We start from the raw sequence: 72,089 nt of genomic DNA on the forward strand, positions 1-72,089 counted from the left end.
AATCCTTCGAACTCAGAGGGAAAAACAACTCGAAATTATGTTTGAGACCTTTAATGTCCCTGCCCTCAATTTGCGGCCTTCTGCAGTTCTTTGCGCGTATTGTCTGTTTTATACTGGTCAGATTTGCCAACGGAAAACCCACAGCGTTGGTTGTAGAGAGTGGGCATTTTCTGACTTCCGTGACCCCAGTCCTCGATGGTTATGCAATTCATAATGGTTAACCACGTGATTGTCACTCGAGTAGCTGTGCGTAGATCTACGGTGGCCGGGCATTTCCTAATGGAAAGGTGCGACATGTTACTTAAAAATGCAAAATTTAATATTTCTGACTGTATTTTGATCGAATCGAAGGAATGTGTTCCCGAAGGAAGGTTACCAAAGTTCACAAAGCGGAATATCCCTGACTTGACCGAGTCGTACACGGCCTATTTACAAAATGTGCTTTTTTCTTGTTTATGAGCAGAATTTTTTGAAGGACATGGCAACTTCGATCATCCGTTTCCATGAATATAACACAAAGGATGTGTAATATTTTTAACCTTACATTTAAGTAACCTTGATAGACTCCCGGGAATCACCTACGAGTTTCCCAACGGATATTCCCATACTTTTGTGAATGAAAGGTACAAATTAGCCGACTCCTTCATTGACGCGGTTTGGGAGCCTTGAGTTTATGTCTAGTCAGGTATCGTGAACATGATACTTTCGACTTCGACACAAACCGATGTTGATATTCGACCGGCGAGATTAAATTTTTTGAGATTCTAGGCTCTTTTTTCAAACGTGGTATTGGCTGGAGGGAATATGTTGTATGGAGGGTTGTCAGAGCGAATTATCAAGGAGTTGAGTATGCGGACTTCTTCGGTTGATTCCAAGTTATGATTAGTTTAGAATATTCGAATAAAAATAAACCCCCCAACCAACATTGCAGAAAAGAGATTTATTCATTGTAGTGCATGGATTGGGGGCTCTATTCTGGCATCTTTGGTTCTGTCATTTCCTATATGGCGTAGGGCTCATTTCACAGCCTTTGGACGTCCAAGAAAAATTATGAAGAAGTCGGAAATTCAGTTTTGGACAAAATGTGATTTGCTTTTTTTGTTCGTTTTTTGTGTTTTTTTATTAAAATTTGTATTGTCCCTTCTTGAATTTGATTTAGTTTGTCACGCTAAGACAAGTAAATTTTCTTTCTAATGAAAGTACTTGTCATATCTCAAACTTTCCACTTAGTTTCAGGAGTGAAGAATCGGCCGTTCTGACGAGCATTTCATATCCTGAACGACAGACCTGCTTTCACTGAAAAAGAATATAGTCATCCCATCTACGCATTTTCATTCGCAACTATTGAGTTTAGTGGGTTCTAATATCGACAGGGGACCAGCGACAATTGTCGAAGGATTTTGGACGCTTCCATGTAGTATAAGGTTCAATGGGTCTATAAATATATTTTAATATGACCTGAATGTATTAATTGACTTATAACGAACTTAAAGACTAAATATCTTTGGAAACGATGTAATACATCTACCAACTTCTAATAGATACACAACATTAAAGACACAATGACATTTACTTTTTTTTTTATAAATTACACTATGATCCTAGTCGTCATATTCAATCTGTTGTTTTAAAAAGAACTCTAGAAAGCATGGTAGTTGAACACAGACATGGAGTGAGAGTATCTGCCGAAGAATACGCCTCTGCTGCTTACCAGCTTGCAGAAATGGCATGCTGCCGTGACACGCCGGTGAAAGATATGAGACAAATAGAAAATCTATCTGGCTGGGAGATGGAGAGTGTGGAGGAACTGGTTGCAAGCTCTTCTCCTAAAAGGAGGAAAGAGATTCCAATAATCGGGACTGAGAATCTAAATTAAATAGTCTAGCTTAAGTTAAATTTTGTTTCTTTTAATAATAGTGATCCTAGTCGTTTGTTTTTTTTCAAAAAAGTTTCCAAAAAATGCATATGTGCGAATAAAGATGGAGAAATAATTACAGCTGTGAATTACAAATACGAAAATGATAACCCTAGGACAATACAATCAAGTCGGGCTATAAAATTGTGATTTAAAAATTCGTTTGGCGCTCTTCACTTATGCACTGTAACATACTTTTTCAATTATCAATTCATATTTACATTAAAAAACGTTCATACTAATTGAAAAATTAAACAAATTCGTTGTTGCCGTTAGATAAGTTTGATTCAAAAAATTGTCAGCTAGCTATTCTGGTTTGCGTCTGATATGGATCGTCTACTTGTTTTGCTGACTCATTTTTTAAGAGACGGTTTCAAATCTTCATATTCAAACCACCATTAGAATCCGTAAATTAGGAAAGGTTCGATCCCAGTTGAAAATTTTAAATATAAATAAAAATTTCCGAATCTAGAGAAAGGCCTGTCTATTTTACCAACTCCGTTGCTTTTTTCCTTTAGGGTCCAATATCGCTTCTGAAGATACTTTCTATTTATTTTTAACTAAATATATTATTTAATCGCTTATCTAATTTTCTTATTTTTACTAATCCATATTATTGAGCTTTTTACTAAATAAAGGAAACAGCCACCACGAGACTCCAGAGGAACCTGACAAGGATACAGACGCAGTATTCCGGCCCATGAATCTGGCGGAAGGAGGCGGATCGATAGCAAAGCGAAGGAAGTTGGAACCAAAATTCTCATGATAAGATATTTTCTCCACTTCAATGAATTTACTAATTTGGATTTTTTAGTCTATTTTTTCACACTATTTTTTTAATCAGAGGAATTTAATTCAAAATGAAGGGGTTATTTGATATTTTTTTTTGAATTGTTATTCATTTTATTACCAAAAACAACTAACACCGAAAATCGTTAAGTTCCAGCGGCGAGGACGCAGTGTGCGTTGCCCCGAACAATGGCCAGGCCGATGCGCTGGCGGAACCAGAGGCCCTCTCTCGAGTCCTTGAGCCTCCTCCCGATGGACTTCCCGACCTCTTTGAGGAACGAGTCAGTCTCCTTTCCTGCAACTCCAGCGGTCTCCAGGGCGATTGCCGTAACGCGGTAGCGGTCTGCGAGCGAAGAATATTTGTGTATTTTGATCTTTTCGGCGTGGTTTGCAGCCGAACAAGGGTTTGCCGCAGAAGAATGGATCCTCGATTTCGAAAAGGTATCCACAACGGTGACATCCCATACGAGGGCCTTCCCCGACGAGTACGGGAATATTGTCATCCCGTCAGGCCTTTTGCCATCTCCCCGATCGAGTCCGACCGGTTCGAGGAGGCACGAATGGCCCGCCATTTCGAGGCCGGCCTTCACGATTTCATTGAGGGCCTTGTGTCTGTGTTCCCTGCCTGCGCTCCTCTTGCAGGAAAGTGGGTGCAGTCCCTTTTCGTCAACGTTCTCACCGCATCTGCAGCGGTGTTTTGCACAAACATCCAGGCCGAGACGGTGAGCCACTCCGATGCGTATGGCAGCATCGTCTAGCAACGTCCCGATGCTGGAGAGAGGAAGAGCATTCAGCCAGCTGCCAGAGTGAGGGGCGGATGCCGCACGAAGGCATGCCAGGCGGTGTTGATCAAGGGTTGCAGAGAGCTCAGACACACGCGCTCGGCATGCAATAGAGTCCCAGGCACGTTGGGAGGAGAAATCTTCGGGCCTCTCAGAAAAGGAGCGATCCCAGGTAGTGAGCCCATCCGAAAAAGCACCATCCAGGCAAGATCCGAAAGATTTGAGTAGGATCTCAGAGGCCAGGTTGTTGCACATCGAAAGGGAGGATAGATATGCCGGAAGTGCCACATCGGATGCAGTGCGGATTCCCGCACCTCCGAATCTCAATGGGAGCGAGCATTGGGCCCATCCAGGACCATCGAGGTGTACATTGAGGACGGATTCGGCAGTCTTTTTCAGGATTACGTCGTATGCGGCGAGTAGGTCCATATGCAGGAAGCAGGGATTGCTCCTGAGGGTGAAAATGAGTTTCGGCATATAAATGCTGTTCTTCAAAAGGAAAAAGGCAGTGTGCGAGTCCAAGATAGAAAGATTTGTTGAAAGTCTTTGGAAGTGTTCGGCTTTGGCGGAAAGCATGCATTGGAGCTTCGTGTCGGACAGGGATCCCCCGAGAAAGGTGACATCATCGATTGGGGTAACGTTCGCACAAGGCAGGGTTGCTCTGAGGCGGGCCACAGCGGATCGGAAGTCGGCCTCCGAACACGAGACATTAATGATCTCGGTCTTCTTCGCGTTGACCGAGAGGCCGAGGGTAGCCAGTGCTGGTACGATGTGTTCGACATCCCGAATAACGTGGTCAGCATGGCCACCCAATGTGGCATCATCAAGATACCACAGATTGAATTGAGGGACAGCAAGGCGAGCTGCCTCATCGATTGTCATCGCGAAGAGGAGTGGCCCTAGCGGATCACCCTGTTGCACGCCGGTCTCCGAACGGATGATCTCATTCCCGTATACAAGACTGCTCTCCGAGCCGTAGGCAAGCGAGACAAGATTGAAAAGACAATTCAAGACAATTCAAAATGAAGGGAAGGGACAATTCAAAATTCAAAATGAAGGGGTTATTTGATTAGTTTGGTTATTGGCATATGGCAAGGGAATTATTTTTGACTATAGCCAACGAGATTCGCTTAGCTCTCTGGTGCTTGATAAGTCGCCGGTAACCCTTTCCGTAAGTGATCCGATGTGTTGTAGCAGGCCACGAGTGGAAGCCCCCTGTATTCCAGACGTCTTGAATGCTAGGGGGGGTAACTGACACAAATATAACTATCTTCTTGGAGTGAAGGCCTGTCAGTTGATTTCTTTTGTGGGTTATTGTTTTAGACTCTAGAAAGACCAAAGGGTTGTTTTAGCGTATCTCTTTAACAATTGTAAGCAGAAATTGTATTCAATTCAAAGCCCCTAAAAGTATTCGCTTTTCTTGTCTATTAATTTTCTTTAATGTTGTTTCAGAAAGAAAAAATAGGAATACAAAAATATAGTATTCAGTCAAACCTCTATTGCTCGCTACATTTTTTAAAAAGGATTTTTCATTATTACAAAAAACCTTTGGTTGAACTAACAGTAAACAATACGAACAGACTATGTTAAATTTCATTTTCCTTAACCACATAACTTGTTTTCGTTCTCTGGGATGACCACCTTTCCTTTTCAGAGAGGAAAGTGTCTGGTTTGGGACGTCACGTGCGTGAACTCCTTTCCCAATCGGAATATCAAATTGAGTATCGAAAATCCGGGAGCCCCGTCTGAACGTGCTGAGAAGAGAAAGAGTGAGAAATACGCTGGAATTGGGAATGGCAGAGTGTTTGTCCCCCTTGCTGTTGAGACTTTAGGAATACAGGAGCCTACTCCTGCGAATTGGCTCACTAATCGAAAGGGTTACCAGCGACCCGTCTGAGCACCGGTATTTAACAGGACGAATAGGCATAGTCAGAGGCAATAAATTAAAAAAAAGTTCTCTCGGTTTCGCGTTAGATAAAAAAAAGTCGTCAAATTTATCTATAACGAAAAAAGGGAAACAGTGAAATTAATAAAAATCTGCCAATAAGTCTAAGTTGAAATTTCTTTGTATTTAGCTTCGATTCAGCAATCGCTTTATTGTTCAGATATATCAGTTTGTTGACTGTATCGAGTAATGCAGAATCTTGAGTACATCCAAAATGACAGATTTGGTTTAGTTTGGGTCTGTTTGCTTATCAGAATCTGAGTCACTGTCATTATCCTCAGAAGCTGAGACCGTCTGGTATTGCTCGACTAAGGATGATTCCAATCTTTGGAATTTCCAGTACGTAGTTTCAAGTCTAAGTTGAGCAATTCTTTTTCTGTAATTGGATCATTGACTAGTCTATTTATGAGGGATATGAACAGTAAATTGTTTTCAGGGTTGTCTTTTGTATCATATATTTTGACTTTAATGCCACACTTATTAAACCAGAGGGAGATTGTCTTTGATTTCACATCTATCCAAGCTGTGCTAATTCATCAGATAGCATCTAAGAGAGAAATTTTTCAATTTTAACTCCTTATTCATTAAATCAATTGATTCAATTTATTGAGAATGCCCTAAAATCCAACATCAACATTCAACGGCGTTGTTATGCGAATTACAAAAGAGCTTCCTCGGACGACTACCGTCTCACGCCTCATTAAACCACTACGCACATAAAATGGACATCTCGATCTCCCCCTTTTGTCCCATTTGGTGTGCTCACGAACACATAACTGCCCATCTATACCGCTGTCCTGGTCTTCTTTCGCTCGGCAAAAAATTGTCATTCATTCCCCGGAGGTCCTATTGGGAGCAACCTGGGAGGGCGCTGTTGTTTCTGCAAGCTGCTGGTCTCATAATCTAATGTAAGATCGGGGTTACACAACAACAACTAATGTGAGGTAGGTTGGCCATCTCATGTAAAACTCATTCGAATGGTGTTTTAACTAAAAGATCAGGTTGCATAGTTTCTTTATGAAAATGATATTGAAGATGCAGAATTGTTCAAAATGATAACTTTATTGTCAAAGTTGTCTATTTGATTGAAATTTTCGAGCGGATACCACCGAATCGTAGAGATAACATTGCACAACTAAGTTTGTCTCCAGAGAAGTTAACATTGAGTAATTTCTTGACAGACTTCCAGATAATAAAATCCAGGTCAGACAACAAGTCGAATTCCAAGAAATACGGGGATGAACGGAGTCCTGTGTGTGTATTCTGCGGAAGCACAAGAGGCATCCCAAGCCAGCAACTTTCTGCGGCGACTGACTCCGAGTCCATAGGAGATTCGGTAACTGGTTGGAGAATCTCTTGGACAAGGGTGCTCGTGGCATGTGTAGAAGAAAAATTTTGTTCTAAGATTTAAACATAATTTGCAGCCGTCATAATCCCATCAATAAAAACGAGCCGGCTTACTCCTTTAGACAAAATACAGCCACCGGCTAGAACACTTCCACCCCTAAATTTATCGCGGGTATAATGTTCGCCAAACAAAATCTTTCACCGTAAAAATATCTAACACTATTTCTTTTATTTGATGAAAATAACTTGAATTTTGTTTTATTGGAGAAAATAATTTTGCTTAGTAAGTTTCTGACCCTTGGGTTTGAACCTCTTTAAGAAGTGCTGCTGTATGGTCCTTATGAAACCTGGAGGTCTTTGTGTCCCCGAGCTGTGTCCAAAGAAAGGACGCCTTTTTCAAAAGAGTAGTCACATTAGAGTAGGTTTAAAAGTACGTGGAAGACAGTGCAACGATGATTCAAGAGGTTGACCTAGAAAGCTCGACAGAAATAAGCGATGATCTATTAACTGAAACAGAATTTTAAAAAATCTAGATTTATAATAAATTTTCTACAATTAATTGTCTTTTTCCGCGAGAATTCCTGGCCTCAGCCTAGTGTCTCGAAACTCAAAAAAGACTATCACTTTTTCGACATGTTTTGCGTTCACTTTCGCCTCTATAACGGAGGCATCTTTTGATTCCTTCCACTGGAACTGGCGTGCCAATACGAATGACTGAAACACTAAATTGATTATCGCTTTATTCTAGGACAGGAACAAAAGCACAGAATCTTTCAAACTTGTTATTTTTTTACCTTTTTACAACGTGATTGAGCGATTCATGCAGTGGCAACGTGTTCAATTAGTCCGTTATTTTTGTATTTATATTTTGAATTTGCGCAAAATATAAATGTTTTTCTTGGTCTTGATAATCTGCACGATACTGCCTTCAGTCTATTTAGAGACCGAAGTTAATGTATTGCTTTTATGGTTTTCTAGTTATAGAAGGCCTTCGACAAAGTAAAGGACGCTTTTGGTAATGATGTCACAAAAGGTAGTATGTAATAAATATTCAGGAAATCAAAAATTCAACATCGGTTTCCTAATTCCGACACTGACAGTAGTCCTAATGGTTGCCTATTTTGACTGAATTAATTTAATATTGGTTGTTTCCTTTTAAAATTCTCATTTGTTTAATTTATGTCAGCTTTCTTTAGCATCTTTAATTTTAAAACATGGTTATTCCAATCATGTATAGCTTTTCAGCAAATTTATTTTGAAACCTAAACCAGAATTTGACAAAAATATTTATTTCTGATGTTGATTTTCTAGACCATTTTTATATGCTGCTAAAAAGATAACACGAATTTTGAATGCGAAATTCTAAGAAAACCTAATTATCATGTCAGAATGCGGTATTCAGCAGGGTTTGTCCTCTTTGTTGACCATATTAGACTGAACGTATCGTCCAGTGTTAACTTTTGGTACTTGGATGACTTTACGATTAGTGAACACACCGAAGTCGTTATGAAAGACATAAACAAAATCACTTCCAGTTTTTCAAAGAGCTGACTATCTCTAAACAGCGGCAAATGCAAACCCGCCGATATTTGTATTGTCCCCGCCGCTCTCTGCCACACATTCTTATCTCTTTGCAGCCTGATTGATGGGTTAAGGATTACGTCTACCAGCGATCTAGATATCTTAAGTTCTCTCATTTCCGCCGATGGCATAGTAAAAGCCTTATCGTCTAAATGGGCCGAAACCAAACTCCTTACTTATCGGATCCGTAAGCTTGGCTCACATCTGGCGTTTTTCCTATTAAAGAACTTTTTTTCGGTCCCAGACTGACCTACATTCTCTGATCTTCCCTGTTTTGTTGCCGCTGATTCATTATCAAGAATCGACAATCTCGTCCACGAATTCTTAACATTCCATTTCAATTCAAGGATCACTGATGACGGTTTTACTCATGCCAGCCTACTCACATGTTTCAGGGGGATCGGGATCCACTCATTTACAAACCTGCTCGTGCCTTGCCATCTTTCTTCCACGTCGGCTTCCAAGAATTCCCTCGAACTTAACGAGTTTTCGGACTACACTCTGCTTCCTGTGCTTGGTGCCTACTTGGCCTTGATTTTCTTGCGATTCCTTCAGTCCAAAGGGGCTGGAACGAAATCTGCCTAAATAAATTACGCAAATTTCGTTCAAAGTCAGAAAAACTCCAACTGGCCTCACGAAACTGCGCTTGTCAGCCGCATACGGGAGACTGGCTCAAAACACTCCCTATCCTCACCACGAGATTAATACTGGATGATGAGTCCTTACGAATGTGTATCTGTTTACGCTTGGGCTTTAACATCTGTTAATCCCACCCTTACCGGTGTGGGTCCACAATTTTGTCTAACGGCTTGCACACATTGTTGTTTAAGAAGAGTGCCAGTAGAATTCCTAGCCACACTCAACTTGATAGCGCTGTCAGGAGGAGTCTAGAGTCGGCTGGTTTCCCTTACACTCCAGAGCGTTGCCTTTTCCGGAGCGACGGCAAGCGTTCCAACGAGATGACGACCCTTTCTTTCTGAGAAGAAGACGTCATCTGCGTCGACTCTTTTTCGGCAATGATGCTACTCAAGACTTGCAGCAACCCAGGCTCCGGCAGTGGTCAGGAGGAAAAAAAGAGGACAAAATACCTGTGTATTCTGAACTCTTTTGAGTTTGCTTCTTTGCCTTCAAAACCTCAGGAATTGTCGCCAAGGCCGCGACTCAATTCCTCACTGACATTAGTAAGAGAATCTCCTCGAAAACAAACGACCTTAGAGAGACGAGCTAGCTGTTTCAGCAAATCTCGGTCGCCGTGCTTCGCGGAAACTGCCATTCAATACGCAGCGTAGCGTCGTTGAGCTGATCCCTAGGCTCTTGACTACTTTTTCAGCCACTTATTCTAGCTAGCATCTAAATTTGATATCGCATTGATTTGATTAAAAATCAAATTCTAAGAAAATTTTTAATTCTGGTAAAAAAATTTTTCTAGTCAACGAAATAAATTATTATTAACAGACAAAAATATAACCATTTTCTCGGAGTGAAGGCCTGTGAATTGATTTCTTTTGTCGTTTATTGTCTCAAAAAGAACTTGAGACTCCAGAGAGACCAGGGGATTGTTTTAGCGTATTTTTTAACAATTATACGCGGAAATTACATTGCGCATGTTTGACATTGCTGATCTTAACAGGAATATTCTACAAAAGTATCCCTTTAAAAAGTGCTTGTCAAAAAGCTGAATTTAAAAAATGGCCTTATGTTTACGTATTTTGGGTGGAAAAATGTTACACAACAAACAATTGCCAATTGTTTTAAGCATGCCAAATGGATTACTTGTGAAAATCAAATGCGAGAAACATATATAAAAATTAATAATTACGATAAAATGATTGTAACGCTTAAAATTCTTGATTCGATAAAACAAACGGAATTTATTAATCATAGTTATACTGAAATGAATGAAATTATAGAATTTCTCATTAATTATTATTTATTAATAAGCACACCGCAAAATAACGTTAGTAAAGTTATCTCGCTTGAGCCACCCTCTCCTGGATGAGTTTTGTTAATTGCTTTCAAGTCTCTCTGTTCCTCGATAATTCCTTCAGGTGCTCGATATCGTCTGCTGATTTCAACTCTTTTCCAATCAAAGTTAGGTCTTGATGCAGAATGGTTGCTAGAGTAATTCGTGGTCTTCCTCGGAAGGTCGTTCCCGGATGAGGAGCGTAGTGGTGTTCCATTGCATTGCGAGATTTGCAGGATTTTTCCTGTCCATTCTTAGAATGTGACCGAATAAGCCCCATCTATTACTTCTTATTTCTTCGTCCAACGGATATACATTGTACTTGGAGTAGAGATGCTGGTTTGATATGCGTTTTGGCCAAAAGATTCTTATGATGTATTTCAGCTGTATTCTATGAATATCTCATAGAGGAGTCAAAAAATAATTAATATTTTATCGAATAATTGCGTTGATTTAGTTTCAAATATTTTAATTTAATATATAAAAAATTTAAAAGGAGAAATATTGACTTTACTAATGATTAGACTAAAAAATGGATGTCTGCAGGAGACCAAAGTACAAACTGGATTGGATGAGTTACATGGGGACTACAGGCTTATTTTACTGCCATCGACATCAAGGCACTATGGACAGGGGTTTGCCGTACACAGGAAGCTTACACGTGGGATATTTCGGTGCTGGAGTGTTCCCGATAGAATCAGTGTCCTTCAAATCGTTTCAAGTGCCGTACGTGTGGAAATATAACTATTATGTTTCTACGGAAGTTGCCGATAATAATAATAATGGACTAAAAAATAGCAGAGTTCTTCAAAATAGCTAATTAAGTGTCAAGTGTCAGTTAATCTTAGTTTGTGGTTTTAATAAAATGAAGTTAATCTTAGTTGAAGGTTAATGTAACAGGCTGCCCATAGGTATCGCGTGGCCCATGTGACAGCATACTGTTTCTAAATACCTGCGCAGCAAAAATTACTCTTTGGAAGTTTCTCTATAAAATAACATAATTTAATTTATTAAGTGAGAATCTTTGTGACAGGGATCGCCAAGTTTTCTTTCAAGTTAGCGACCGGGATCTCAAAGAAACGCATATACATATACCTTTGTGCGAAATTAAAATGAGTTCGATTTCAAAATTAAAAACACAAATAGACCTGTCAAGTTCAAGAATTTGGTTAAATGCCTTATAACTGGGCAGTTGATCATGCGATGCAAAGTGCTTTAAAATGCTATAAAATAAATTAACTTATTAATTAAGCAGATGATGAAAAATTTGCCAATCTACGTTTTTAAAAAATTAAAATCTTCGTTCCGAATATTCGCATATATTCTGATTTTACGCGAATATTTGAATGTTGTCTTTGACTATGTTAATAATTCTGCACTTAATCTATTGTATTAAATAAGATAAATAATATTTTATTTAGCAGCCAACGTCGGTTCTGACATTAATGTATTTATTTGGCAGTTTTATAAATATAGAATGCTTTCGGTGATATACAAAAATTCTTTGATAATTCCTTTAAAAAAGGTTATGTTTGCAATAAATATTCAAGGAAATCAAAATTCCAACATTTGTTTTTTAATTCCGACATTCACAGTGATGCTGGTCGTGGCATATTTGTAACATCATTTACTTAGTATTGTCTCATTTCGGTTTCTAACTTTCGCTTGTTTAATTTATGTCAGTTTTTCTTGGCGTTTTAAGCTTTAAATATAATTATTCTTATCTGTTGTGTCTTTTAGTTAATAATTGAATAAATGATGTATTTTTTTGTTGGAAAACTCTGTTGGATGTCCGTTTTCAAAAGTGAACATAAATAATAATAAAGACAAAAAAGAAGCATTTATCATATGAAATAATTTGGGAAGCAACATTACTGTTGTGCTTAAAACCAATAATCCTTCGATCGGAGCTATGAAGATTTTCAACACGTTATGCAACATAAAATCTATCAAAAATGCACAAGTTTCTTGCCGACAGTCTGAAGAGTTTCTACTGAATTTCAAAATCAAAAAGATGTGGAACTATCATTATTCACGGATACAGCTCAATGATGTACCTTGGCATCATGGTGCTAAAGTTGGGACAAGAACATCAATATTTTACAAAAAAATCTATTGATATTCGGAATCCTGATTAGCTAACTGTAACACACACTTTTGAATAAATAATTAATATTTCTACGTAAATTGTTCTAAACTCGCTGTCAATTGGTGGGCAAGTGTGTTAATAATTGTTCTAATTCTCTTATAAGTGGTTAAGTGTTTTTCAAAATCTGTAATTGCACTCTATTCAAGTTCGTTTTAAGGGCTTGTGTTCGATTTCAACAAGCTACCTGTGCCCAAAAGCTCGGATTGGACTGTCAGATATTAGAGTTATTACGATTCTGCTAATCTGCGACTTGACAACGGCAAATCCATACGTAACTAATTTGGACACCAATATTGTCCTACAATTGAAGGTGGCGGTCTTAATCTCTATAATCTTCTTGCGCTCCTACGTTATATGTCGGGCTGATGTGTGCGTCATTTTTTGAATCCTCTACCATTAACTATCCTGGACACCCGATACAGACCTACTTTGGGAGGTGGTAGGCCTCATTACGGTCATGTGTCATAGGCTTTGCTTAGAAGGGCGGGCAGATGATTAATGCAGAATTTGTGAACTCCCTAATTGACTAACGCTGGCCCGAGACAGACGATGCAAACTTTGTCGGCTTCAGGAGCTGGGTAAATGTTTGGTCGACCTCAAGCTGATTTAATCAGTAAGCTCAAAAGATCTATTAATGATGTGACCAAAGTAAAAAAGATGCCAGGTTTTTATTTGATTTGGTGGCTCTCCTAAAAGAGGGAAGCAGTCACCAAATAAATCAAATGTAACCAGGATTACTCTGGTTAATGCCCGCTCTCCTCAAAAGCGGATGAATTTATTTATCGTTTATTTTCTTTTAAAGCACAGTTCGGATGAATTTATTTATCGTTAACGAGACGAAAATCAAGAGTCTGAGAGTACAGTGCGACCTCGAATTTTGGAAAACTAAGTAGCTGGGAAACTTTCTTTTTGTAGAAAACTTTGCTTTGGAGAAATATTTTTGCCATTCCTGTAAAATACGACGATTTTCAGTAAAATAAAACCCCTATTGGAAATGTTCCTCAAGCATGGAAGAGGACAATTTTTTGCATGATTTCGAAGAAAAGAAAACCGAGTTCTGATTCTGCAAATTAAAGACAAATCGGTACTTTTGCATTTCATCCTGCACGAAAATAGCCACTAAATGAATTAATGAAAATTTTTATGAATATTAAATCGAAAATTTAAAAAATTGAACTATGCCGATTTTGTAAATTTTATTTTTAAAAAAATTTGAATTTTTAACCGGCTTGTGGAGATGAATGATACAGTTGTCATGCGAAAATTTGCAAAACTGAAGGACTATGAACTTCCCCGTACTGAAATGGAGTCAGTTGCCTTCCTTCAAGAGGTTGGAATCTTTCCCAAAGAAAAAAATGTCAAAACAGACATTTTATGACCCTTCTCCAACAGCGGGAGAATACAACATGGGTGTGCCATAAAAGTGGGTGTCGAACATATAGTTCAAGTGAGCCATTTAGACAACTCCTTCGATGAGCTAATAGATGCCATTGTCAAATTTTGTCCCCCGAATATCACGCTTCGTAGTAACAGCTGACCTTTTTTGTTGTAATAAAGATTTTTTCACTGAGGGAATGATGATAAGCATCTTTATTAACCAACAACTGTGTCTTTTTAGACAGGTGGTCGTTAATAGCTCAGATTTAATTTTGTCGGTATTGTTTTGACACCACTAAGCCTATAAAAAATTCAAATTTTTTTAAAAATAAAATTTATAAAATCGGCATAGTTCAATTTTTTAAATTTTCGATCTAATATTCATAAACATTTGCATTAATTCATTAAAGTGGCTATTTTCGTGCAGGATGAAATGCAAAAGTACCGACAAATCAGCCTTAAATATTCTATCCAAAAAATCATGGAAAAAATTGTTTTTAAAAATTGTCAACTTATATTGAAGATAAAGAGTATTTTTTGCAAGAGCAATGGGAATTTTGGAGTAACAAAAATGCTGAAAATTGTTTTTCAGGGATAAAGGAGGCTATACTTACAGCACAAAGGAAAAAAGAATATCTTACAACCGCATGTCTAGACATGTCAAAAGCATTTGATAGCGCCTGCCATGCCTGGCTATTACGAACTTTATATAATTTTAACGTTGGAAAGACAGCCCTAGTTTGGATAAGGAGCCTCCTCTCGTGAAGAGGATCGTTTGTACGGGTCGGAAATTAATTGTTCCAAAGAATTTTGTCCAAGAGAGGAGTTCCACGTGGATCTGTCATCAGTCCACTTTTATTTAATTGTGTGATATATGAAATTCCTCAAGTGGATCATCCTAACTAGAGATGACTATTTACGCAGGTGATATTTCTATTTTACAGATTGAACTACTTAAACTATTTTGTATTTTTAAAAAATGGATTGAACAAGTGTGCTATATAATTCGGCTGTGCTAACTTTTAATTATATCTATTTTCATTAAAAAAATTTAGTCAATTGAGAAGTTTTGTTACGAAATTTGTAACTTAATAAATTGAAGTTCCGTTTGAAAGACCAAGTCATAAAATTTAACAAAAAAATTTTACTTGACGCAAGTTTTGGTAATAATTACATGGGAAGGCGTATCGGCGATCAAGAATTTTTCTAGTTTTTGATAAATCGAATAACGGAATTTTTGAAATTGACACTAATAAAACAACAGACAGAGCAGACATCCCGATCCCCCAGTATTTATGATTTCTGTCAAATCTTTATAGAAATAATATCGTTATGTAATTACGGGAACTAAAACATAAAAGTCAGCACATAAACATAATTTTTCATAAAACATTAAATCAACCCAAATGACTACAAACCCAAAACAACACCCACAATAAAAAACCAAAACATATTATTAATGAGACAAAACAGACAGAAATGAACACTCAGTTTATATAAACCTGCCTTTGAAGATCCTTATTTGGTTTATGCGGTTCATTAATAACCTATCCAATATACCACCAATCACACCTCTTCAGTCTTCCCTCCAAATAACACTCTCCACTGTTCAGGGATGTTACATTTCGCACCAAATGTGACCTGAGTGCAATATTCCGGCGACCACTGGAATGGCAACAACCCTTCCTCTGACAAATACAGTCATCACGTCATACCCTTAGAAAAGCCCGCCGAACAATGTTGGGTTGCCACCCTCGCATTGCTGTCATACACAATCGAGGCTGTGCACTTTACATCCTTCTAATTCACATAATAAAATCTACCTCATTTACAAATTCAACACAAGAAGCTTTTTCATTGTTTTTAAACTAGAAAATAATTTATTTAAATATTAATAATTTTAAATTAATATAAAATACTTTAATGTTGGTAGAAACATTCTTCGGTTGAATCGACGTGGTGATCTCCAACTCAATGTCAGAGATGTCGGAAACATCAAAGTCATCAGAGGAAAACTCATCTCTATACAACATCAAATCGTTACACCCAACTTTTGCCGTTTTTTGAGTCTATAAGCCTCCGGAACAACATATTCTCCCTCCTCTCTCCTATTTGATGGTGTAAATACGAGTCCATCGAGCTTAAATATATCCTCGAAGTCACCTTAGTGTCGTCATCTTGTCTTTTTTGTCTCATTTGAGTATTCTTTGGCATTTGATTCGTAGGTGGAGGTCTTTGAGTGGCCACACGGACTACTTTTGTAGGCACCTGCTCTGTTTGAAGTTCGCTTGTGGGCTTGGCCTTCTTTTTTCCGTATTCTTGCCATTGTGTCTTATCAAATTAGAGGAACTTGGCATACAGTGCCCTCTCTTATGGCGGATATGGCTTTGGAAACCATCTGCTGATTGTTGTTAAGGGAGTTAATTGCTGTTGCTTCTGTACATCCAGTTTGTTTCATTACTTGTTTTACTTGTTCGGAGAAAGCAGAGCTGTCCATTTGTCAGTCAAAGTCTATTTTGGGTATTAATAAAGGTATGTATTCTAATATATAACTACAACACAAAGCAATGTTACACGTTTTAGATAATCTATTTATTTGTAAATTAAAAATATATTTTTACAAACGAATTCTTTTAGAATTATCGAGAGTAGTGAATATATTGTATATTTCAGAAAGTTTTGCAGGAACCACTACAAGTAGTTTTTTTGAAAAAAGGTCTAATTTTCCAGAAATTTCTACGTGGATTTGTTGATCTTTCCAAGTTTTAAAATAATGATTTTGAATATCTTTTTGAGCCAGACACATTGATTTTTACAACTTCTTCATTTTTAAGCTCTGGAATAGAGTTTTGTTAAAGGGTAAATGTTCATTTCCTTTATGTGAATTGAATTGTCGAATTATTAATTTTTGAATAACTTAATCGAAATACCATCGAGATAAGTACTACTTTCACTTTAGAGCAAAATATACGTTCAATTACAAAAAGTTGAACAAGAATCAGATCATCCGCCGGTCTCTCAAAACAGCAGGCTTCCACTACTCCATTGTATTAAGTATTAGTTTCCTTTTTATTTCTTTAAGAGTAAACCTGGCTTTTCTAAAGCACAAATAGATTCAATGTAAAATTTATTTTTCTATGACCAATTTTTTTCTTGCCATTAAAAACATTCAAAAGCAATTAAAAAGATATAGCATTGAAATATTTAATAGGCCTAAATTCTAATCATAAGATGTTTTCAATACATTATGCATACGGGAAATCAAATTATACTTATCCTGGTTACAACACCTTTTTTACTTTGCTTTTAGAAATCGTTGTTTATTGAATTAGAAATAGGATAAATTTTTTTAAGGTAATGTCTGATTTTGAAGATATTTATGAATTCTTAACAAGCAACTTTAATCATATATTCGCTGTCTAGTTTTTTGACATCTGTCTTAAGGTTAATCGCGGATCTTCTATCTATTTGCACAAATTTTCGACGTGTAACTCTGATAATATCAACTTCTGACCACATCTGTGTAGATTCGAAAAAGATTTCCACTTCGGATCCAAGTATAAGGAGTCTGTTACACGCAATTGAACGAACAGCAAGCAGTTTCCAAATGCAAAACTATTTGTTAACGTCAGTGGATTTCCTTCAGTACTAAAACCAGTTGGGTTAGATCGTGGTGATGGAAAAAGTCCTGGCAAGTCTACATTTTTCCCATTCCTAGATGGGATTTGCCCTCATATGGGATGTAAACCCGTGCCGACTCGTTTTCCTCATCATCGCTCATAGAGTTTGCTTCTTGCCCTGGATCTATCTCCGCTCTTGTTAAAGCTAAAAAATCGCAAAGAATGCTTCCTCAGTCGACAATTGTTGCTTCGACCCCCAGGCTTTCAAAACCAGTGGAGTAATTAACCCAAAAGCTCTCAAACTCCTCCTAAATTGGCACGTGAAAAATGGGTCTACTGGTTTTAACTAAAGATACTTTGTCAAAAATCAAAAAATACAAAGAATCCCAGAATTTGGATGAAGTTTTCGACAAGAAGGAGAGATATAAAGTCAAACAACATGCAGAAACCTTTTCTTTTGCTGATGGAAAAGCTTATATACGAAGAAATGGCCTAAAACTACGATTTTTTTGTATTGAAGACGCAGAACTAAAATTACTAATGATTGAAGTATTGGTTGTATCATCTAAAAATAGTCCGAGCATAATTCTAATCATTTTGGAAGAGATCGAATGATTAGTCATCTGAAGACAAGGATCTATGGTGTTAGTCGTTCTGAAATATTGCAAGTTATCAATAACTGCGTCTTTTGTCAGGTAAAAACATTAAAATTTATTTATAGTCCAAAAAATTAATGAAAAACAAACGGAAATGTAAATTCGACGAAAAGGTTGTTTATCACGTGTTATAATGCGGATTAAGGTGGGGGATAATGTTCTATTACGGCAAGATATTGATGCTAAAAATAGAAATTATCCATTATATGATCAAATTGATACGAAAAAATATAAAGTTATTGCCAAAGAAAATATAAATTTTGATATTCAAGATGAAGAAGGATTTGTCGTAAAAGGGACAAATATCGCGAGACTTTATAAAATTGAGTAATGTTTTTGTTTATAAAAAATAAGGCTTGTGTTAAAATAAGGGTTAAGGATATTTTGGGGTTAGGGATAGGGATAAGGTTAGGGATAAGGTTAGGGTTAGGGATAAGGTTGGGGTTAGGGATAAGGTTAGGGTTAGGGAGAAGGTTGAAGTTAGGTTAGCTTTTGGGATAAAGTTGAGATTTTATCACGCGACAAAAATAAAAATGTATTTTTATCACGGAATAATACTTTTTGTGTTTTTTTATGTAATTTTTATTTAAAAAAATATAAATAGTTTTAATTTTTTTCGACTGGTAATCCAAATAGCAATTAAATATTTAAAGTTCAACGGCGTTAATAACGAATGTTGGAGTATGTTGGTTTTGTACAAGAAAGAAATTTCAGTAAATTGGAATCTATCTGCATTTTAGGGTTAAACTTTAACTATTTAATAATTTTAGATATAGATAAAGCGATTTAGTCGATTTTTAGGGCGGTCCAAGGAGATGCCGGGTGCCCAGCAAAAACCGGTGACACAGAATACTATAATGATGTACTGTCTGTTCAAAAAAAACGTGACACTTGAAAATGTATGTTTATTTAAATGTTTGTGATTTTTTGTTAAAAATTTTCAAGGAAAACTAAATTTTAAATTCCTTTATATACACAATTCAATTTTTATTTTTGTCACGATCGGCTAAATTTCCAAAGTAACAACGTATTCCAAATAATCTTTGTTTAAAAAATTAGTATTCCTTGGAAATTTTTAAAAATAAATCACAAAAATTTTTTTCAATTTATATCAATGTATGTAAAGAAGAAGAACTGATGGCGATCCTGTTTCCCCTCACTATTGCTTGGGACACGTTCTGGAGGAGCCATCTCGTCTCCAGAGGATTGTGTGTTCTCAAGGTCTTGAGACGTCCAATACACTTGAGGAAGCACAATCACAAAAATTAAAAACAAAATAAGGAAAGATAAATATTGTGCCAAAGCACTAAAAATCATTTTATTTAAAACAAGAGTTAGAATACAAAATATTTTATACACGAAATCGATCATTTACTCATTTAAATAAATGTGTGCAACCCCTTATTGGGGCGACCCTAGATGCCCCAAAAAGAGGTTAGACTGTAATAATAAATAATGAAAATATTTAATTCAATAAAAAATGTATTGTTTTCTGTGAAGCCGCAAAATAATTAGAAGAAATTTAAAAAAGAAAGAAATTCACTTAATGGGCTTTAATATTTTTGAAACAACGTAGAAAACTAGAAATTTGTGTTTTTTTTTATTTATTAAGCTTACTTAAATTAAGCACATTTATAAAAATGCCCTAACTATAAACTAATAGTAGGCGGTTCATATTAAAATTCATAGATCCATAAATAATCAAAATATTATATCTGTAAATGATGTATCTACGGCTGGGAACTGTCCGTACTGGCAAAATCTAGTAAATACTTTGAGCACAAAAACCTTCGTTAGATTCAGAGCAAAGCTTGACGTATTCCCCAAACACTATTATTTCACATTAAATAATTACAAATATCCTTTATTTGTAAGCCAAACGATTTGATAACAAACACAGCGTGCACAATGAGGATCACTCTGAAGAGCAGTGCCATTACAACAAGAATTACGTATGAAATATAAATATACTTGGTCCCAGGAACATTGTAGTAAGCCACCTACATCTCAAAAATGAGCAAATCATACAGCTGCGTATATTAGATACCCGAACTCGAGGTAGGCGAGTGAAAACAAGACATATAAACATTTTCTACTCTCAAATCGAATCTAATTCCAAATTAAATCCCTTAAAGTAAAAAACAGCTAAAAATCCAGACAAGTAGACGCCAAAGTTTATTATAAGGCCAGCACTGATCGCAGTGATCGAGAACAGTCTATTCTGGTCTGATATGTCGTACATGAGGACGAGGACATTAAGCTAAAACTCTAAAATTATTGAAACCGTCAACTGTAAGTCCATATTGAGAAGTGAATTAAAGGAATCGAGAATTTGGTAGGCTTCTATTGATTAGTAAAGACAAAACAACTTATTCGCTCTTTCATTGCTCCAATCGTGGTAAAGGCGAACTTGCCAAATTTCCGCGGAATCCAAACTGCCATCACGATTATGAAAGGTCCCAGCAATGCACAGGAGATTAACCTTCCCAGATTATAAGCAGCTTGTTGTAATCAAGGTTAGTTACCGTCCGTGCTGTTGGGGATGATGTAGTGTATTATAACATAGATTATGACAACCAGGACTGATAATGCAAGGGCGTATAATTCGAATTTCCGTTCACGGAATATTCCGTTGACTGAATAGAAGAGGGTAAATACTTTATGTAAATATTATAAAAAACTACCGAGGTTGATAACGAGCATAACGGCGAGCCGGATGTCATTTTTGTTTTCTATTGTTGGTGACTTTAAACTGAGAATATGTACAATTCGGAATAACGCGACGACGAGAGCTCCGGAATTGCAAATAAAGTTGAACGCTAGAAAGGCCCATTCGTGCCTTTTTATCGTCCGGATTGCTCGAAACTATTTTTAGTTGTTTTCTATGTAAATACTTTGCCGAAAATATAAATTGCTTCAGACTTGTAAAATAAATCCATAAATTAGGACACGATATTGAAATAACAAACGTATTTAAATCTTTTATTGATTAGCTAAATTGAAATAATTTTATTTTATATTTTAAATAACAAAAATAAATTTATTTTTCTGAAAAATTATTCAGAATTTGTCAATGTGGCCTAACATCACATGAACCTTTAACATTAACACCGGACTGCTATCAATATAATAATTAAAAAAAACTTGAAATGCTATCTTTTAGCAAAAAAACGTTATCCTAAGGTTAAATCTGTATAATCAAATTATTATTATATTAATTAAAAAATATTTTAATATACATTTAAAATAATATTTAATACGCAATTTATATCTTCGTAATGAACCCTACAATGCGTCGCCTTTTACGTGACCTTGCAAGGTAATGTGAAATCTTTAATAAATAATAGAATCGAAAACGATTTTAAACAAGATATAAGTGCGACGCCAACGGAACAAGATTTCTACGTTTGGGACGCCATTATTTGTGGGTAAAAACAACATAGACAAATTTAGACCAAAAGATACTGCATTTGTCAACGGAATATTCAAATTGAAACTGACATTTACTTCAGAATACCCCAACAAACCCCCCAAAGTCAAGTTTGTCACAAAAATGTTTCACCCTAACGGTACAGCTGTTGAGTCAGTTTTAGTTTATGCCGACGGGAACATTTGTTTGGATATTTTAAATTCAAAGTGGAGTCCTACTTTTGACGTGGGGGCTATTTTGACGTCTATTCAGTCTCTCCTGGACGACCCCTTTATTCAAAGTCCAGCCAATTATCAGGCAGCGACTCTTTATACACAGAACAAGAGGGAGTACAACAAAATAGTCTCTGAGCTGATTGAGTCTAACCTCACTCCATGCGAAGAAGAGTCTGAAAACGAGGATGAACAAGTCGACTCCTAAAAATGATTTTTATTAATTAATTTTTAATGAATTAACAAATTTCCATGAAACTTTAGTTTTTAATTATAAAAAATAAGAAATAATGAAATTATTTTTGTAATATAAAATATTTTTTGTAATAATTGTATCCATAACAATTATTACTAAAGAAATGAGCGTCTCTAAAGAAAACTATACTTTACGTCAAGCTGAGAAATTTGCCAAAGCCAAATCGTTTTTGCAAAAAAGTTCATCAAAAAATGGAGCAAACTTGTAATCTAAATTACTTGCAAACATGACTAGATACGATCACTTATCTGCAATTGTCACCAAAGTTCTCCACGAAAGAATTGACGATGCCGTTGACCTTCTTGAAGATTTGAGCAGAAAAATCAAGAAAAGCAAATTCCGACCTGAGACCGATTCAATCATTGATAAAATTGATCGATCGAGTGAAGTTGCTCTGGCAGAAGTGCAGTTGCCACTCTTTAAGGCTTGAAAAATACGTTATTTTAGGAAGATGACGAGGTTGAGCCCGATGAAGATTCCGAATCCATTTTGAACAACCTGATGGAGTCTTTCTACTACTTTGAACAAATCGGAGTTGGCTTTGGGCGGGAAGAATCTACAAAAATTTGTTTAGCCATGAAAAAACTGACGGAAGAATATCCTCTCCGATCGGCAACTTTTTGGGGGAAAATATTTGGTCTGGAACAAAACTATTACATTGCCGAAGCCGAGTTTAAGGAAGGTGAAGAAGAAGAGGAAGAAGTATTATTTTTTTACGTTTATACAGGAATTCGAATTGGAAAGTGTTAGGGCTGAAGAAAACGAGGAAAACTCCGAAGGTGCCCACGTCTAGTTATTTTGTAGAAGAAAAGGCGGAAGATGAGCCTCCAAAGTCTCAATATAAACCTCTACCAAAACCTCCGGCAGAGTTACCCAGGACGGGGGTCAACAAAAAAACATATTTTGTCTGCAATGACCGTATTTCTCATATTTTCCATTTATTTGTTAAGCTGGAAAAAGGTGGTCCAAACTACCGAATGTGACCCCTGAACAAATCCAAATTTCACGCAAAATACAAAAATATTTCAGTGGAACTCTCAACAGCCCGGTCGTTTCATATCCTGAGTTCCCTGGGAATGAGGCTGAGTATCTCCGAGCCCAAATAGCACGGATCACTGCAGGAACAATGATCTCTCCGCTCGGATTTTACCATTTTGAAGAGGAGGAAGAGGAAGAGGAAGAAACTGGAGGTATCTTAAAGTCTAATTTGAATTAAGCACGTGAAAATTTTATCGAGAATCAAGACTTTGAGGGGATCCCTGCAATTGAACTGATCGACAAGACGATGGCAAACTGGGTCCATCATGTTTCTCATATCCTTCCTCAGGTTGGAATAATGTCTAAATCCTAAGGGGAGGACCGTTTGGTGGAATCCTGTTCAAAAGGCGGAAGAAAATGATGACGAGGAAAATGAAGAAGAGGAGGCAGAGGAAATTGAAGAGCAAGAACCGGAAGTCGGACCCCCCATATTGACCCCGTTATCTGAAGATGCTGATATTGATATGATGCAAGCGTGGTCCTCAAGATTGCATGTCAACTTTTTACCTCAGTTTTCGATTGCTTCAATCCATTCCAATCTTTGGCCCGGTGCTGTCAGCTATGGGGCAGGAAAGTATTCAATTTGATTATTATTCCAGAAAATTTGGAAATATATACATTGGATATGGACATAAATACTCATCTCAGAATTATTCCCCGCCTCCTCTACCACCAATTATGGAAGAGTTCCAGATAGGACCTGAAATTAGTGAAATCGAAGACCCAACAGTAGAAGAAGAAGCCGCTTTCCGTGCCGCTCAGCAAGAAGCAGAAGAAGCAATTGATGAACTTGAGGAAGAGGAGGAAGAAGAAGAGGAGGACGAAGACTAATTTAATAGTTAACTATTCTAATGAAATTGTTCTTTCTAAAATAACCAAATTAATAATTCGTCTTCATAAAGGAAAACAGTAATATTTAGGTATTTTAAAACTTACCATAACAGTCTTCTTTGTCCTTACTATGTGACACGATGACTTGTGTCCTTCTGAGATAACGGTTTTTTCCTCTACATGTGCAAGTAGGTGCTGATATCTATTTTCGTGCTTTCTAAAGTCTTTCAAAAACAGATTTGATATCTTCTCTGATAATTTTCAATATTCACATTGAAAAGTCAAAATTTTACTACAGAATATGAAATGTATTAATTGTGTGTCACTTGTACTCCATTGAATTAAAAATAATTTTATATTATAAAAGACATTATTCAATTCCAATTCGTTATAAGTGATTATTTTGTTAAATCATCATCCTCTTCGTGCGAAACTGTAAGTAGAAGAATGCTGTAAAAATTATGTCTATTTTTAAGCTTGATTAACAAAAATTTTGACCAGATGTGTCTACCTGACGATCTGTTTGAGATAGCAGATGTAAATATTTAAATTGCTCAAATACATTTTTTAATGAAACTACAAATATTTAGATATTGTTAGAAAATAAAGTATTGTAAATTTCTCTTTTTTCTATTGGTTTATCAAGAGCAATTGTTGGCTGAACTATTTTAATAATTTCATCTTCCGAATCCATATAAGCGAACTAAATTAATTTAGAAAACAACAAATAACTGATATTGATGAATGATTCAATAAAAAAATTAATGATAGAATAATAAGTTTCATTGTAATTTTGCCGCATTTATCGAAATAAAAAGCAAATAGTGTGCGTATAGATAAATCAATATTATCATAGCATTTTATAAAAATAAAAAAATTTTGAATGAAATTTTTCGTCAAGTGTCCACTTGATTCACTTCTCTTTCCTTTGGCAATTAATGAAATTGTTTGCTCAGTGAAACCGAACTTCTGATATCTTGATGATACCACGATTGTAAAGGCCGTGGAGAAAAGTCTTTTACGTCATGTCACATGTCGTTTATGTACTGCGAAAACTTGGATTTAATATAAATATAATCTTAGCGGCTGAGATTCTTTTCAGTTGAGTTTATTTTGGAGGGTGATTGTTGAGGATATTGTTTGCGGTTAGTGCGTTCAAGGAAGATTTAGTTATTAGTTCTTTTATTTCCGATAGTTTTTGTTGGAGAATGAGCTTAGGATACGGCAGTAGTAGAGTGCTGGTGTGTTTTTGATGTTCCTGACAGGGGTTGGTGTTGTCGTGAGATTGTGACTTGGGTGGTTTTTGATCATACTCGCAGAGGCAAAGAATTGGGTTCCATAGATGTCGAAATGGTCTGCAAGTTTGATCATGTTGGTTTCCTGATGCATATGGTCGGTTGGAGTAGACTTTATACAACTAGTAATGATTTTGAGTGCTTGGTTTTGGATTGATTGTAACTTCTGAAGGAGTTTTTTTGACAGCGGAGGCGCCCGTGATGGACTTGCGTAGTACAATGTTGGAAGAATGTATTGTTTGTATAGGATTATGAAGCATTCCTTGTTTTGTCCAGTCTGTTCCAGTGAGTGAGCGGAGGGCATTCATTTTGCATTTCCATTTGTGAATCAGGTTTTCAATGTGTTGGCGAAATGATAAAGAGGTATTGTACGTTATCACGACTATTTTGACTGTTTTTGTGTGGGGAATTTGAATATTTTTAGTTCTGATTGTCGGAGTGAAATTGTGTTAGAGTGATCGAGTTATACAGGGTATCAATGAATGATTTTCGGTTGAGGTTGGTGACGCATCTCAAATTGCACTAATGTCTTTTTCACTCTTTTCAATTTCTCTGTTCACGCTAGCATCCTTCAACGTTTGGGAGCTGAAGTCGTCGGTCAAAAGGAGGTCACTCTGCTAGGATCTGAAAAGATACAACATCACTATCTGCTGCCTGCAAGAAACCAAATTCAAAAAAAGACTTAACGAACAAAATGCTGACCATGAGCTTATCTTGCTTCTTTCGAACTGTCACAACTACGAAATGGGGTTCGCGGTGGATATCAAAGTTCGGGAATATATAAAAAGAATATAGAAAGTGAATGACAGAATCTGCGTAATTCAATTGGAAACTGGATCTAAACCGACAATTACAATTATAAATGTATATGCGGCTACTTCTCCAAAAGTCTCTAAAAACCGAACGGAACTGGATGACTTTTACAGTTCACTATGTACGACCCTTATGGAAATATCCACGAGCTATCAACTTTACATAAGTAGAGATTGGAACGCGAAGATCGGAAAAGGAACCAAAGAACTGAGCTTCATGGTTACCCATGGGAGAGGTCGAAGGAACATGTCTGGGGCAACTATGGCCAACTTCGTGATCAATAAACAATTATTTTATTTTTTTTGACACGTCAATTTTTTTTAAATGGAAAAGAAATCATCAAAAAAAAACTAGCTACTATGAACTGGCTCGCAGGATTGAAAAACAATTCCCGCGTAAAACAAGGCCCGTTGGTTCCAAGATACAAGGGAAACCAGCTCTTTCCAGAGCTTTCTGAATTAGATTGTTGATTTCGGTGTGCCGAGGAAATCGGCCGGCGCTCATTCGACAAGACAGAGGATGTAGCCCAAAGGCGTCAACTTTATCCCCACAACGACATGGGTGAGGTCTGCAAACAGGGAGTCCAAGGCGATTACAGATACCCAGACGGAGTGAATCCCTATCGAGGACAGTATCCAAAAGCGGAGAAGGGAGAACATTCAGCCAGGAGCCTGAGTATGGCTGACAGGCGGATCGGAAACAAGCCAGTCTGTGTTGGTCGAGGAGTGGTTCCAAGTCAGTTGAAGATCGACGGCAAAGAATTTTGTCCCAGTCTCGCTGAGAAAAGACATCGGAAGGGACTTCAGAGAAATTACGTTTCCAAAAAGCGAGGGCCGAATTAATATCAGAGTCCAACGATGATTCAGTAGTTTTTTCCAGAATCTTTTGGACAAGAAGATATGATCCAGACGCCGAAGAAAGAAAGGCAGGAAGAGCCAAATCCATACTAGAACGGAGGCCCAGACCCCCGTGACTCACAAGAAGTTTAGCCTGACACCAGGCAATATCGTCGAAATGCACATTGAGAATTTTCTCCGCAGACCTCCGAACCAAGGAATCATAAGATTCCAGCATTTGGGTTGCATAAAAACAAGGTGAGCTCCTCAGGATATAAACAATTTTTGGGATCAAAAGATAGTTCTTGAGGATGTAAAATGAAGGATGAGGATCAATGACAGAAAGTTTTTCACAGAGATGCGATAAGATTTTTCTTGGCAAGGAGGATTCGAGTAGCTGAGTCGGCGAGAATCGGTGACCTCAGAATTTCCAGATCAGACAGAGGTGTCTGCCTCAACTCAGGAAGGAGTTTGCAAAAAAGAGAGAAAGAGTTCTTAAACAGGGATGGCTCAACAGAGAGATTGACAATCTCGGACTTGCTGGAATTAATAACCAGACCAATGTCGGATAAAGCCGGAATTAGTCTGGCTAAGTCCTTTAGCAAAACATCAGGCGGACCGTCCAGGGTGCAATCGTCGAGATACCAAAGATTAAGGGGCGATTCATTAACGCGGGCAATGGCATCCACTGCAAGAGCGAACAGTAATGGGCCCAAAAGATCACCCTGTTGGACGCCACAGGACGAAGAAATGAAAGAATTACCGGTGATTAAAAGTGATGGAAGCGAGTACGAAAGCGAAATAAAGGGAAGTAAGTGTGGAACACGGTCTTGACAGACCTCCAACATATGACCACGGTCCAGAGAATTGAAAGCATTAGTTACATCCAGTTTCAATAAGGCAAGGGGAATATTGAAACGAGTAGAACCGTGAATAAAACAACGACAGGCATGGACAGAAGACTCGCAACCGCCAGGAACACCCACACCCAACTGAATGGGCTGCAGTTGCTCGCCAATAGAAGGAATAACGGACTTGCAACAGACTTTCGCAAATAAACGGCGAAAGACATTTCCAACATCAATAGGCCTGATACCGCCATCTTTCCTGCCCAAGGCCGTAAGATTCGCGGAAAAGAACAAAATTCTAGCATGGTCAGAAATTTTGCCGCTCAGGAATAAATTGCACAAGTTAGTGCAAGCATTCAAGAGGCGATTCCCGGTATCCCCATTGGCGGAAATTCAGTCTCTCAAATGAATAGGGCGGAGACCGTCGATACCTCCACTACTGTTACCCCTAAAGGAGTTTAAGGCGTCCAAAAGTTGTTTGGAAGAAACAGAAAAGGGAAAACAGGGCGGTTGGGCCACATCAAAAGTTACTGGTTTTCCAATAGGGTGCTTTTCCTTGAGAATGCGAACAACATCGGGGGTGATTGTACGGACAGAATCAGAAGATGACAAGAGACGAACAGCCGCGCTGACATCATGCGACATTAAGCAGGAGTTAATCCGAGACCGTAAACGTTTAGAACCGTCCTTCGACGAGGGCTTAGCGGTAGAAGGTAAATGAGAGGGAGACGGAGCGAAAGAGCCATTCATAAACTGACTCATATTCTTTTTCAAAAGAGAAACAAAGGAGGCACCGGCAACGGGGCGACGAGCAGGGGAGCCCAACGCAAAAGTTGGGAAAAGGAATAAACGATTCCAATTATGAATGGATGGATCGGAAATGACAGACTCAATTAAAGAAGAAAGGTTTAGGGCCACCGAAATACGGGCTGTTGAATATTTAATCACTGTTGAAAATGATATGAAGCAGCGTTTCAAATATTTGTGCGAACTAGTTATTTATTTGGAACATGGCATTCCAACACGCTGCGAGGAATATCACGACCTGGAATGGATAGCGCAGAAACTCAGATGGACATTCAATCAAAATATATAACCAAATTGACTACATTCTATGCCGACAATCACAGAAAGCTTTACTCTGTGACGCCAGAACATATGGAGGAATACTTTGCACCTTGACAATGCCTCTTAGTGCCAAGTTGACACTCAGAGATTAGACTGTATATTTCCGCATACTCAGCAATTTTCTCATTTACACACTTTGTGACGAGTTTATAAAGGCACGGCATACAGATAATTGATCTGAAATCACTGGCTTCAGTGGAATTATCCTTTTTCGGAATAAGATAAGTTATTCCGGTATAAAACCAACTCTGGGGTTGACTGGTTCCAATAATGATATTTCTGATCTCCTCAAATAGAAATTTATGTAGAGAGTCCAAATTTTTGATGAAGAAGTTGTAAACTCAATCGCAGCCAAAAGCTTTCCAGTTGGGAAAAATTCGACGATCTTTAAAATGAAGGTGTCATTAACATCAGGTTCGAGATATTCGGCACCAGTGACTCTTCTATTCACACCCAATTGATACTCACTTATATCTCTTTTTTTCCATACATTAGTCCAGGGTCTCCCAAAGTGGGCGATAAAAAATTTTAAGGGCGCGATGAAAATTATTTATAAATATTTTTTCTCCTCTTAATACAGTTATTTCTTCAGAATAAAACTGATATTAGTAATTTTCAAAATGTCAATTTGAATCTGTTATTTAGTATTTAATTAATAGCAGAGGATAAGATGGAATGGCAATTCCCACGCAAGATGGCTATTGATATGCGTTGGAAAAGCCATGTCCGTTCCCGATGATCATTTCTTCTTCTGCTTGCCAAATCCCCCAGTTTAATAAGGAATTTTTTAGTTCTGGGGCCGAGGACTCCCGATGTCTCCACTGCGATCGGGGCAAAGATATGGCGGTGAGATAATGCACTGTATTTCTTGATTTTTAGCGTTTCGGCCAGGTTGGCTGCGGAGCCCGGCTCTGAAGCTGACGTCAAGATGTTCTCGACGGAGAAGGTATCCGTGCAAGTAGCGTCCCAGATGAGAGACTTGCCATTCTCAAATGGGAAGGTCGTTAGACCATCAGGACGTTTACCATCCTCCCGAGCCAGCCCGACCGGTTCCAGCTGTGAAGGGAATCCGGCAGTTTCCAGAGTCCGCTTGACTATGTCGTTCAGAGCAGTATGTCGAGGGAAGCGTCCGGAACTTCTTTGGCACGATAACGGGTGCAATCCAAAGGGGTCCACGGTCGATCCACAGCGACACCGGTGTTCCCGGCAGACGTTCAGTCCTAGGCGCAGTGATATGCCGATCCTCAGGCAATCATCGTCCAATAAGGTTCCAATAGAACCCATTGGGATAGCGGTCAACCAAGCCCCCGAATATGGTTGTGAGGCAGCCAATAAGCAAGCCAAGCGATGTTGGTTAAGCTTAGACTTGAGGTTGTTCAACTTCTGGTCGCAGAGGATCCTGTCCCATTCGACCTGTGCGTGCGGATTCTGAGGGAGCTCAAGAGACAACCCAAGCCAGCGGCTTTTTGCGACGACTAACTCTGTGTCCAAAGAAGATTCGGAAAAGGGTTGGAGAATCTCTTGGACAAGGGTGCTCGTGGCATGTGTGGAGGAAAGGAATGCTGGCAAAGAAAGGTCAGTGGCTGAGCGCGCACCGATGCCGCCATGTCTGATAGGGAGTATTGCCTGTTCCCAGCCAAGATCGTCGAATGGTGCATTACATATTGATTCGAGGCAAGTCCTAAGAGCATGGTCGAATCTGGAAAGACTCTCGGGATTGGCAAAGCATGGTGCGCTTCTGAGGGTAAACAGTAGTTTAGGAATGGCGAAACAGTTCCTCAATAAGAACAGGGCCGAATGGGAATTGATGCTACCAAGATTACAGGACATTGACGCAAGGTTTGATGTTTTTCTGATAAGGTAGAAACAACACCGGAGTGAAAAATCGGGGAACCCAGAATCTTGAGATTTCCGGGCGAAGTGACATGGATGTTAGGAAGTAATGACTCGACAGAACAATGGGCAACAGAGAAACGGTGAACATCATAACTGATGTTAGAATTATTATTTGTTTATTAAGTTTTTGAAATCCGGAATAAGTAAAGTCGAAGAAGTTCGTAAAAGCTGACTCAAGTGATTATCCGTGAGTTTGTTACGATATTTTTTATTCAAATCATTTTACTAAATATTGATTCGCATAAATATGTAGATCCAAACATTGATATATTCATATATGCATTGTGTGTTATATTTTTGAATTTGTCTTGAGGAATTAATTCGTAAAAATTAATAATGGACGCATTTTTGAACAATGCCGCCAGTTCTATATCTGTTGTAAATTAATGAGTTCTAGTTGAAACTTTGCAGGCGCATCCTTAATTTCCACGCTGAATGGAGTTGCAAATATTTTCATTAAAGGAAGGAATTCTTTAAAATTCTAAAAATTAAATTTATATAAATGTACCCCAAAACGTGCTTCAAATTGATTAATGAAATCACCAATTATGGATATGTTTAACCTTAAGAATGAATAATTAAATTTAAACATTATTAAAAAATTAAAAAAGTTAGTTACTCTAGAGGGGCCGCAAAAAAATCCTGGGGGCCGCATTTGAGAACCGCTGCCCTACAGACTAATCTTAAGGATTTAATTTCAGTCAATATTTTAATCATTTCTTTTATTAAAAAAAACCAAGAGAAAAATGGTCATTGGCAGATAGCCAGAGTATTGCCTCTGACTATGGCTATAGATATTCGTTCGGTTAAATACCGGTGCTTAGACGGGTCGCCGGTAACCCTTTCGATTAGTGAGCCAATCCGCTGGAGTAGGGTCCGAGTAGAAGGCCCCTGTATTCCTGACGTCTCAACAGCCAGGGGGACAAACACTCTGCCATTCCCAATTCCAGCGTATTTCTCACCTCTCCTCTTCTCAGCCCGTTCAGACGGGGTCGGTCCACACGCCGCAGCGGAATTGGTGTTTTGCATAAACGGGTAGACCGAGTCGTAGACAGACTCCAATTCTTACGGATTCATCATTAAGAAGGCAGCCAGTTGTATTACAAGGGTAACAATTTAGCCAAGCGCCGCTTACGGGCTGGCTACCCGCTTGTAAACAAGCCAACCTTATCTGGTCCATGGTTTCCTTTAGCCTTGAAAACGTATTGGCGTGGACTTTCGACGTCCACTCCGATTGGCAGGTCACATCAGACGGCAATGGCAGTCCCAGCTTTTCCCATACGGCGACGCAATCATCCACAGCAAATGAATTCCTCTGTTCATTTATTTGAGAAAGAACAGTGTCGATCATATTTCTGGAAGAGAGTACTGAGGAAAAATATGCCCGTGCGCTGAGTCTGACGGGGTGATCAAGCCGATCCCTCCAAGGGAAACTGGGAGAGTCGCCTGTCTCCACGACTGCGTATCGAAGCTGACGTTCAGGATGTCCTCAGTGCAAGCTCTCATGTGCTTGGAATAGTCTTCGACTAGTACTGGGCAGTCCTCAAAACGTATGTTAACTTTGGAATAGATAGACAGTTCCTCAATAAGAAGAGCCCAATGTGGCTATCCACACAACGTAATTTTTCAGAGAGAAAGGAAAATTCCGAAATTTTAGCCTTCATAACACTTTGATACCACTTTCAAAAATAGGAGATCCAAGAAAAATCAAGTCTTCTTTGAGGGGAAGGTGCATCCAGGTAGCAGTTTGTCGAATTCGGTCATCCACTTCCGAAAGGAAAGTTCGTCCGTGTTGACATTCACAATTTTACATTTGCCGCAGTTAAATTCAAACCTCAGCGCTCCGAAATTAAACACAAAAGACTTCAGCGTTTCCAAGATGCCTTCGGGGGTTCCTCCAATTACTCCATCATCCAAATACCACATGTTAAGGTCAGTTTTACACGATCTCGTTGTTTGGTGGATTGCGAGGGAGAATAAGAGAGGACCTAGAGGGTCACCTTGTTGAACTCCATTGGTAGAATCAAGTATGGTATCATTTGTTATTTAAATTATTTAATTATGTTTCAATATTTAAATTAAAAAAGTAGCTTAGATAATAATGCAAAAATTAGTTCACAGTGAAAAGAATGATTTACATTTTAGACTGGAAACACTCTGCTCGTTGATAGACGAATGCAATATATTTGAGATAAAATTCCTTTACGAGTACATATCTGAAATTATGTCGCATGAATATAAAATTATAAACTATTTGTCATCTTTGGCAACTTCCGAATACAATAAACTCGAACCTAAAAATAATGACAAGAAATACATTTGTTCAAAACTAATTGTTTCTCTCCCATTTCTCTCACATGCAGAATTCAATAAAAATATAGAAAAACTTTTTGAATTGACTCGTATGGTTTTAAGCACTGAAAAAAAAGACATGGATACTAATTTGAAATTGTTGTATATAATTTGGACAAGACACCCAGCTATTCCTTTTTCTTTGAAATTACCGATTATCAATTTATTCCAATCTAGTGAAAATTCAAGACAAACAAGTGAATATATTTACTGTTTGTTAAAAAAATTAAATTTTAAGTAGAAAATAACAATTCGATCATCAGAAAAAATCTCTGTGACGCCGATAAAAATTCGAACGTGAAATATTCCAGCTAAAAGTACATAATAATTAAATAAGTAAAATAGGTAAATTGGAAAAATACGAGTATCGTTATTTTCAGGACATTCAAAGAAATATGCGAATTTAAAGCTAAACTTGCACTTGAACACATTGAGCTATTTCATTTTCTTGAAGAATCACACTCAAATGTAAAATCAGTTCAATGTCTAATTTCAAAAATAAACAAACATTGGGAAATGGTGACTAAAACGGATATTTTTTGTAAATTTGTGATGCAGAATGATCATGATTTTTTACTATTAGAAAGTTTTCGTAGTTCTTGCAAGGAAGCATTATTATCACGTGAAAACATGGAAAGACTGCAATTTCAACCTTCAAACATTTGTGCAAATTGCGGGCAATATGGACATTATTTTTTTCAATGTGAGCTTCCTTATCATCACAAGGGATTCAAAAATATTAATAATTTATAATCAAAAATTAACTATCTTGTTGTCTCGTGCAAATTTTAGCTTCAGTTAGTTGCAATGTATGACTTTTAAATCCTAATCACTTCAATGTTGTTTAAAAAATAGTTGACCACCTTGCAACAAGGCATGCAAGGATGCTAAACTGCAAACTATCTTTAGAGAAAAAACCAAGTAATTGTTTTGAAAGTTAAATCAAATTAAAAATAGTAAAAACTCATTCTATCTAATCAGTTAAATATTTTTGGACACGAAAATAAAAACATGTCCATAGTAAAAAAAAACAAAAATTACTCTTTGGAAAGTTCTCTATAAAATAACATAATTTAATTTATTAAAATGGAAAAGTTAAAAAAACAAGTTAAGTTAGGAATGTACAGAGGAGAAATTCCGGGGGGCTAAAGCACGCACCCTCCTGCGGAAAGTACCGCATGCGTGTTGCCACGGAGAATGGCGATGGATATCCGCTTCAATAGCCACGAAACCTCGCGTGGCTCTTTCGTCCTGATGGATATCCGCTGCAATAGCCACGAATTTAATTCATTAAGTGAGAATCTTTGTGACAGGGATCACCAAATTTAATTTCAAGTTCTCAAATCGGAGAAATCTCAAAGAAACGCATATACATCTACCTTTGTGCAAAATTAAAATGAGTTCGATTTCAAAATTAAAAACACAAATAGACCTGTCAAGTTCAAGAATTTGGTTAAATGCCTTATAACTGGGCAGTTGATCATGCGATGCAAAGTGCTTTAAAATGCTATAAAATAAATTAACTTATTAAGTAAGCAGATGATGAAAAATTTACCAATCTACGTTTTTAAAAAATTAAAATCTTTGTTCCGAATATTCGCATATATTCTGATTTTACGCAAATATTTACATGCTGTCTTTGACTTTGTTAATAATTATGCACTTAATCTATTGTATTAAATAATATTTTATTTAGCAGCCAACGTCGGTTCTGACATTAATGTATTTATTTGGCAGTTTTATAAATATAGAATGCCTTCGATGATATACAAAAATTCTTCGATAATTCCTTTAAAAGAGGTTATGTTTGCAATAAATATTTAAGGAAATCAAAATTCCAACATTTGTTTTTTAATTCCGGCATTGACAGTAATACTGGTGGTGGCATATTTGTAACATCATTTACTTAATATTGTCTCATTTCGGTTTCTAACTTTCGTTTATTTAATTTATGTCAGTTTTTCTTAGCGTTTTTAAGCTTTAAATAAAGTTACTCTTATCCGTTCTGTCTTTTAGTTAATAATTGAATAAATGATGTATTTTTTTGTTGGAAACTTTTTTCGATGTCCATTTTCAAAAGTGAACATAAATAATAATAAAGATAAAAAAAGAAAATTTATAATATAAAACAATTTGGGAAGCGACATTACTGTTGTGCTTAAAACCAATAATTTTTCGATCGGAGCTATGAAGATTTACAACACGTAATGCAACATAAAATCGATCAAAAAGGCACAAATTTCTCGCCGACAATCAGAAGAGTTTACTGAATTTCAAAATCAAAAAGATGTGCAAAACTTTTTAAATAAATTAGAAGAAACCAAACTTTTTAGGGAAGGCCATTCTCTAAAAAATAAGAAATTCGGGCCAGTAACGATAATTCTAAAGGATGACCCAAATTGGATGAAAATTGAAGGACTTGAAGACTTCCCGAAAGGAAAAATGAAAGGAAAATGACTTTCAAAAGCCTTTAGAAAAGGAGAGTGAGACTGCCTATCATTAAAATTGTAACTTCTGATCACGGAGAAGCTTAATCGTTTGTATTTTTAGTTCTAAAGATCGGCTTTTCGAATGTAAAGGCGCAAAGGTACAAAAAATCGGAAGTCTAGTGCTATCAATGCAAGGGTTTGGGACATAGCACGCTTTTGTAAAAATCAGGAGAAATGTCTATTTTGTTCGACACATATGCTGGAACAGACTGCAAGGACTAACATGAAAAAATGTGTCAACTGCAGTTTTCGACACACTTGGCAAATTATCGGGCTGTATGAAAGCCAAAGAAGATTCAAAGGTTAAAAATAAGAAAATATTGGCGTGAAAACTGTTAAAAGAAGCTTCGGAGAATGCCAAGATCAACCAAAAAGATATAAAAAAATTCAGCCTTGAAGCCATAAGCAGGATGGAACGTTCCAAGATTTAGAAAAACAGCTGAAGTTGGAATACAAACAGAAGAAACGGCTATACAGACTTTGTCGACTTCAGAAGCCGGGTTAATGACGAGTCAACCTCGAACTGATTTAATCAGTAAGCTCGAATGGTCTATTAAAGATGTTACAATAACTAAAAAAGATGTCACGTTTTACTTGGTTTGGTGGCTCTCCTAAAAAAGGGAAGCAGCAATTAAATAAATCAAATGTAACAATAAAGCTAAATTGCACGTTGTTGCTGTTGTGGTGCACTTTTTTCTTTTTCTTTTCATTGTTATTTGCTATCCAATAATCCATTGTTGCTTCCCTTTCTCTTTTTTGTTTTTCTTTTCCTCTTTCTCTTTCTTTCTATCTCACCAATAATCCATTTATTGCTAATTCTAATTTTCCATATCTATGTCTGTCTGTTCTGTTTGCAATATCCGTAATAATCGGAAAAAGACCATCCGTTGTGACCGTTGTTATGCCTTTTTCCATTTATCCTGCATCAAGCTTTCTAAGAAATCTGCCTCTTCCCTTTCCCGATGGGTTTGCTCTGCTTGCTCTTCTTTCCCCCGTCATATTTCGCTCCTGCCATCTGTACCGGGTCCTCTGATTTTACTAATCCTATCCCTTCGCCGGACCCCTTCCTGCTTAATCCAGAGTCTGTCTTAAGACTCGCTCGTGATTACCGGGCGTCCTATCGTATTCCTATAAGAATTCCTCGTTCTGCCCGTTTTTCCGCGGCGAAGGCTCTGTCTGCTTTGATCGAGTCAGTCATTTGTGTTCAGTCCATTCCGAATTGGAACCGTTTGTTTTGCTTCGCCATATTTGCCCTGGGCTCCCCAGTTCAAGGCTTGGGCTCGGTAAAATCCCTTTCCTCTTCCATCAAGGAAAATATTAATAAGTTCATGGAGGATTCCTTCATTCTGCCTCCTCTTCTGGGCAAGTCCCATGAACCAACTACTCTTAAAGATAATCGTATTCGTTTACGCAAACGTGTCAATTCCTGCCTTATGGCGCATGATGTCGGCTCTGCGGTCCGTATTCTTTCGTCTTCCGATTCCGTCCGTTCGATAACCCCGGATGTCCTCAAAATTCTCAGCGCCAAGCACCCGGCTGGCGATGTCCCTGCCTTTTGTGCCCGGACCCCTGAGGAGGTCTCGATCGCCTCTTCATCTGTCCAACAACTTTTGTTCGCTTTGAAATCTTTCAGGGGGAACAGTAGTGGTGGTGTTGACGGTCTCCGTCCCATTCACTTAATGGACCTCATCTCCAATACTGCTGAGGCTGGAAACCGTCTTTCTCAATCCATTGCCAAGCTTTGTAACCTATTTCTCCGTGGGGACATATCCGAGCATGCCAGACTGCTCTTCTTCTCTGCGAACCTGTCTGCTTTGGGGAAGAAAGACGGCGGCATCAGACCTATTGCCGTCGGGAACGTTTTTTGTCGCTTGTTTGCAAAGGTCGGATGCAAGCTTGTAATTCCTTCTATTAGCGACGAACTCCAGCCTATTCAGTTGGGTGTGGGGGTACCTGGTGGGTGCGAGGCCTCGGTCCACGCTGCCCGGTGTTTCATTGAATCGGCTCGTCTCTCAGAGCGGCCCCAGTTATTATTAAAATTGGATGTGAAGAACGCTTTCAATTCGCTCAATAGAAAGCATCTTCTTGAGGTTTGCAAGGCCAGAATTCCTTCTCTGCTGCCCTTCATTTTTCTTTCTTATGGTAACCCGAGCCTCTTGGTTGCTGGCGATTCTTTCATTTCGTCTTCCTGTGGCGTACAGCAAGGCGATCCTTTGGGTCCTTTATTATTTGCCCTCTCGGTGGACTTTGTCGCCCGCAGGATTGCGTCCCCTCTTAATATTTGGTATTTGGACGACTGTACTATTGGTGGTCCGCCCGACATTTTGCTAAACGACTTGCAATCTCTACTCCCGGCGTTGTCATCTATTGGTCTTGAAATCAATTCTCTAAAATCTGAAATCGTTAATCTTAACGTCGAAGACCTCACCTTCGAAGACCTTTTTGCCCAGTTTCGTGGCCTCTTGCCCGATCTGAGGCAGACCTCTCATTCTGAACTTGAAATCCTGGGTGCCCCGATCCACCACCAATCGGTCTCTCGTATTCTCGATTCCAAGAGAAATGCTCTTGCTTCTCTTTGTGATAAACTTGTGGACATCGATCCCCATCCCGCTTTTTTTATCCTCAAAAACTTTCTTTTGATTCGAGGATCAATTATGTCCTAAGGAGTTCCTGTTGCTTCTCTGTTCCCTCTGCTTTGGAGTCTTTTGACGCTCTGGTGCGTTCTTCAGCCGAGATTATTTTTAACGTCAAGTTCGATGATGTCGGTTGGCGTCAGGCCAAACTTCCTGTTCCTTTTGGTGGGCTTGGGCTCCGCTCGGCTCTCGACATTTCTCTTCCCGCTTTCCTTTCATCGTCTTCAGGATTGTATCTTCTTGTCCATAAGATTCTTGAAAAATCGCCGGATCTCGTTTGGACTCTGATATTAATTCTGCACTTTTGCTTTGGAAGGAAAAAGGGCTTGAGTTCCCTTCTGATAGGTCCCTCCAACGTGAATGGGATAAAATTCTTAGTAAGCATCATGCGGACTCGTTGGAGGCTCTCCTGAACCAGCACAGACTGGCTTGTTACCGTGCCAGCCGCCAACCGCATTCTGGCTCTTGGCTTAACTGCCTTCCTTCGACCCATTTGGACACCTGTCTTGACTCCGACGCCCTCCGTTTTGGCATTTGCCTCCGCCTCGGACTTCCGATCTGTAGTCCCCACCCCTGCCGGTGCGGATCTACTATGGACGTATACGGGCTCCATGCCCTCTCCTGCAAGAAAAGCGCGGGTCGTATTCCACGCCATTCGGCGATTAACAGAATCATTCTCGACTCACTCGAAAAGGCCGGCTACCCTTCTGTCCTTGAGCCTAAGGGTCTCGACCGTGGTGTCGGGAAAAGGCCGGACGGCTCTACGTTGTTCTCGTTTTATTCTGGGAGACCTTTGGTCTGGGATTCCACTTGTGTGGATACCTTCTCAAAGTCTTTCATCAACGAATCGGCCTCTCTTGCTGGGTCTCGTGCTAATAAGGCTGAGCTTTCGAAGTGCCGGAAATATCAGTCTTTGACGGATGACTTTTGGTTTTGGCCAATCGTTGTCGAGACTTCCGGCGTCTTTGGCTCCGGGACCCTCACTTCCCTAAAGAAATTGGGACATCTTTGTTCTTCGCGGTCCAAGGACCCTAGGGAATTTACTTTCCTCATTCAGAGGATCCTGCTGGCTGTCATGCGTGGCAACAGCTGTTCCCTCCGTCTCGCTGGGAGAATTTATTAGTTTGTTGACTTTCCTTTTTTATTATTCACATTAAATAAGTAAAAAAAAAAAAATGTAACAATTATTACCCTGGTTAATTCCTGCTCTCTTCGAAAGCGGGAAGCTAAGCTGATAGATCTTATCAGCACAGTTCAGATAAATGTATTTATCATTAACAAAACAAAAATGAAAGTCTGGAACTATCATTATTCATAGATACAGCTCAATGGTATCCTTTGGCATCATGGTGTCTAAGCTGGGATAGAAACATTAATATTTTACAAAAAATCTATTGATATTCGGAATCCTGATTAGCTAACTGTAACACACACTTTTAATAAATAGTTAATTTTTCTACGTAAATTCTTCTAAACTCGCCGTCAATTGGTGGTCAAGTGTGTTAATATTTGTTCTAATTCTCTTATAAGTGGTTAGGTGTTTTTAAAAATTTGTAATTGCACTTTATTCAAGGTCGTTTTTTATTTAACCGAAAATCACAAACGGTTGATTAAATAAATTAATTAGGCCATCCAGACAACCCGAAGGAAGGTCGTCAGCTTTCCTATGTGATATTTAACAATTTTTTAATTATTAATTTATTATCTTACATCTTAAGTACACGTTACAAGGTTCAATTGTTTGCATGATTTCGAAGAAAAGAAAACCGAGTTCTGATTTCGCAAATTACAGACTAATCAGCCTTATATATTCATGGAAATCATGGAAAAAATTGTTTTTGAAGATTATCAATTGCAATTTTAAATGCTAGATTTGATCATCTTAAGTGTTAATTTTTTTAATATAAATGCTAGATTTTGTGATTTTTTAGAGCTAAAAATTTTTTCAAGTGCTAGAAAAAACTTGCCCTAGTCATTACAGTTGTGATAAACTTCATTTTCAAAATAAAACCCAATTCATCGAAAATAACAGATACCTAAAATCAGCCTTTCTATTCAAAGGAACACAACGTGCTCCGCAAAGATACTGATGCTAAGTATGTACTCAAATCGTCTTTCAAAATTTTTAGATCTTGTTTTTTTGATAACTTACTCACTAAAAATTGATTTATCTTTACAAAATTATCAAAATTAGTTAATAATCAACATATTAGACACACACGGAGAACAAATCTACTTTCAATTAATCGGAAGTAATCCGAATAATATGTTGTTCGTTTTCTTCCTGAAACAAAATTTCAAATTCTGTATATACTCATCACCGGAAAGCTTATATATAATTATTTGATATCCCTCCACGATTGTGTTAATTAAATATATTATATTAGTAATAGAGGATGTATTATTTATTAAAATAAGAAATAACATCAGCCCAACAACGAGAAGGCATTCGAATCTCCAATTCAAAAAGACTAGTATTTTCCTCTACAAAAATAAAAAAACCCCAAACTATTGACATCATTGCGTTTCATTTTTTCCTCAAAATAAAAAATTGAAATAGAACCTGGACATAATTCGCCAACTGAGAGCAATTAAGTTCAATCGACACAATACGCGTATTCTCATCATTGAGATAGCAACAGGCTATCAAAGTCGGATAGAGCACATCAATGAGGCGAAAATCAGAAAAATATTTAAAAGGCAGATTGCAAAGCTGTTGGAGAATGGTCGGAGATTTTCCGGACTGTATTATTTCCTAAGAACTCAACCCACATAAATCAGCCTGGTTGGTGTTATTAAGACTGGCAAATTGACCGATCAAAAGTATTATCGAATGCAGCAAATCATCGGAGGAGGAATTGGCACAACAGAATTGCATTAAATTACTTACAATATATCTGAATTGAAGCCAAACTATATCGTCACTCACAGCAGACTGTATATGACAACACATTAAGCAACCTGTAAACTAGCAATGTCCAAAACAGCATAGCTATTCAAGAAACTAAACGAGAGGAGAGACAATTCAAAAATGTCGTTTGAAATTGACTGGAGGGTGAACTCGTTATGTTCATATTCCAACAAAGTTCTGTGCAAAAGATCAATTGACTCAAATCCTCGGGTCAAACGAAACACAACAGAAAAGTCCGTTCGGCGCCGAAATGTCCCTGCTGGTCTCGACCAAGTCACAAGGGCAGAAAGAAGATCGAGAGAGGCTTTCAAAAAACTGAAGCAATTTTTTATATCCTCGACCATTCTGAGTGTACAGGAAATATACTGAGGAACCGACAAATTTATCAAATAACTAAAATATAATATTGCAAGAAACGTGAAAATGGTGATTCCGTGTGATATTACAGCATTATCCACGTTACCTACAGACGATTTGAAGACAAATGCCAATATTTTGAGACCAAAAATGCAGCAGGAGTCTTCTGTAATGGCCAATGTGCTACACTCCTCGGAGTGATACCACTAAAAATGTTATTCACAATTTTACTGAAAATTTTTGAAGAAGCAAATGAATTATGGCCATCAGTTCAGTAGACATGAAAACTGTTAAACCACTTTCTGGAATATTTTCTAATGCGAGGTAAATTATTTGAAGACATAATGACTCAAGTCTAAAATCATTAATTTTTATAAAAAATATGAAAAATTAAAAACGTAATACTTTGACGATAAAAGGGAACGAAAATAAATCATTGTATGTTCTTTCGTTAGCGAATGAAATAATATTTTAAACCCTCCGTAACCATTAAAAAGTTTTCCAAAATGATCCTTCAATTTAGCCGTATTCTAAAAATTAAAATAATTGATCACATTAATCACACGAACAAGCTCGTTAAAATTCCTCTCTAACCCAGTAGCATCATCAGATGCAGAACTAGCACACCTTTTCTGAATACTCTTAAGATTAAAGGCCAATCTAAATAATTCAGTAGGAAGAAGTCTGACCTGTATTCAACAGATTTTTTATCGCCGAACACCCGTCCAGGAATACTTCCACCGGATAAGGGCGTCGAGCTAACAAAGCGTTCAACAATTAAAAAACCCCTCAATATAGTTTTGTAGAAGGTCGGAATATTTATTTTCAATAAGATCTTTGTGTGTTTTCACAGCATCGTCTACCAACAATTCTTGAATACTTTTTTCATCGGCGTCACCGATAATCTCTGCCCGGTCAATAACATCACTGTGTTTCTCGTCCAAATGGTCAAGCAAATACACTTCCGAAGAGATCTGCTTACAGAATGACACATCATACCACAGTGTTGCATACAGTGCACATTCTCCAACACGGTTTGTATACTTTGGACTCACTTTGAATACTAGAAAGTTGATTAGCCCTGTTTGTGCGGACTAAGTTCGTGTGTCGAGACTTTCGCTCATTTTCCTAAGCTTGAATCAGCCAAAATACCTTCGCCTCGATTTTCTCACGAAGAGCCACCAGTTTTTGTTCCTTCTCTGCATTTAAAACAGCCATTCGTAGTTCATGACCTCTATTTAAATAGTAATAAACATAATCACTACTACACACAAATCTTATATAACCCTTTTAGGGTAAAAAAATAACGTGCAAAAACAATTTTTTACTTTTCTTTAGAGCGTTGTGACTCTTTGTATTCGATTTTTCTTTTTCTGCATTCTTCCTGGAATCGCGATTGCCGTTGCTGTTTTCGCTCTTGTCGTGTCTTAAGCTTCGAAATTCGCTGGGTCTCCTGTTCTTCCCGACGGGCAGTGACAGCTGCCAATTTTTCGGTATGTTCGTCTTGTCGTCTCTGCCTTTCCTCTTGCATGTCACGCAATCTGAGCTCTGAAACAGACATTTTCTGGTTCAAATCAAAACGCCTGTTCTCAATGTCAAGACTGTTCATAAAAGCAACTTCGTCAATCTTTAAATTGAATGTAATGACCCACTTTTTCGTCTTCTTCTCGTGCCTTGTCGACTATTTTCTGCAATTCCCGGTGACGCTTTTCTTCCGCGTTCTTCATTTTACGTTCCAAGGCTTCTCGCTGGTCCTCGGCTAACCTTTTTTTGTAAGACCTGACTAAAGCTATCTTTTATAGTCCCCCTTTTCAAATACCTTCTGTCTAAGAATTTTGATCGTTTCCCGCCTTTCAGCCAAAATCTTTTCCCTGTATTTTGCTGCTCTCTCAAATTTCTCGTCTAATTTACTCAGCAATGTTTGTCTGTAAATTAATAACTTCAGAAAAGTAACTCTTCGGTGTCGTCCTCGTCGCATGTGGTGGGTGTGGAAGCACATGAAGCAGACTGGAAGTATTCAATCTCAGCAGATAGTTGCAAATCGTGCTGGTTAAGGGACTTGAGGGTGAGTTCGTTCATAGACTCTAGCTTAGACCCCAACTCATCCTCATATCCGTACATTTCTCTCATCACCTTCAAATATCAAATCCGATCTCACTTCCAAAAGATTGTTTGTTTTGGTTACAGTATTTTCAGCCGAACTTGCTTGATCCTTTACACAAGTTGTTTCCACCAATTCGTCAGTCTTCGGGGGGTCCTCGGTAGAATGAGGTGTCGGTGGAGCGATTTGAGGACTAAATTAATAAAATCAGCTTTACTAGAATGGAATATAACACCATATATAATACGGGACGAAACATACGGGGACTAGATTATGAACAGCTCTACTCAATACAATCATCACTAATAAAAACCGGTCGTTAGGAAATTTACATCGAATAATGTTTTGTAATGAAAATATCGACCTTTTAAGTATTGACAGAATATCCTATAAATGTGATTTTCAAATATGTCAACTTTGCTGAAAATTAAATCGTTTGTTGACTGGGTATGGGTAATCACCTCTTTTAATAATTCTTCAAGTTTTGATAATAAATGACTGTTATTATTTTGGATGGGGGACGTCATTGAAGTTAACACATCATGTTATTTAGAAACATAGTTTATTTAAACTAATAATTAATTATATTTAGATTATTAATTGTCTATATTAATCAAAAATTCAAGTGTTATCCAAAAAAGATTAAGGCCTTAAAACCTACAGTGCCAAAGTATTTTTACAACAATAGTAAATAAAGCAATCGTTTGCAGGAAAATTCTCCTTTCTGTGACAAGTTTTATTAGACATGTACTCAGAAAAACCAGGTTAGTAGATCGAGCATATTAACTAAGTTCAGGCCAAATAATCTTAGATAAACATGTCACATTTTCAAACAAACTATAACTATAATAAATGTTGTAAACAAGCATTAAATGAATTGAATATTATAATAAACGTTTAAAACATAAAATTATAAAAAATCGTATCTTGCAATCGTCTTAGGGTTTATTCCACTTAGCTACAAATAATATGCCCACAAAACTACTTTTCATCGTCTGAGATATGGTAGTGTTCATAGAAAGAGTTTTCTTGGACAATTTAATTACTTTCCGATGATCATAACCTCATCTTAACAAATTCTAAAAATCAAACCAATAGTTTTCGATGATTTCACAAAATGAAGACCGTCATTTAGATTCCAACACGAATCATCAAAAATCGGCAATGATTCTAACAGAAATGGACTCTCTTAAGACAATACCAGGCTCCTGGTCGTATGAAAGCCTCATGAGTCTGTCGACGTCTGTTATTATAAAAAAGGAATCCAGATATTGTAAAACCTTCTTTACCATTTCTCCCTAAAGACTAAACGGCGAAGCAAACGTCTTCGTATATCTTCTTGAGCATATTCGGAATTCCGGCCTTGTTTACGGTAGGTTTCTTAATTATACAAAAATCATCAAAACCGGAGATTCGGCGTAGATTTTACTGGAATTGTAATATTTTTGAATCTGAGAAGACATGGTTCTCCACTTGTCGAAATTGACTAGTCCATCGATGTATGAGTCGTTAGCATCATTGATGAAGCATAAATCCTTCCGTAATATAGGGAGGTAAGGAATCTAGTTGTTATGAACGTTCAAACTGTGTGTATTTCGCCACTATTCATTTCGCTCATCAAAGCATTTCTGTAGCAGGCCATATTCCGCAAAGGATCACATAGTTTTGATAACTTTCCAAACATTCTTGTAAACTTAGGGGACACCTTGTCCCAGGATTGCCGAAGTCGTTGAACTGCACGATGGGATAGACCGCCGATTATTGCCAGACACGCATTAAAGTTGCCCTTTTTTCTTAAAATGTCTATTTTTAGACAAATTAGGTCAACTGGCCACATTGATTAGAATTGCCAATATTTTGGCACGTTTTGTCAAACTTGGCTCTCCACAAACTGCTGAAATGACCCAAAACATGTCAGTATTGCACAACTAAGACAGTAATACAATGTCATACATTAGCAAAACACGCCAATTCTGGACCAACTAACTGATCCTTGAGATTACAGATGTCACATATGTAGTCAAATGGGTCGATACTCCGAAACAATACTCGGTGACGTGAGTCGACCGCCTTGGCTAAATAAGCAGGAGATATATTCTCCAGAAATACAACGTCTTCTACAGCAAAGTCCTTGAGATTCTCAGTCCATGCAAAGCGTAGAGATTCTCCAGTAGGTTTGATGTAATAACTGCCATTTAGGACTTACTAAGTAAACCGAGAACCCAAAGATAAGTTTTTAGAAAGATCTGCGCCGTCCGGGGGAAGACGACGAGACTTTATCAACGAATTGTCTTTTACAGCTACTTCATAAAGAGAATATTCCCTATTATTAATATAAACAATTATTACGTATTACTCCCTGATTCTTTAAATAGATACAAAGCACTTTCGAGTACTTGTAGAACAGACATTTCCTTTATACTAATATAATTTGATTACATTTGTTATTGGTACGTAACGAAAGTTCCTGTCAGTTTTGTATACTTTAATGACATCGACATTAACTCCGTTATTGGGTTTGTTGAGGAAATTACAACAACGAATGTAGGAAAGGGGTATTGAATTGTCATCTTGTCCCATCCAAGATCTCAGGTTGCTCAAAGAACGACGACCACTTTCCTCCTGTCTGAAATCTCCACTCAGATTTACAAAAGTATCATTTGTAGTGGTGGAATATGGGATATAATTTAGCGATTTAAAAAATCCTAAAATTAACCAAAACTACAACAAAAACCAAATAGGTCGGTCTGAACAACCATCGAGTACTGGTTGGCGGTCGTCAGGATTTTCCTAATCTGGCCAAAAGTAAAGTTCTTGACATTGGTTTCGTTTATTCTGAGTAGCTAATCATAAGATTATCCAAAATGCAGACCTTGTCTCCACGTCGGAGATCCAACACATCAGATTGTGTGATGAATACCCCAAATGAAGAGGCAGAGTAGAGAAAGTTGAATTCAGATGAGTCTTCTACAATGATAGTCCGCCTCCTGGTCTTTTTGGAGCACCCGATTGCCATGTCGCGCAGTTTTTTGATAAATCCCTAACATGAACAAGTCAATTAAACCAATTCTACGATTTTTTTGCAAAAATCGTGTAAAAAACTCCACATTTTGGGATTGTTTAAAAAATAGGAAAAATGACGATCAACCCATGTTTCAAACAAGTCAATAACCAAAAATATAAATAAAACCAACTTTTTCGCGGAGAATACTCTTTTCTATCCAAATCGACATTTTTTTGGGCAGGAATGAAGAATCTTCAATGAACACGCGGAAAGTCAGCAAAAAATCAAGGATGTAGTTTTCATCTCGCTTATCGCTGATCAGATTATTAATAAGCCATTCCGGTTGTGCCTAAAACACATAACATGGCCATCAACTCTAATCACGATGGGGATATGATCTCTCTTCTCAAAAACACAAATTGGTATTCCGTTATTCTTCGTAGAAACCATTGTGGCGTAGGACTAGGCTTGACACCAAAAAACAACATTTTCCAACACTTTTTTATAGTTCTGACTGAGAACACACAGGAATTGAGTATTTTCAAGTGCTGTGGTCATGATTCCCTTATGGAACTCCCGCTCGTCCTTGCAGGTAACTCCAAAACTGATTTGTTTATAAATGCGAAACCTGTCGCCCACGGTAAGGGAATAAATGGTTCCGTTGGGGTGTTCGACGTTGACTCCTCCGTTGATGATTACTGACCAACTGTCGTACTCTTCGTCGTGGGAGAGGACGACTGTGCCTGATTCTTTTATTTCTACGTAGTCCATTACGCGGCAGAGTTCTGTTTTTGTGGCTGCTGTGAGGTTGGAAAATGCCTGTATGATGATCAAAAGTGTTTTTACAGGCAAATGTTGAGTAAATTCGAGTAGAATTTCTAGTTCTGAATCTAATCGGAGTTCATGGCTCTTTTCGAGTATTTCGCATACTAAATCCTGGAATGTACAGCTGGACCGTCCTTGAGAGAGGGTAGGGGAGCCGGTACTATCACTTGAGCTGAATAATGATAGGTTCATTTAATATGTGCCTGCGGGATTAGATTATACGACAGAATGATATTTTTGAAAGTTATATTCTCTCAGGAATAAACGTAAATTGAAAATGTACAAACGCAATAACAAGCTACAAGGACTATATCTTCTATATTTTTGTTTATATTAATGTGTTAACCAATCAAAATTTCTAATTTAATTTAGATATTTTTATGTATTAAATTAAAATATAATTAAACAAATTTTAGCCTTATTTCAAATTATTCCAGACTGTTGTCTTCTCTAGAATCGAAATATAATTCTTTCTCGGATTTGAAGTCTTGATATCACTTCTTCCGTCCTGTGTTAAATTTTTCCAACTCGACTCTATAAGCTAGAGTGATAGAATCAAAATGTTTAAACTATGCGAGACGTATTAAAAAATGATAATTCAAGTTCTCTTGACACTCTTGAAAGTCTTGTAATGAAATAAAACAATCGTTGTCATCTTAACGTCAAACACATAGAATTCCGTTTTATGTACAAAAAGGTTGTTATTATTATTATTATTATTATTTAAGCCAAAAACAGAATCACCGTCTTAACCATTAACTAACGTGTTCAGGTGATTCCGACACTTCTCAACAGTCTAGCCATCTTTTCACGATGTTCAGACCGTGACCCCACACACTTTCTGTATGTACGGTGAAATGCTTGTGGTCCATCTCCACGATCCCTCCCACTTGCCTCTACAAGAGACTCCAGTGTTCGATGGACAATTTTCATGTCGGTATGGTCCTTCAGTATGTTTATGGATTTTTCTTGGATTTTCTCGATTTTTAGTTGGTTCGTTGCCGCCAGGTTACAGCCCCAAGCAGCACATGCATAGCCTATTGTTGGCTCGATATACTGCTTGTAAGGGTCTCTACCCCTGGCGGACAAGTTCTCCCACAGTTCGAAAGAAAGGCTTTCACAAAATTGATTTTCTTTATATACAAGTTGACACGATCGATTCAACATGAGGTGAGAAACAGAGGAAAGTGTCAAACGTTACACCCAATATCTTCTGTGTTTTCTTTTGTGGTATTGGGACTCCATTCAGCGTGACTTCAATAATTTTTTTCCCCATCTTCCTGTTTTTCGTGAATAGGGTGACTGCTGACTTTTCGGAACATGCATGTAGTCTGTTTTCATATAGCCATCCATATAATTCGTCCAGTATTCTTTGTAGTCTTTCCTTCGCGTATTCGACATTTACATCCCTTGATGCGACAACTATGTCATCGGCATAGGAGAGTAGTATGTCATTATTATCCATAGGAACCGGGAGATCATTCAGAAACAAGTTGAAGAGGGTCGGGGATAAAGGAGAACCCTGGGGTACACCATTGGGCAAAAAGCGTGATCTTGAACTCTCGTTCCCGACGCACACTTTCCCACGACGTCCGCTCAAAAAATTCGCTATCCATAGCTTCATAGGTGTAGAAATATTTGTACCAAATATCTTTTGAATTAGGATCTTCCTTGGGACGGAGTCAAACGCTTTTTGAATGTCGATAGTGCATACAATTGATTTCTCCTGCAATTTCTTCTTTTTGTGTCCTTCATTTATGAAATCTGTTAGTGTGGTGAGGAAGGAGGTCGTTGACAATCCTTCCTTGAATCCATGTTGAAATGTGGATTGTGGGAGGAAAGGGCGAATATGTTTTAGAACCAGTTTTTCCAAGATTCTTGACAGCACACATATAAGGGATATTGGTCTATAGGAGCCGGGGTCGTTTTTCGGTCTTCCAGGTTTTAATATTGGCCGGATTTTTGATAGTTTCCATAAGTTCGGTATAGAGTTCGTGAATAATGATGTGTTATAGATCGTGGTTAAAGCATTTATTGAAACAGGGCCCAAGTGTTTTAGTAGAATAAGCGGAATTCCATCCGGTCCACATGAGTTTGTTTTCTTCTGATTCGAGATTGTTTCAGACACCTCTTCAGGAAGAAAATAAGTCGTCGGGGGCCTTTTGGATGGCTTTGATTTTAATCTTGACTGTGAGTTCATTTTTTATAAGGAATATGACTAATCTTGACACAGTGTTTCATAAAATGTTTAGATTGAGCTGATATGTTTCTGTTTTACGCTCGTCAGGATTCTTTAAGCGTCTCAACATCGTCCACATGGCCGAAATAGAGGCTTTTTATTCATGGCTCTAGAGATTCGGCTGAGCTTCTTCCTTTGGACTTGGTTGGTATTATTCGTAATAAGCATGTTTAGAGCCCTGATTCGATCGATGATTACTTTGGGTCGATACTTTCTTTCTTGAGGCTGGTTCTTTCTCTGATTAATTTTTTCGTTCTTGAGTCATATTTTGAGCTCCCACTTCTTATACATGCTCTTCTGATAATCAAATTTCTTGCATCTATGATAGTTTTGTTGAAGCTTTCCACTGCCCTGTCCAAGGAAGAAAAATTCTTAGGGTGAAAGTTCTGGAGTCTTGAATCGACGTAATTTGCGAAAGCATTCCAATCTGCGTTTTTGTAATCATAGAAATAATTTGGTTTCAGTATGAGATGTGGAGAACAGTTCATTCTCATTATCATTGAGTGGTGGTCACTTCGGAGATCATAGCGGACCGACCACTTGATGATAGGGGAAAGCCGAGGTGAGCAGATTGATAGATCTGGCGATGTCCTCGTGTCCTTAGAGTTGTAGGGTGTTCGAGTGTTCTTTTTTGGGTTGTTAAGGATTATTAACTTCTGCAATTGCGATATCAAAAGGTTTCCTCTGGCATCGGCAGTCTGATATCTGAACCAAGCGGGATGCTTCGCGTTCAGATCTCCGCATAAGAGTAAGTTATCCAATTTATCAAGGCTTGATAGGTCAAAACGATAGCCCTTCTTGCATGAACCCGGGGGAGGTACGTAGACATTGGCGATTTCAAGTCTTCCGTAGGAGGTCATAAGTGAGATTCCAATTATTTCGGTGTTGGAGTCCTTCTTTAGGCTTGTATACGGTAAGGGATTCTCGAAATATTTTATTCCTCTTTTTATAAGGGTCAGTAGACCCCCTCCATGCTCCGACTCGCGGTCACATCGTAGTGCATCGTATCCAGCAAAAAGAGGAGTAGGGATCCGTTTCGAAAGTTTCGTCTCTTGGAGAAGACAGATATCTATTCGGTTCTCCTCCAAAAAACTGGCAAGTTCCGCCGTCTTTCCTCGAATCCCGTCAATATTCAGGCATTGTATTGTTAGCTTTGGACCGGGATTCTGTTCCACGTCACCTGAGGTCAACAGCAACAATCGATAGTAAGTGCCAACGTTGAGAAGATGCCGTCCAGGGGGAAGTCCTCTGGTTGGCGGGGAGCAAATGGTTCTTTTTAGATACCGTTTAGGACTGTATCCGGCGCCACCAGAAAAGGTGAACCACATGACGCGCGCTAAAAACATTAAACTCATTATAAACTTTCGGAGACAAACTTGAAGAATATTCGGAGGTTAAAGATTTGACAAGGTTTGTGGAACTTTTTTGCTTTATAGTATTTGCTTGTCTTCGCTAGCAACACGATTGCAAGTGAAGCCTTTTGTTTCGAGAAGATCGTAGGTTTTCCTAGACATCTGTGCCCTACAAGTTTTAGCTTATTTCTGAAAATTTTTTGTTATTTTCTATATTACGCAGACGATGAACTGTGTAAGTCGGGTAATTCAATATATTTTGTTGTAAGTCGGGTAATTCAAATAATTCAGAGTATTTCTTGGTCGCCCACGGAAACGATGGCCCCCAGCTTTGAAATAGTCCTCCATAGCGGCGTTTGCCGGTGCATACAAATCCATCCTTAGAATGTGTCCAAAATTGCTTTGCTTTTCTTTAATACAAAATTAAACAAATATTTAAGTCATACATGTCTTTTTTGATTAATTATAGGATTTGTATTATTTAATTTTTGATTTTTGAATGTTTTTAATAAAATTACATTTGTTTAAATTTGGTGTATTAGTGATTTATCACAATGAATTTCAATTCATTTTCCGTAAAACGAAAGAAAGTTCTCATAAATAAAGAAAAAGGTAAATTATTCAAATAAAGAAACTTTCAAGATATAAATGAACAACTTGATCAAATATCCTCTCCGCAAACAAAGAAAAACGTGATTAAGCCCTTTTCAGACCCTGAAAATATAGTCAGTAACAATGACACGGAATATGACCCTTTGGATAATTTTATGGAAAACATCACTGTTCATATTTTTATTCTAATCAAACAGGAACAACTAAAAAAACAGGAAAAATCAGGCCCAAGAAATACTAACAAGTTGAAATTGTGACAATTTTATTGAAGGGGTACGAGAGAGGACATTGAGAACGAGCACGAACACGAGGAATACATTCGATTCATGTCAGAGCACAGGGACGATGAGATCCCTGGAGAAGAAGACCCTTTTGAATATGACGAGGAAGGCAACGTTGTCGGAAAAGCAATAAAAGTAAAGCAATCTAACATGGCAGGAGGTCATAGACCCACTGCCCCCCGTCGACCACTCTAAAATCCATTATTCGAACTTTAAAAGGAATTTCTACAATCAGGCGGACGACATTCAAGATTTAACCGATCGACAAGTCGAGGATCTACGGAGAGCATTGAATGTCAAGGTTGAGCACTTTTATAATTGGGAGGTTGTTGGACTTGATCCTCCGAGACCTGCGCCTTCCTTTGCTCATTTTGGATTTGACTCAAAACTGATTGACTGTATTCGTAAATCAGGCTTTTCGGTTCCCACAGCTATTCAAAGCCAGGTTTTGGATTGAGATATATTTTTAGGGGATCCCTGCCGTTTTGAGTGGACGTGACGTTATTGGAATTGCAGAGACTGGAAGCGGGAAGACGCTGGCTTTCATCTGGCCGATGGTTGTCCATATTGCTGACCAAGTGTGAATTATTTTTCAATTTTAAAGGAACCAGTAAATACTGGAGATGGACCAATCGCTGTGATTGTGTGTCCTACGCGAGAATTGGCCCAGCAAGTGAGCCCTTAATGTCAGAATATGTACTTTAGACGCATCGAGAGGCTTTAACATATGGTAAGCCGTATGGTGTGCGTGTTGTGTGTGCATATGGGGGAGGAAGTATGTGGGAACAGCAAAAGGCGTGTCAAGTTGGAGTAGAAGTTGTAATTTGTACTCCGGTTTGGAATTAGTAGACTTATAATGAGGGACGGTTAATTGATTTGGTGAAAAAAAAGTCGACTAATCTTAGGCGAGTTACGTTCTTGGTATTTGACGAGGCGGACAGATTGTTTGATCTCGGGTTTGAGTCCCAGATCCGCTCAATCGTCAACAATGTTCGTCCTGACAGACAAGGTAGGTAAAAATATAATTTTGTTAGCTTTGTTGTTCTCAGCTACCATCAACCGGAAAACGGAGGAACTAGCCCGTGATATATTAATAGATCATGTGAGAATACTACACGGCGAGTCTGCTGGGAAGGTTGTTTTTTTATTGGCTAGTGCTAGATCAATCAAGATATTCTGCAAATTGTGGATCTTGTGCAATCCGAAGAAGAGAAATGGAATTGGCTCAGATCAAAAATTGTGTCCCTAATGAGCAGTTTTGTTTTCTTTTCTCACTACCTCTAGTCGGAACTGTGCTTATTTTTGTGACTACAAAACAGAACTGTATGTATTTGGCGGATAAACTCAAACTAAATTATGGAGATGGTATGGTACATTATGAATTGACATTAGTTTGTTCGCTTCACGGTGACTTGACTCAGTTTGAACGGAATGATATAATAATGGGATTCCGAGCTCGGAAATACTCGGTTATGGTGGCGACTGATGTAGCTGCCAGGGGACTCGACATCCCGCACATCCGCACAGTCATTAACTATGAACCAGCTCGTAATATTGACACTCACACTCATCGGTGTGGACGGACAGGAAGGGCGGGTTTAGTACTGTGAAAATACGTTTTAGGTGAAAAGGGGACGGCATATACGCTCCTTACAAACAAGGATAAAGAGTTTTGTGGGCATCTTGTTCGCCAACTTGAGAGTACTAACCAGGTTGTCCCCCAATCTATCCTCGAATTGGCTAATAAAGTAATGATTACTCCCATCTTCTAATAGAATCAATGGTTTAAAAATAAATTCTATAAAAAATCCGAGTCGATAGGCACGGCCGGACTGGGCCAAAATATTGCACAACTTCCTGAAGAAATACAGGATTTGAGGTATCGGACGGTCAAGAATGCATTGATGGTTAGACTATTATTCTTAACCTTCAGTCACAATATCGGTCTAAGTTTGTGCCAGCTACTCATTCCGAAGAAAAGATTGTGGCCTATACATCACCCAATGTGGAGGAGGACAATTCTCGGAAAACTCGTTGGAACAAATAACAGTTCAAATAAGCCAATTATTGTGTTATTTACTTTCCACGTAAAAGAGGGATATATTTGTGTCCATCCAGATTGGTAGGCGATCAGGAGTGATGTATATTGAGATCCACAGCTCAGTCCGTAGCAATGAGATGTCGTATTCACTCATAATAAACCGACGGACCCTGAAAGACTTGGGCATTGGGAGTAGTCCTACGAGGGTCCCCGAATCGATGTAGGACACAATAGCATTAGAATCTGTACTTTGCCTTTTAAATTGATGCAATGGGTGATGTCACCTTCTGGCACAAAAAGAATCGATGGGTTTGCACAAGACATCAATGGCGGTTATAATTTGATTTAACTCCAATTGATCGTGCCAAGAGTAAAACTTAAAAATATATGTAAAGGACTACCCATTCCTTGTCGCTTCTCCATGAAAAAGAGGCTTTGTTGTCATCATCAGTACTAAAGTGTCTTCTAAAAATGCACATACTCTGCATTGACAGGGGAGAGCCTCTGGACCGCAAAGAAAGCCTCTTTGTCTTTAATAATTCGGTGGATCAGCACAGCATTGCCTGCAGACTGGAAAGCCAGAATGTTATTAATAGCCTCAACAATGTTCATAAGTGCCACATGATTATGTTTAGTTTTGAAAAGAAACCAAGGAGTGGCAGTAGACTAGAATGAATGGTAGATGAGGACACCTTCATAATCATAATCAGATTAGTGGCCGAGGAGTCGTTAATTCGTTTCATGTAAGGAGAAACTACAAGTACAACAAAAAACTTACTATTTACTAGGACTGTGGTGACATAGTCGATAAACTCGTACTGCTGCACATACCCCACAAAGGCACAGTTGTAGAGGGTCTATAATACATTTATAATATTAAACCGATATCAGGACGTCCATATATGAATTCTCAGGAGAACTATCTGCGTTTAATAGTACTGCAAATGGTCTTTCGGCACTGAGAATAACCAACAGTTGAATGCAAAGCGTAGCCGATCCTCCTTTATCGGTATAAAAATGACTAAACTCAGTCTAAATTCACGTCCAGTCCCCTGTCGAATTGACCTCAACAGAATTGAGATGACCGGATAAAGATTTTCCGTGGTAAGAAAAGCAGCCACGAAAGACAGGATATTTATCATTAAGGAATATACCTTATTGAGATAGCAGAACATCCAGAGAATGTAAATGAACTCATACGGATAGTAAACCTCCTTCGAACTATACCAGAACACTGATTTGTACTGCTTGGATGAAAGGTTTCCGAATCGTTTGGCGATTGCGTTAATGTCCTGCCAAATGAGCACAGGACAACCCAAAACCATGCAATTGTCAACTGTGGCCACTATTTCGGCAAAGTAATTGAGTTCCAGCTTATTTTCGTCAGTCAGACGAATATCGACCAGAGCAGATACCACTTGAGACGCCAGAAGTGCAGTTTCTGGCCAATTTTCAGATATTCTTTACCATGTGTGCAGTTTGTACTGAAAATTGTGGAGAGAAGCGACAAGAATATTCTCTGTCCTGTATTTCTATCTAATAAGCAGAAAAACAAACTCAATTTGACAAATTCCCTCGAATTGTCTAAGCCACTTATAGTTGACGGAGGCCTCCAAAGAGGCTATGAATAAGTAATAAAACCTTAACAGTCCTCCAATTCGTATAAATGTTCAGAAAGCAATGTCATGAGAAGGACGAGTACAGCACTCCGATGCTCCAACATTTGAGAATTGGTGACCTTGCAATATGCATGCACCATTTCCTTCACTGAATCCTGCTAAATAAACGTCAGTTCTCAAATAACCGATTCCTGGTTGTCTTGGACTGTAAATTCTGGCAGAGATATCAGCTCCTATCAAAAATAAAGAGTGGGAATATACAGTTATAGTTTTTAGTAGGGCTACACCGTAAGGTTGTTCGCACTACTAATATATACAGGTCATACTTGGTTGTATTGAACAGTCTGAGACCAGAAAAAATCTCTCCACTTTCGGTCTTCGTGTATAAAAGGGAGAATCCTAACCAGAATGTTTATCGAGTTTATTACTGCAAGTCAACAACAATAAAAAACCGATTGTTTTATTTTTGTCTGTTAAAATGTTTTCTTTACAACTACATAGAGTTTTCAATAGAAAATCAAAGAGGTTTGAAAGTAAGAGAGGTTTTGTATCTCGCAGTGTGCGTACGTCCTCGGGTTTGATTGATTCTAGCAAGTCGTTAAAGTTGACTGGAAGATCAAATGATATATTGTCCCAGAAATCATTTTCAATCTTGACTTGACTTTATTATTAAAAACTTGATTAATTTCTTTTAAATTGTGTATTAGTTTGTTTAACGGAAGCTTTGATAAACCGAAGCCCATAAATATAAGTAACACAAATATTTTAAATATGTTTTATTTAAAATACTTATAATTATAGTGACAAATATTTGTTATAAAAAATGTTTTAGCCCTTGAAATATTAAATCTCGAAAATTTCTTTGTTTATCCAAAAACTTACAATCTTGTTGCGATCCTCTTCTTGTTTCACTGCCCCTGAGGGCCTGTCCAAAATCGATTATGGAATTTCCCTCGGTTTTAGTTCCATGCTGAACATCCAATTTCACTGCAATGACTTTGTAAACTGCTTTGCGGTTCGAGGAAATCTAAATCCGATTCTGTAAATACTTGATTTCTCCGTGTTCCTTGTTTCTTTTTACGATTTCCGCGATCTTATCAACTCGATTCTTTTGCCCTCGTAAAAATATTTTGAGTTGTTAGATTTCGTGACCGCTCTTGTTCTCGGTTTAAATAGAGCCGCTCCTATGCTTGTCGTTTTGAGGAAGTTAATTTCTTTAGTGGACTTTATGCTTTCTTATACACGGAGTGCGGGTAGATTTTCTAGCCACTCCGCGTTAAAAAACTTTGTTGGGAGATCCCTTGAGTTAGCAGGCTTTTTTGTCTTAAGGCATTCGGCCCTCAACGGCCGAAACGGGAAACGTTCCTACGGGATGGCATTTTTTCCATCGGTAAATCTAAATTGATTAACTCTGTTTACAGATCCGCATTCGAAAGGGCCATAAAAACTTAAAATTTTAACTACTTGCCCATCAAATAAATAAATCAGTTAAGCCTGATATTGTTGGAAAAATTCCATGTTCAAATGATACAATCAATAAACGAATACGAGATCTATCCAGAAAACATAATTCAATTTAATTGGATGAAGATGTAGCAAAATGCTCCCAGTTACTCGTAGATGTGCGATATATTTATATGGTAAATATTAAAAAAGAATTTTTGTTCAATTATTTCTTACCTTTAAACAAAAAAGGTTCTGATATTTTTGATGCATTTAATTGTTTTTTGAAACAGAATGTACATTTTTGATTTTGTATTTATAATAAATCTATTGTGGCAAAATCTAGTGCATGCACCACAGATGGAGCACAAGCTATGCTTGGATGTAACTCTGGTTTCCGAAGTAAAGTACAATCTCTCAATCCAAATGTAAAACATCTTTACTGTATGTTGCATCTTTATGCTCTAGCTGTGAAGACAATGCCTCTTGAACTTAAAAATGTTCTTGAGAATGTGAAACAACACCATCCATCTCATTATTTAAATAATTTTTTTCTTATTTTTAAAACAAATCGATAAGGGGTACGCGAAAAATTATTTAGATGGCAGGGGTACGCAAGGCAAAAATGTTTGAGAACCACTGAGTTAAGGCTTCTTGCTGACTTACATTATTGTTTTCCTGAAAAAATTCATTTAAACTTTTTTTGGATTCTCGGGTACTAAATAGTTTTTTTTTCCTCATGGTTGTTACAAATATTAAGCTCCTAAAAAGTGATTAAATTGGCTATCATTTATAAATAAACATTACGGTTCACCTTCTCGTGATCGTCATGTGGTTCACCTTCTCGTGGAGACGATTGGATGCTGATTTCACATCAGCAACAAACAGAACCAATTTTTCCCCCTTGCCAACCAACCTGTCAACGGTTTGGTTGGTAGTGGCTACGGGACGAGCGCCAAGCTTACGTTCCCTGACTCTATTGTTGATTCGGTGTGGAGATGTGGAACAAAACCCTGGACCTGAGCCTATTAGAACACTAACCATCCTTCAATTGAACATCAACGGGATTTCCAAGAAATGCAATGACCTACGCTACTTTCTACACACGAACTCTATTGATATAGCTCTTATTCAAGAGACCAAACTTACTCCAAAATCCCAAACCCCCCGTTTTAAGGGATATTCCACCATTCGTCGTGACCGCCAGTCTGGAAAGCCTGGCGGTGGTCTCATTACTCTCATTCACGAGGCCATTCCCTTTGCAGACTCAACTGCCAACATTGAATCTCTCTTAACTAATGATCGATTTACCGAAATTTCATCTATTCAAATTAACATTAACAAGATATGTTACTCTGTTGTTAACACATATATCCCCCCGATTTCGTCATGTGCTCCCAATTATACACCGAACTTACTGCCTCTTTTTTCAATTGAAAACTGTATTCTATGTGGCGACTTCAACGCCCACCATCCTCTCTGGTTATCCACAAACAAAACTGACAAACGTGGCCAGCAAATCACAACGGATGCGGAAGAATTGATCACTCTAAACAACCCTCTTCTACACACCCGCTGTGCAATGCGACCTGGAGATTCAAACACTTCTCCTGACATTACCTTATGTTCCCCAAACATCGCCCTCGACGCCAAATGGACAGTTCTGTACGACCTACCAACGGACCACAATCCTATTCTAATCAAAATAAACCATCACCCTGTAAAGAAGAGAATTACGAAGACCTACATTAACTACAAACGTGGGAAATGGGACTCGTTCAGGAGTGAAACTGAACGTATATTCAGTAATTTTTCTTGCTCCTCCATTCAATCATTTGACGCTGCCGTTGCTTTCTTTACTAGTACACTTCTTTCTGCGGACAAAAAATTTATTCCCCGCGGCTTCATCCGAAATCACGGCCTCCACTTCCCCCCACCTATCATTGAACTATTCAAAAAACGAAGGAGGATCAAATCGACGACTTCTATCAATGGAAATGGAGAATCCCTAGCAGAAATCAACAAACAAATTGACGAATTAATCAAGAAACATAAAACTGACGAATGGAATGATTTTATCACTTCAATAACCCCAAATACTGGATCCCGTGCTTTCTGGAGAACCCCCAAGAAAATTCACACGAGGCAAACATGTCCCCTCTCACATGCCACCGGTATCTCGACCAAAAAATCTGTCCTATCTTTCCAGGATCAAGCCAACATCTTAATTCGCCATTATGCAAAATTCAGTCACCTTCCTACCCCAAAGGATCTCCGTTTCGTAAGAAAATCACATTATAAGTCAAATGACAATTCTACTGACTATATTAACATCCCAGAATCATTTACCAGGCAACTTGTTGTTAACTCGCGGAATTCTAACGCCAGAGGTCCTGATGGCCTTGCCATCCACCACCTAAAAAATCTGGGTCCTAATGGCTTTCTGGCTCTGACCAATTTAATCGAATACTCGATCAACCATGGTCTGGTTCCTATGCTTTGGAAGAAATCTACCATCATCCCTATCCCAAAGCCAAATCGTGATACCTCTGACCCCTCCTCTTTTCGACCTATCTCTTTGATCTCAGTGGTTTCAAAAATAACAGAGCGAGTTGTATTGAGCATCATAAAACCTTTCCTCCCATTTGCTGAATCTCAACATGGCTTTCGTTCTTAGCATTCCACTTCCACCCATCTTTCAAAACTGACACAATTCATTGCGGATGGGTTTAACAATCATAAGCCACCTCAAAGAACAATTATTGCATCCATCGACATTGAAAAGGCATTTGACAGAACGTCAAGACACGTTCTGTGTAGGAAAATAACCGATACGGAATTCCCCCACCAAATAAAGTCATGGCTACTCTCTTTTCTCTCTGGGCGTCTTGGTCGCACCACAATCATGTCTTCTTACTCACGCTACAAATACTTGCCTAACGAGTTCCCCAAGGCTCGGTCCTTTCACCTGCCTTATTTAACTTACATCTGTCAAATATCCCGACGAACAATAATACTCTACTTCTCTCCTACGCTGATGACTTAATTTTTGCCTCCCGCCACCAAAACATAATCACCGCTTCTGGATTTCTGCAGGAACACATGAACACTCTTTCGTCCTGGCTGAAATGCAATCTTCTTCAACCTTCTCCTTCCAAATCATCTGTTACGCTATTCACAACTGACCGCCGTCAGTTCAACTTAGAGCCTAAACTATTCCTAGACAACACTCCACTCCCAGTTGAAAAATCCCCCAAAATCTTGGGTCTGATATTTGATTGCTGTTTGTCCTTCTCGAAACATGTTTCATATATCTGTGGAAAATCCCAGAAAAAACTCAATGTGCTCCGAGCTATTGCGGGGACTTCATTTGGGCAGGATAAGGAAAGTCTAACAACTGTATACAAGCAGTTTATTAGAACAACTATGAACTACGCCATCCCTGCTTGGGGTTCCTGCTTATCTAATACAAACCTTGAAAAACTTCAGAGAACTCAAAACTCAGCATTACGAATTATTACCGGCTGTCTAAAAACGACACCTACCGACCACCTACATTGGGAATCGAAAATCCTTCCAATCAGTGACCATTTTGAAATGCTCGGGCTGCAATTTCTTGACAAATGCCGAACCCTAAATCACCCTGGCTACTTCCTCTGGCACTCCACTAACAACAGGAGAATAGTTCCGACCCTCGCGGACAAAGTCCGCAAGCTTATACGATCCCCTCCGGACATTAACCAGAAGGGGATTCACGACCTGGTGGCTACGAGGGCAATCAGATGTCTTGGAATAAACAAGCTTCTGGGACGCCTTCCGCCGCCAATTAATAAGATCGAATCCTCCCTCTCAAGAGAAGCCCGAGTGAACTTGGCTCGTCTCCGCTGTGGCCACCATACTGGCCTACACGATTATCGCATAAAAATCGGTCTTGGTGAAATAACCCCTTCCTATTCCCTCAACGACCTTTTCTCCTGTCCAGGCCCGCCTCTACTTCCTCGGAACACCGGATCACGATCGGGGATCTTTGGGAGCGTCCGACATTGGCCCTAACGTTCTTGTTAGCCACCGGCTTCCTTCAATTGAAGGGGCCGGGGGTAAATAAATAAATAAATAAACATTACATACTGGTTGAGCATTTGGTCATCCTTTCGTGGCCTTTTTCTGCCCGGGGCGGCTCTCTCTGAAGACCTCGTTCTCCCAACTCATTCTTCTTGTCATCTCTGTGGACGTGGTCTGAAGACCTCGTTCTCCCGACTCATTCTTCTTGTCATCTCTGTGGACGTGGAACTTAATCTTAGCCCTAAAGAACACATCTCATTTTTTAACTGAACATCAATGGGATTACCGGAAGAGCAACCAAATTAAACTCCTTTTTAACCAAACACGACATTGAAGTTGGTGTAATCCAGGAAACAAAACTGACCACATCCTCGAGATCCCCACAATTTCCAAACTATCACATGCAACGACTGGACAGACTATCCGGCCGCGGAGGCGGTCTCATGACACTCATTAAGAAGGGTATTATCTACCAGGAGAGTTCCGCATTCATTAACGACCAACGCCATTTTTCCGATATTCGTCGTTCCTTCAACTTGTTTCTATCCAACATCCAGATCACCAACGAAAATAATTTTCGTTAAATTGAAAACGCACTGTACTTCAATTAGAAAAGTTAATTTTGTCTATCTTCGATATCCCCTACGAGCCTTCCCCTACGAGCAGGGGAAATCCCTTATTTGGGATTCTACCTGCTCGGACACGTTCTCGCTGGGAAATCTCGCTCTGTCCGCCGCCAATCCTGGGCACGCTTCCAGGCAGGCCGAGGAGCGAAAGATTCTCAAGTACGGCCACCTCTCCAACTCGCTGCTCTTTACTCCAATTGCCGTGGAGTCCTCCGGGATCTTCGGTCCCAAGACACTCCGCTTCCTTCGCTCGCTCGGTCGACGGATTTCAAGGACTAGTCACGATCCAAGAGAGTTTTCTTGGCTCCTGGAACGTCTGTCGATTGCTGTGATCCGAGGGAACGGCTTCGCCATTCGCGAGGCTGGTCGGGTGTCTCGTGAGGCCTTTAATTAACTTAGCTATCTTTAATTTCTTTCTTGCTTTCAGAACATAAATCTTAAATTTTAAACAGTTCTGCTCACACTCAAATTATTGATTATATTTTGAAATTTTCCATTTTCTAAAATTCGCCGCAAAATGATGGAACCAAATATCGCAAATTTGGGAGTATTTAATGCATTTTAATTTATTCTTGTAGAACTTTAGCTGGAACATTTGTTATAAAAGGTATGGTTATTTTGTTGACTTCGTATCTTCTTAATTTAGAAAATCAAATGTTTCACGAGACTCTGTCAGCTTGACAATTCGCATAATTAATGGTAAACAGAAACAGTGTAACAATTAAAAAATAAGGTTATAATTGTTGATCATTTAGCCTCAAAATGCAAAAAGAGTATGATTAATAGTAACCTTGTTAAATAGAGTAGTCATGTATTATTGAAAAATTATAATTAAATGCGTTTTAGAGTGTTATAATCTGTATCTATATTATTCTCTTCTAGGTCTCTGATTGTAAGCATTTCAGTGCTGGATTCCTTAAGGATTTATTTATTTAATAATATATTACGCTTTTATCAACTATTTTGTCCAAGTGATTGTAATATTCATCTGTCTAAAACATATTTATTTTAATTTACAGCTTCAATGGTTTTGTTTTTTCCAACTTTGATTAATATACATTTTTCCTGAAATTCCGAACAAAAATCTTGAAAAATGGTTTCATATTTTTGATTAATTGATCTGATAGAACTCTAAAATATTTTTATTGAGAAATACAAATATCGGTGTAAATAAATTTGTTATTTTTTCTCCAATTAAAGCCTTCTGTGCACTTATATTCGAATACGTGACTTTGTCCTCATTGGTTTCAATTTTACTTTTACGACTTTTTCTCAGTGCTTAGGTAAGTGGATTATATTAATGTAACATTGATGATATTTTTTGCCTTTTTTAGTGTCGTCAAATTCCGGCAACAATATATTTTCGATTCCAGCTTCAAATAATCTGTCGAAGTCAGACTTTTAAATTACGATGAAGTTTCTTCGATCAAAGGCAAAGTTTCAAATAATCTTTCAGAAAGTTTATTTAATTGAAATCCAACTAAAATGAAGCCTAATTCACATCTTACCAGGATGGTCGACAGCGCTTCCAATATCTGCCATCTGTTGAAGTAACTTCCCATAATGTTGATTTAAAGTTCTTTTAAATTAATAGAATAATACTTTAAAGAATCGTGAACTTTTTTAAATCTATTTCCAAGTTCTGGCCAGATGAGTTTGATTGACTTCAACATTTAAAGTAAAATTGAACTTTAATGTCGTTTAAAAAGTCTGAGTGCGACTTATCGTTTATTGAAATGGCCATTTTTACGGGAGAATAATCCAATTTATGCTTATATTTTAAGTTAACTATGCGGAATCAAAATTGAATTAATTAGCCCGAATCTTTTTATTTATAATTATTAAGAAAAGACTTTTTTAACTAAAACCAAAAAAATAAGAAATTAACTAATTCATTGACCCTGGTCTTCGGAAATTTTTTCTTTTGAAAGAGCAAATCTACCTACTCACTATTCGCGCTTTCACTTTCATGCTCTGAATCATTTATAATTTGGCTATTTGATTCATCCGGGGGCTCTTTGCAAAATTTGTTTGTAATTTTAACCAACTGGCTGGCTGTCGTAATAAATTAATGGCATACCTATGCTTCACCACCATGCTTTCTAGTGTCTTCATCACAAGTCCCTGAATGTATGTTTTCGTCGAGTCTTGAACAGATAATTTTTTTCATATAGGATTTGTAACACGTCACCCCGTCATATGTCAGCACAATTGGAATAATCTTTACAGGTGCCCCGTAAAGTATCTTTAGTTTCCCAGCCAGAAGATCGTATTTATGCATTTTTTTCCACTTCAGCTTGCTTGAATCTTTTCTGCGATGTAATTCACACTTCAATTATTTTAATCTCATTCTTCAACTTGTACTGAATTTGAGTATCGATATCGAGCTTATTGAACTGAACTTGAGTATCTGTCAATATTGATGCACCCGTATCTCGACATCTGGATTTGATAAACTAGACTGTATCGAATGGACTTTAACTTCCCAGTTTTCTTAACTCCAAACTGTTTGCAAACGTGCAAATGAATGCATTGGGCCTTCTCAGATAGTCAGTGTTTAGCATTCTGTTGCACTGCGCAGCCATGCGGTTTACTGTCTTAGTTTTCTTGCAATGATCACATAGTGCACCACGCGTAGAGAAGAACAAATTTTTATCTTGCAAGAGGAAATAAAAAACTTTATTCCTTGATGTATTGTTCCCTTTGTCTAACCACTCACTAGACATTCTGAGATCACATTTGAATCCTCTTCATATCTGAACAAGACAGAATGAAATGATTTGTTTTTAACTTTGTTCGATAAATATTGCACATTAGCCATTCTTAGGGATTGGCAGCCATTCAATATTTAGAAGCAAGAAATCCTGCGATCGTCGTCATACCCACAGGATCCCCGACCTCCTGGGGCAGATAGCCGACTTCTTTTCCAAGGTGTCCAAGAACTAAAGCAGCATTAATTCACTCTTGAAAGCAATTGACGTCAACTCCCTTCCCATGCTCTTTCTTGAAAGGTACAGCCGCTTTTTTGGTTTGCTTCATGTGTATTTTTTGTGTAGTAAATATTTTTCGTGTTTGGAGATCAATATCATCAAATTCAAAATTCAATATTGTTTAATCCAATAGTAACTTTATAGTGACATGGCATAATCATTGATTTCTTTGAAAAGGTTCGCAGAGTTTGTTTTTGTCTTCATTAGTTCAGTAATTTTTTTAGCATTCTCGAGAATTGTCTCCGGCACTTTTTGTTTTTGTACGATGCATCCCTGATCTTCCAGAACTCCTAAATATCGATAACTTTCGACTCCATCTAGAGTTTTGCAGTTCTCCAATGATTCTAGATTAATTGCAGAGTTCTAAGAATTTATCTTAAGCGCAACTTTGAAGTATTCAACAATAGCATCCATAATTTTAATCACAGTTTCTTCTTTCTGTGGAATTATCTTTAGATCACAACAAAGAATTAATGGTTTGTAGAGTATGTACAAGCTAGAGAGGTCGGGGTAACTAACTAACTAATCCTTTCATCCTATGTGCTACACCCTGTACGATTTGGTCTGTTAGACACCTCCACGCTCTTCTTGAGATTGAAATTTTTCTAAGGCTGTCTCGATCGTCTGCATTTTCAAGTAATAGTCCGACATGCTTTAGGTCATTATTTTATCAGTGGTAGTGTCGTTCGTTGCCTTCCTGAGAGTATATTTCCATGATATCATTAGCGGGAACAGAGGGATCCATCCGTAGTATGTGTCCGAAGAGTTCCCATCGGGTATTATTAACAAATATCTCTGAGTGTTCTGATTTGGAAACGAAGTATAAGTCTTGGCTCTTGATTTTACCCGGATAGTGTATTTCTAAAAATGATCTATTTATTTAACCACATTCCCCCCTTAAATTGGGAGGAATGCGGCACGAAGAAAACCGACAGACCTCTTAGGGTCACACTATAAGTTAAGGAGAGAGTTAATTTTATAAGATCTTCTTATCTCTGTGAGATTATTACAATCCAAGACGACGTGCGTTACTGTGTGTCGTCCGTCATGGCAGATTGGACAGGACGGATCGACGTCCTCATCCAGTTTGTTTTGCTAATCGAGGAGTAAAGGGTGATACCCACAGCGAAATCTTGCGAGTTCGACCCGATCTTTGCGGCTGAGATCGTTTTCAGTTGCGTTTATTTTTGGGGGGTGATTGTTGAGAATATTTTTTGCGGTTAGTGCGATCAAGGAGGATTTAGTTAATTTATTTCCTGTGAAAAGCGTTGAGATTTTCAACACATTTCTGATTTAGTTGTACAGTAAAATTGGCAGGATAAAAGCATTGTACAAACGTACTTTTACGAGATGTGAGAGTTGTGCGTAACTCATCATCTCGATTTTAGCCTCTTCAGTGCCAAAATTTTTCTTCGTTGAATATCTTCTCAGTCACCAAACAGTGACTCGTTTTTTCTTGATCTCCATCATATTTCGTCAGTAAATTTATTTTCTTGTTTGATTGTGATGAAATTTTTGTTCATTTTGAACTACTTAACTACTCTCCAAATACTCAAGGACCGTGGTTAAGTGCAATCCTGATGTCATTCAGGTCTTTTAAAACAAAATCTATGTCGTCCGCATTTATTAATTCAATTATACAGGTCAGGTCAATTTTAGCTGTCAGATCATGGAGAGCAGTTTCCAGGTAGATAACAATTAGGATCGGAGATAAGGAGTCGCTTTGTGGAGTGCCAATGTGTGCTTTGAACTTACAAGAGTGATCCGAGTTAACCCACACCTCTATTTTAGTGTTTGCAAGTAGGATACATATCATTCTCAAACTGTCCTCATTTAACAATGTTTTTAATACCTGAATAAGCTTTTCTCTGCGAATAGTGTCAAACGCTTTGGATAGATCTATATCCTGTATGTAAACTGTCTTACTGAACCTCGGTGTCATGGCACACACCCATTTGTGTGTCCAGACAATATCCGCTTTTGACCTCCTTCTTCTAAACCCACTTTGTCGCACAGACAAGAATTTGTTTACGGTAGGAGATATTCTGTGAAGAACAATCAACGACAGTAGTTTTTATGGAGATATTAAGAGAATTATAGGTCTGAGATTGTCTACCGGTCCAACCAGCTTCCTTAATTTCTGTACAAGAATTAGGACTCCTTGTCCAAGTGAAACGTCTGTATGTGTCATAAATATGCCGTTTAGTATGTCGCATAACTAATGAGCAAGTGAGCTAATTGAACTGTTCAACTTCTCTGGCGTACTGCTCAAGTAATCTTGATAGAACAGGCGTATTTTACTCTTTATATTTCTTAAAATGGAGTTCATCTTATATTTTAGTTTTATTTTCATATTTATACGCTTTGTATTTCTATAAGTCTAAAATTTTTCTATGATCTTGATGTTTTTAATTATGTTTGAGATTAAAGTCCAACAATCATCAGGTGGATATTTGGAATTTAATTTTGAGACAAATTTGTCGACTTTCTTCCTAAATCTATTGCGCGTAGCATCGTTTGCATGTAAGTTTTCCGCGGACAGTCTTGAAAAGAAATGTTTCTCGTTTTTTCTTTTAATCACATTTTGACATAAATAAAGGTTAAATTGAGAGACAATGGCCTTATGGTCACTCGATAGAAGTTTGTCTTTGTAAAATTGTGAGTCTATCAGCATGCATTTGAGATTACTTCGACAGATGATGTAATCAATTGTAAAATCGCCCCATTCTGGTTTTGTCTTCGTCCCATCCACGTCGTCATATGACTTGCTGGATGTTGAAATGCCATGTTGCACAAAAAAAAGATTTAATGGACTGTAGAAGTCTGCCAAACCTGCGCCATTTGAGTTCCTTGTTCCTCTACTATGAGCTCCGATAAAATTTTCATTCTTACGACGTGTTCTCGCTTTTGCATTCCAGTTACCTCCAAGGAAATTAGAAGAGAAGCACGTATGTCGCCTACAGTCATGCCGAGATTCGAGTAAAAATGTTTGACTTCTTTAGGACATTTCATTGCTATATCCATTGCTGGTCTATACGCGTTAATGGTATTCAAAAGCGTTTTCCCCAACCTTAGTTGTAAGACTGATATTCCGTGAATGATCCTCCAGCATTTGTGAATTATCTTGGCATAGTGGTTATTGATTTCAAATCCATGTCCATTCCGATTTTAGCAAGATAATCCTATTTTTTTATTATAATGGAAAAAAGAGCACGGTCAAAATGCACATGCGGCTACACGCTTGATGGAGCGTGCATTCCCGCGAATGACACCTATTTCAATTTTTGAAACAACCATAACACTTCCCGAGTCTCCCTACGTCGCATAGCGGCTTTTCCTCAGACTTCTTTGATGAAAGAAATCGTTAGAGAACCGGTTATCCCAAATAAGACTGAAGCGACACCGTTGTCCAAGATTTACATATTTGACAATTTTTCTATTAGCTGCAGCCTCTATTGCAGAACCCGGAGAAACAGCAGAAAAGACTATGTTAGTTTTCTAATGGATGTCAACAAACGTTAAATCCCAAACCAACGAATTCCCACAGGAGTAAGGAAGAGTGGTCATCCCATCGGGTCTTTTCCCATCTTAAAGTCAATTTGTCAATTATAAACCTCAAATGTCATCTGCATAATTCAATTTATCAATTACAAACTTCAAATGTCATCTGCAAAGCTCAAATCCTGCGGAAGAAGTGCAGGTCGAACCCCTCGACATGCCGCATTGAATGATGTGATACGACGTGCCCTAGAGGCAGCAGGATTCCCAGCAAGACTGGAACCTGCGGGTCTTAACCGTAATGATGGGAGAAGGCCAGATGGAGTGACTCTTTTCCCCTACTCTGGAGGTAAACCACTAGTTTGGGACTCGACATGCGTGGACACTTTCACTCGAAAGAACATCAACATTTCCTTGCGTTCACCTGGATCGGCCGCTAACTTTGCTGAAAAAGCAAAAATTGCCAAATATTCCACAATCGGGGATTCGTACCGCTTTGTTCCTGTGGCAGTCGAGACTTCGGGTGTCACAGGAACTGTAACTGAGTCATTCCTTAAAGAAATCGGACGAAAAATTGCTCATGTAAAAAACGATTGGAGGGAACCAACCTGGCTTCGACAAAGAATAGGTTTGGCCGTTGTTCGCGGCAATGCCTATTCGATTATGTCGTCAGCCGCGGAGAACTAGCCTAGATTAGTTTAATTAACACAGAATGATAAATTGAGAAAAAAAATAAAAAAAATAAAAAAAACTCAAATTTACAATTACAAAGTTCTAATTGCAACTGCAGATGACATTGAAGTTTGTAATTGACAAATTGACTTGAAAATGGTATAGAGCCACTGGCTCTAGCACTGAAGGGAAGCCCGCTGACTCAAAAGCTCGTAAGATTACATTGTTAACAGCGGAGTGCCGAGGAGCTTGCCCAGGAATTTGTTTGCAAAAGAGTGAGTGGACATCTTTGACGTCAACCATTTTTCTACATCTAAAACGATTTTGTTCTTAGATGTAAAATTTTAATCTCAGTGCAGTACCGATACGCATCTAGTTATCCTCTAATAAAGTTTCGAGGCCAGCTATTGGCATAGCATTCAGCCACAATCCGCTGTTTTGCACAGCTGCAGAGCGTAAACAGGCAAGGCGGTGCTGGTCGAGCCTCCGCAAAAAGATAGCCTTCGGCAGGATAAGTGAGATGACAGCAAAATCGGGCAGATCTTAAACCACTTCCGCCAGAATTAAGTGTTAGTTTACATTGCGACCACCCATTTTACTGAAAAAATTTTTTTTGGATCGACCCGGTACACAATCTTAACGTATTGTCGGTAGAAGGCAATATTTTATATTGTATGTAGCAAGGCGACCATCTCAATAAGTATAATAATTTAGGTACGTGGATGCAATTTTTGAAGAGGAAAATGCCCTTGTGGGATTCATGTAAAGAAAGGCGTTAGAAAACGGAAAATTTCGACAGTCTAAACTTTGGGGTGGTTTTGCAATTTGGACTCCCAGAAAGGACACTTGAAAAAATAAACATCATTGGAGTGTGTTTGTTTTATGCCTGCCAAAGATTCCCAAAATATTCTATATTACTAAACCAAAGTCTTGTACTGAGATTATGTTTTTTTGGTGTTGACTATCATTTTTACCAGGACAGGAACAATTTTAGATAACTCATTTAGATAACTCATTTAGATAACTCATTTAGATAACAGTCTCTTTCAGATTGTTAAACGCGTTTGAGTTATCCAACTTCACACCGAAGGTGTTCGGGGAATGCCTTGCGTCGGGTGAAAAATCTCTTGTCGCGTGGACAGCGGCTTCACATCCGTTGAGAACACAAAATTCCAGTTGAACTGGAGATAATTCAGCAAAAATATGGGGACAGGCTCTTTGGGCGGAAATTTTGGGTACGAATCTCCGGAAGATGTTACCGACTGCAATAAGGCGAACTCCTCCATCATTTATCGAAAAGCCATAAGATGTAAGCTAAAAAGGAGATCCCTAGCCAAGCCTGGGATCTCAGGATTGACGATTCACTTGTTTTTATTTTTTTCTATTTTACACAGGAATTAAAATCACTAATCCAAGCTAAATTCTTCTTAAGAAAATATTTTATCTACACGCCATGCCTCGCAGAAACTGCCATTCAATACGCAGTGCGGCGTCATTGAGCTCACTCTCAGGTTCTTGACTACTTTCTCAGCTACCTACTATAGCTAGCATCTAACTTTTGCCCATTGTTTAACCGTTTTATCTACACACCAAATCAAAGAAACTTATTTCTAGAATCTTCCCACAACTAATCATTTAATCAATCGTTTTTACATACAGGATAATTAATTTAACCAACTTTCGGTCTGTTGATTTAATTTATTTTTTCTCTCTAAGGAAAAGCGTACTAAACTTCGTTAAGCATGCAATTCTGGGCCTACCTTTTAACAGGTTTGATTTTATCAAAAACTTTAGCAACTATTAATGACTTGTGAAAAAAGTCTAATAAAAATTCAAATGACCTATTAAGGTTACAAACCACTTATATTATAGCATGTTTAAATTGGTTGGCTCTTGAATATCGGCTAAGCGAGAGTAGTACTTAATATATCGTCGTAATCGTAAATAGCCCTAGCGCAAGATGTAAACGACATGGTGACATCTCGCTCAGGCCGGCCACTTTCACTTAATATATAGTTTTAATTATTTATTGCTATCTCAGGATCACCGGGCTATAAGGTAAAAAAAGAGAAAATGTTGTTATTTATACAGTTATTTATTAGTATATAAATTTCTGAAATAAGATTAAGGTATAACCGAACCTTAATTCTTTTGCTCTATATATATAATCGCGACATTTCTGAATCTCGGCTCCCAACAACTGCAAATCAGTGCTTTCAGGTATTTCTATCTTTGGTTCCTTAAATTTGATTACATAAACGCAAACAATCGGGTCATTGTATTCATCCTTTAATAATCTATGCAACGTTTTCCTAATAAATGTATAATTCATGTTTATGTGATAGTTGCCTTGTGTTTTCCAAGTCAAATGAGTCAGAGGTAGAGTTCCATAACTTGACATTACTTTTTTGAATAACCTTTGCTTATAATTCCGATAAAAGGATATCACGTGTATTTTGATGCAATTTTCCGTCAAAATTTGACTCAAATAGTCACTCTCCTCGATAGAGGTCTTGTCAGTGATCAAATATATTGCCTCGACGTTCGGAATAGCCATACAATCCTGATTATTTAGAAAATTATATATTTACTGCCAAATTTCGTTCAATGTTTGTATTTCCCAACGCATTAAGAGAAGAGCACCACAAACTGGCATCTTGGCAGTTTTCCTGGCTAAATTCCATAAGTTCTTTTCTCCATTTTCTGTTGTTATCAGCAAAGGCGACAAAAGTATATCGCCCACCTTCCCGTTGCTTTAACTGCTTCCAAATAAGAGCTTCCAAAGATTGTCTTAAAGCCTTCATTTCTGTCACCATGGACCCAGATGTGTCAATTAAAAAAACTGCATTTTTTTCAGCAATCGTACCAAAAACTTCCCGGCTGTCTAGTATGTCAATTATTTAGATACAAGACCATTCAGTATCCATAACATTCGTTTGATGTACCGTCTTAAAAAAGCGACAACTATCAGAATATAATTGTCTAATTCATTGGCAAGTAAGTTAAAATGTTGAAGATTTCCTTTGACTGTGATCACCGGGGAATACTCGCAATGTCTGAATATTAGAGAAAGACAGTTCTGACCTTGATTCGACCATCTTTTTAGTGATTTCGACTAAGTCGATTTTGTGTCTGTTCCCGGTTGTAATAAGAAGGTCTTCAAAGTTCAAACCACACTTTTGTAGGGAATACTTGGAGAGCCACTAAATAAAGAATTAAAGTAATGTTGCACTTGTGCAGAAGTCGTTGAAATTTCTAACTTCGGTATTTTTTCT

The 72,089-nt window shown here is 38.0% G+C and overlaps 6 protein-coding genes across 6 annotated transcripts; 3 read left to right on the forward strand and 3 right to left on the reverse strand.

The window, feature by feature from the left end:
• Positions 1-18,264: 18,264 nt before the first annotated feature.
• LOC118761299 lies at positions 18,265-20,957 on the reverse strand. The gene is made up of 4 exons (XM_036499089.1): positions 20,891-20,957; positions 20,650-20,781; positions 18,564-18,634; positions 18,265-18,306 (listed from the first exon to the last, which is right to left on the reverse strand). Exons 1-4 carry the CDS (start codon positions 20,955-20,957, stop codon positions 18,265-18,267), a joined length of 312 nt encoding a protein of 103 aa, XP_036354982.1.
• A 720-nt stretch (positions 20,958-21,677) lies between these two features.
• Positions 21,678-21,974, forward strand: LOC118761300 (ubiquitin-conjugating enzyme E2 A-like). Its single transcript, XM_036499090.1, has one exon. It carries the CDS (start codon positions 21,678-21,680, stop codon positions 21,972-21,974), a length of 297 nt encoding a protein of 98 aa, XP_036354983.1.
• Positions 21,975-22,121: 147 nt separating this feature from the next.
• Positions 22,122-23,238, forward strand: LOC115229062 (radial spoke head protein 4 homolog A-like). Its single transcript, XM_029799487.1, is given in 5 exon segments — positions 22,122-22,226; positions 22,257-22,449; positions 22,452-22,739; positions 22,781-22,940; positions 22,973-23,238. Coding segments are annotated over 5 exon segments (1,008 nt in total). The 5' UTR covers positions 22,122-22,125.
• A 13,272-nt stretch (positions 23,239-36,510) lies between these two features.
• Positions 36,511-38,211, forward strand: LOC115229063. Its single transcript, XM_029799488.1, has one exon. The coding sequence runs from the start codon at positions 36,511-36,513 to the stop codon at positions 38,209-38,211; it is 1,701 nt and encodes a 566-aa protein (XP_029655348.1).
• Positions 38,212-42,242: 4,031 nt separating this feature from the next.
• On the reverse strand, positions 42,243-43,054 carry LOC115229064 (S phase cyclin A-associated protein in the endoplasmic reticulum-like). The gene is made up of 2 exons (XM_036499093.1): positions 42,778-43,054; positions 42,243-42,683 (listed from the first exon to the last, which is right to left on the reverse strand). The coding sequence occupies exons 1-2, from the start codon at positions 43,008-43,010 to the stop codon at positions 42,578-42,580; spliced, it is 339 nt and encodes a 112-aa protein (XP_036354986.1). The 5' UTR covers positions 43,011-43,054; the 3' UTR covers positions 42,243-42,577.
• A 6,758-nt stretch (positions 43,055-49,812) lies between these two features.
• Positions 49,813-50,946, reverse strand: LOC115229065. Its single transcript, XM_029799490.1, has one exon. The coding sequence runs from the start codon at positions 50,944-50,946 to the stop codon at positions 49,813-49,815; it is 1,134 nt and encodes a 377-aa protein (XP_029655350.1).
• Positions 50,947-72,089: the final 21,143 nt, after the last annotated feature.

The sequence above is a fragment of the Octopus sinensis genome, unplaced genomic scaffold, assembly GCF_006345805.1.
Source record: "Octopus sinensis unplaced genomic scaffold, ASM634580v1 Contig11667, whole genome shotgun sequence".
NCBI lineage: Eukaryota > Metazoa > Mollusca > Cephalopoda > Octopoda > Octopodidae > Octopus > Octopus sinensis.

What these genes read in the sequence shown, in the direction of transcription:
- LOC115229064 (XM_036499093.1), bottom strand. Translation starts at nt 43,010, where the DNA reads ATGTCTGTTTCAGAGCTCAGATTGCGTGACATGCAAGAGGAAAGGCAG. An exon ending in TCACAACGCTCTAAAGAAAA is followed by an intron (nt 42,684 to 42,777) that starts GTAAAAAATTGT and finishes CTATTTAAATAG; the next exon opens with AGGTCATGAACTACGAATGG.
- LOC118761300 (XM_036499090.1), top strand. Translation starts at nt 21,678, where the DNA reads ATGTTTCACCCTAACGGTACAGCTGTTGAGTCAGTTTTAGTTTATGCC.
- LOC118761299 (XM_036499089.1), bottom strand. Translation starts at nt 20,957, where the DNA reads ATGGGCCTTTCTAGCGTTCAACTTTATTTGCAATTCCGGAGCTCTCGT. An exon ending in TCGTCGCGTTATTCCGAATT is followed by an intron (nt 20,782 to 20,890) that starts GTACATATTCTC and finishes ATTTACATAAAG; the next exon opens with TATTTACCCTCTTCTATTCA. An exon ending in CATCCCCAACAGCACGGACG is followed by an intron (nt 18,635 to 20,649) that starts GTAACTAACCTT and finishes TCGCGTGATAAA; the next exon opens with ATCTCAACTTTATCCCAAAA.
- LOC115229063 (XM_029799488.1), top strand. Translation starts at nt 36,511, where the DNA reads ATGGGTTTGCTCTGCTTGCTCTTCTTTCCCCCGTCATATTTCGCTCCT.
- LOC115229065 (XM_029799490.1), bottom strand. Translation starts at nt 50,946, where the DNA reads ATGTGGTTCACCTTTTCTGGTGGCGCCGGATACAGTCCTAAACGGTAT.